Source organism: Rutidosis leptorrhynchoides, chromosome 6 (assembly GCF_046630445.1).
Source record: "Rutidosis leptorrhynchoides isolate AG116_Rl617_1_P2 chromosome 6, CSIRO_AGI_Rlap_v1, whole genome shotgun sequence".
Taxonomy (NCBI): domain Eukaryota; kingdom Viridiplantae; phylum Streptophyta; class Magnoliopsida; order Asterales; family Asteraceae; genus Rutidosis; species Rutidosis leptorrhynchoides.
Genome location: NC_092338.1, coordinates 25,944,205 through 26,016,293, shown reverse-complemented (window position 1 = coordinate 26,016,293; position 72,089 = coordinate 25,944,205). Strand labels below are relative to the sequence as shown.

The 72,089-nt window shown below is 33.9% G+C and overlaps 1 protein-coding gene across 6 annotated transcripts; it reads right to left on the bottom strand.

The window, feature by feature from the left end:
• Positions 1-55,194: 55,194 nt before the first annotated feature.
• On the bottom strand, positions 55,195-66,882 carry LOC139851346 (polyadenylate-binding protein RBP45-like). 6 transcript variants are annotated; one of them, XM_071840369.1, is made up of 7 exons: positions 66,402-66,882; positions 65,662-66,124; positions 56,913-56,968; positions 56,710-56,840; positions 56,521-56,617; positions 55,617-55,757; positions 55,195-55,535 (listed from the first exon to the last, which is right to left on the bottom strand). In XM_071840369.1, the coding sequence occupies exons 1-7, from the start codon at positions 66,696-66,698 to the stop codon at positions 55,533-55,535; spliced, it is 1,188 nt and encodes a 395-aa protein (XP_071696470.1). In that variant the 5' UTR covers positions 66,699-66,882; the 3' UTR covers positions 55,195-55,532. The 6 variants fall into 6 exon arrangements, with proteins under 6 accessions (XP_071696470.1, XP_071696465.1, XP_071696464.1 ...); XM_071840364.1 differs by lacking the exons at positions 55,195-55,535; positions 55,617-55,757; positions 56,521-56,617; positions 56,710-56,840; positions 56,913-56,968 and adding exons at positions 61,513-62,377; positions 62,461-62,741; positions 62,830-63,132 and having other exon boundaries at positions 65,662-65,842; positions 65,873-66,124; XM_071840363.1 differs by lacking the exons at positions 55,195-55,535; positions 55,617-55,757; positions 56,521-56,617; positions 56,710-56,840; positions 56,913-56,968 and adding exons at positions 61,513-62,377; positions 62,461-62,741; positions 62,830-63,132.
• Positions 66,883-72,089: the final 5,207 nt, after the last annotated feature.

Here is a 72,089-nt window from a genome sequence, read left to right as displayed (position 1 = left end):
AAAAGCTAATTTACAATGTGCCCCCCATTGTACGAGACAGATCCATCACATAGTTAGGATAAGTCTGACCACCAAAAACCCTGTTTGATGCTGAGGTGAGGTGGATTTTTAGCCGATGATAGAGATGACTTTTCAAGATTTTTCGTCAACCTACAGCTGTTCTGGACTACATCTTCTAACATAAGTTAGCAAGCGTGTCATTTTGCTTAAGGGATGGACTTGATTCATCCTTTATTACTCGTATCAATGGGATATTCAGATTTATACATTCCAAAGCAATTATATCTGCAATAACTTCATAGAAACATGTGATAAATGGTTCTAAACATATGGGTTTATAAATTCTGTTATACTTGGTTTTCTTTTATAGGTTTTAATCAAATAAACTTATGTATTTTTAATGTATGAGGTGACAATAATTTCGGTTTTTGACACCTAATCTTTAATTGCTCGTAATTACCTTAAAAATTGACTAGCTATATTTGTTTAAAAATTTTCAAAATTTTTCGTAAAAACCACCAAGTTATAAGTTCTCGAGAATTTATATATTCCCACCCCACACTTAAGAATATGTAATGCCCTCATTACATAAAATCAGATTAAATGTATAAATTTGAGAGGACAAAAAGTGTAAAGTATTTGGAACTTCCTTTGTTAAGTAATTGGACATTGTAAAATGCTTATCGTATGAACATATCCAATCCTCATATCACAATATAAATGTAGTTTTTTCATTATGTTGAATGAATCATCATCATAAGTACCTGTTAACAAACATGTTAATCACACAAAAGATGGGGTTGTACTTTAGTAGTACAAAAATTTTACCCCCCTCTTAAAATTTTTGTATATATAAAAAAAATTAAAAGTAAAAGTAAATACTTAACACACACCATAAAAATCATTTTTTACAAACAAGATAAAAAATAAAAAAAAATTTGTTTTAAAACTAAAAACTAGAAAAACTGCTATACTGGGCCTCCTTGATTTTCCTCCTCCTGTTGCTGTTGCCACCGCTGTTCATTTTGGCGTTGTTCTTCGTAAAAACTCCGATAGGCATCCTGACTTGCAGCTAGAGCAGCATTGGGGTCATAAGGTGGAGGTAGAGGATCACCGGGTGCTTACCATGGGGTGTATGAAGGAAAGGCTGAGGGTGCGTAAGTTTGTGGGTTAGCTGCGTATAGATACGCCTGATGATGTGCCCACTCGAGTTGTGCTCCCTGGCCCCTTTGATCATATCAGATGTTTTCTAAAATATTACCATGAGCTAGTTGGGTATCCCTCATGTCCCCTAATTGCCGAGATAAACTAGTGTACTGGTTTTCTGATCTCTGTCCCCAATTTTCATATGAGTTCCTTACATCTAAATTCAATGAATTAAACGAATTTTGTAACATATCGAAATCATAAGTACCTGCATTAGACAAACTAGCCTGATCTGGCTGTCTCCGTCTTCTCCTAGTATCTCGCTCAGGTTCATCATCTTCCTCCATAGGAGCGGGAGCAACAACTTCTTGTCGTCTTAAACTACGTACCCCACCCCTCACTTGTATTGCTTTTGCCGTTTTATAAACATCCAATCCTAGAACTCTAACACCTTGATCTACCGGCATGATTGGAGGTACGGATTCACTCGGATCTAGTCCAAACCAATTTTCTAAACAAGTGATATAGTGACCCCCCCGACATGTCACTTGACCCTCTAGCACCTTTACCTACATGTCCCAAGAAGTAGGCAACTCCATAGGGTATACTAACAAAAGTCTCCATATCTCTGATCACATCTAAATACCAAAGGTCAATATAATTAATTTTATCTGTATTACCAAATGACCTTTGGTTTATTGTGTTCGCTATAAGTTTATGAATTATTCTAAACCGAACATCAGTGATCTTTAGGTATGATTCTTGGCCGGCCTCATATGTATTTCTACGAGTAAAAGATTGCCAAACTCTCCCAGAATCATAATTACCTGTATATCTAGCCCCAGTAAAAATATACTCCCTAAAACCGGGAGTCAACATCTCCTAGATGGTGTATTTCCATAATGCGTTAGTCACGTCGCTTAGGGACATTCTTCTATCTCCCCCACCCAGCCTAAATTGTAGAAAATTAGTATCATCGATAGTTTCTGGGTGTATGCTCATCCTAATAGTATAATAGAATTCTAAGCACCATTCTTTATATACAGGACTATTTTAAACTAAACAACCTCTCAAAATCATTAAAAACCAAAGTTACCCCAAATTCGTTTGTGAAACTTTGGTTTAAAATCTCCCTTATTTGTGTATCTAAGTTGATCGGCGGTCCTAAGGGAGTCCAATCTACAATGTAAACCGGAGAGGTGTTTCTATGGATCAGAGAAAGTAGGTCCTTAACCTTTTGTACCCGTTGAGGTAAATCATTAGGGAATCTTAGGTTCGGGTGTAAGGTTTGGAGTTGTTGTTCCATTGTGGTGTTACTTGTTCCTCTTCTTGTTGTTGGTTTACAGCTATCATTCTAAATAATCCCTGCATAACATTTTAAAACAAGAAATTCGTCCCAATTGGGTGTGTTAATATTAGCAAGGATTCCATATTCAACATTCAAGCTTGTTTTCAACACCACATGATCCAATATTTCAACAACAGTTAAAGTTTTACTTCTAAAAATTAAAACAAACAAAAATAAACCAAAAAATTCATAATCATCAATCAAGTTTCATAAACAAAGTTTAATTCACAAGTGAAAACATTCAATGAACTAAGCATATATAATTCAATTCAATCCCATTGCGTGCATTCCAACTTCCAAATAATCTTTAGTATCATTACAATTTATACTTGATTTATGTCAATAACAAAAATTATCAAATTTAGACTAAAATTAAAATCACAAAATCAAACAATCAAACTCATGTTCAAAGGTTCTAACTACTATCAAAACAGTTAAAAACATCTAATTATAACCAAAATAACACACTTCAATAGCAATTCATCAATTTTCCCCAATATGTATAAACCCTAACTTTGAAATAATCAATTAAACATCAAATTCTCATGCTAATCGGGTTTAATATCATATTAACAACATAGATATAGCAATAATCAAGCAAAATTCAACAATAACATGCGTTAATTTGGATTAAAGCTATAAAAATAAATAATGAAAAACTTGAAGAACAAGTGGTAAAATGGGTTTAGGACCCTTACCAATCTAGGCATGTTGAAAGATTGAAGAATTGGAGAAATATGAGAGTGTTAATTTGATTTTTGGAAGTGATTTTTGTGGTTTTTGGGTACCTCCTTCGTTCACAGCAAGAAAAAAAATTAAGTGTGAAGAACAAGTGCTGTTCGACCAGATATGTATTCTGTCTTTTACAATTACACGTTTTGCGTGAGTCTACGCGTTTCGCGTAGATTTCTATTATACGCGTTTCGCGTAATATCTTACACGTACCGCGTACGTTTTAAACCCTTTTTTTTCAACTTTATAAGTAATCAAATTTTTTAAAATATCTTTTATAAAGTTATATTTGTTGTTTCGGAAATTTCGGTTATTATACCTAGTCTTTATCCGTTTATAAATTTTTAAAAATCAATTTATAAAATTTAATTCATTAAAAGTTAAAATTTTTATATTTTTCGAAAACAAATTTAAAAATAAAATAAAACACTCTATTTTTTTTTCTTTAAATTTTTCAAATTTTTAATAAAATTAAAAGATTAACGCTTAAAATTTTAAAACAAGTACATGAAAAATAAAAATTAAATGAATTTAAATACACTCTATTATATATATATACTTTCAAATCAACTAATTTTCAAACTTAAAACTTGGTTTCCTATCATCTAGGTAGAGATAATCTCGGTTGTTACACCTATCATTACTCACGACAAAGTTTATAAGTTATATATTTTTATAAGTTATATATTTTTACGGTTATTGATAAAAAATTATATTTTTAGTAGAAATAAAGATTTTTTTTGTGTTTATGGTTTACTATTTAAAAGATATCTTATGAATCTAACAAGAAATTTCGTGCAATTTGAAGAACGACAATTCAATTGTTACACTTAACATTATCGTTTTCAATGAAAACAGGTTAAACTCAAGGTTTATCAATTTTAAATGGTATACCTTTTTAATATATGGCCCAGTCCACCGGGATCTAAGTTTCCCAGGTGAAAACTTAAAACGTGATTGAAAAACTAATACTTTATCCCCTTGTTCGAATTCTTTTCTTTTTTTTAATCGTGCATCGTGCCATCTCTTAGTTTTCTCTTTGTATGTTTTAGAGTTTTCATAAGCTTGTAGTCTTAATTCGTCTATTTCATTAAGTTGTAAGAATCGGTTTTCTCCGGCTTCCACAAGGTCAGTGTTACACTCTCTTAGAGCCCAATATGCCTTGTGTTCAACTTCGACAGGTAGATGACACGCCTTACCATAAATTAATCGGAAAGGTGTAGTACCAATGGGCATTTTGAATGCAGTTCTAAATGCCTAAAGCGCATCATCTAACTTTCGATGCCAGATTTTAGGATTATTTTTAACCGTTCTTTCTAAAATTCGTTTAAGACCTCGATTTGTGTTTTCAACTTGGCCACTCGTTTGAGGGTGGTAAGAAGTTGAGAAACGATGATTAACTCCGTACTTTTTAAGTTCTTTCTCGAGTAATTGATTTGTAAAATGAGTTCCACGATCACTGATTAATGCTTTTGGAATCCCAAAACGTGAAAATAGGTTTTTTAGGAAGTTCACAACAACACGGGCATCATTTGTGGGTAAAGCTTTTGCTTCGGCCCATTTAGAAGCGTAGTCAACTGCCACAAGGATGTATTTGCATTTATTCGATGCGGGAAATGGACCCATGAAGTCAATACCCCAAATGTCAAATACTTCACATACAAGAATGCCTTTTTGTGACATTTCATCCCTTTTTGAGATGTTACCGGATCTTTGACATGCATCACATGTTTTAACCATGTGGTGTGCATCTTTGAAAATGGTTGGCCAATAAAAATCTGAGTCAAAAACCTTCTTAGCTGTATAGCTAGGTCCGAAATGACCACCAGCTGGGCCATGATGACAGTGCTCCAATATTTGTTGAGCTTCTTTACCATATACGCATCGGCGGATAACTTGATCCGCTCCTATTCGAAAAAGATTAGGGTCTTCCCAGAAGTAAAACTTTAAATCAGCAAAGAATTTCTTCTTTTGCTGGTACGTTTGATTTTTAATTAATACTCCTGCAGCGAGATAGTTTGCAAAATCCGCAAACCATGGAACTTCAAATTCGGTTTCTATTCTCATTAGTAACTCATCGGGAAAAGTGTCATGAATAACTGACTCATCTAGTTTTTCTAGGTCGGGATTCTCAAGACGAGACAAGTGATCAGCGGCGAGATTTTCAGCACCCTTTTTATCCTTGATTTCTATATCAAATTCTTGTAAGAGAAAAATCCAACGTATTAATCTAGGTTTTGCATCTTGTTTCTTGAACAAGTACTTTAGAGCTGAATGATTGGTAAAAACAATCATTTTGGATAACACAAGATATGATCTAAATTTATCAAAAGCAAATACAATTACAAGGAGTTCTTTTTCTGTAGTCGTATAGTTGAATTGTGCTCCTGTTAGTGTTTTACTTGCATAATATATTGGTTGAAATTTGTTATCTTGGCGTTGTCCTAAATCGGCTCCTAGTGCGAAATCACTAGCATCACACATTAGTTCGAATGGTTTGGACCAATCGGGAGATACTATGATAGGTGCATTCGTAAGTTTATCTTTTAGAATGGAGAAAGCTTGTAAGCATTCGTCATTGAAGTCGAATGTACTATCTTTCTCAAGAAGTTTAGTCATAGGTCGAGCAATTTTGAAAAAGTCCTTTATGAATCGTCGATAGAATCCCACATGACCTAAGAAACTACGAATTCCTTTCACGTTAGTTGGAGGAGGAAGCTTTGAGATTACATCGATCTTAGCTTTGTCTACTTCCATTCCATCTCGAGGTGGCATTTTTCCCAATTTAAAACAAGATTTGATTCCTCACAACGAATTAACATTCGCTCGAGGTTTGAAAGGCATGAATCGAAGGAGTCTCCAAAAACAGAGAAATCGTCCATAAAGACTTCCATACTTCCTTCTATCATGTCATGAAAGATTGCCATCATACACCTTTGAAAGGTGCCTGGCGCGTTGCATAATTCGAACAGCATTCGTCGGTATGCGAGGTACCAAATGGACAAGTAAAAGTTGTCTTGTCTTGGTCTTTTGGATCAATGGGAATTTGAAAATAACCGGTGAATCCATCAAGGAAACAATAGTACTCTTTTCCCGCTAAACGTTCTAGCATTTGGTCAATATAAGGAAGTGGGAAATGATCTTTCCTTGTGGCGTCGTTTAAACGACGGTAGTCTATACAGACTCTTCAACCAGTGACTGTTCTTGTAGGAACGAGTTCATTCTTATCATTAAGGATGACAGTTGTACCCCTTTTCTTAGGTACCACTTGAACATGACTAACCCATGGGCTATCAGATATAGGGTATATTAACCCGGCATCAAGTAACTTGATAACCTCCTTTTTGACAACTTCTTTCATGTTAGGGTTTAACCTTCGTTGTCTTTGTACCACGGGTTTAAAATCTTCTTCCATTAGAATCTTATGAGTACAATAAGCGGGGTTAATCCCTGGAATATCTGTTGTTTTCCAAGCAATTGCTTTATTGTGAGTTTTTAGAACGGACATTAACCTACTCTTTTCGTTATCGGAGAGTTTTGATGAAATTATAACAGGTAATTGTGACGTACCTTGGAGATAAGCATACTTGATGTGGTAGCGTGGGGGTACGTGATAGTACTATATTTTACTACGAAATACGTTACAATTTACACAAGTTTTAATTATTTATTTACAAATGGAATTTACCTAAACCTTGCTACAACACTATAGGCAGTGTACCTAATCGTACAATAGTGTAGTTTTTAGTAAGTCCGGTTCGTTCCACAGGGAGCGGGCTTATTGCACACTATATTTTTAAACAATTATATTTGTACAAAATATATTATATTAATAATATATAAAAGGGGGTTTACCGTTTAATGACCGGTTTGTCGATTTTATATTTTAAGCGAAGTGTAAAGTAAATGACGATATTTAAATAACAATATAAAATAAATAACAATAATTAAAATGACAATAAATAAAAGTACGAGGAAAAATGAAATAAAATATATTATGCTTATTTAAACTTCCGTAACCATGATGTTTGACGTGTTGATTTTAGTTTTATGCCCATGGGTTAATTGTCCTTTGTCCTGGATTATTTAATATGTCCGTCTAGTTTTTGTCCATAACAGTCCATCGGTCATAAATTTAAAGTGCGAGTGTCCTCGTCAAATTATCCTTATACCTGAAGTCAAATATTCCAACTAATTGGGGACTTAAACTGTAACAAGGTTTTAATACTTTGTTTAATAATTACACCAGGATATCGACTGCGTGTAACCCAAGGTTTTAATACTTTGTTATCAATTATGCCAAGTGTCCTTGTACATAATTTCACCCCTGTTTTAATAATTCCATAGACTGTTAATCCATTCCCGTGTCCGGTTAAATGAACGATTATTCGTACATATAAATATCCCGCCCATCGTGTCCGATCGAGTGTATATGGTTATTTATAGGTACGTTCAATTGTAAATCTTTATATTAAAATTAACAAACTATCATTTAGTTAAACAAATATAAAGCCCATTAATAGCCCATAGTCTAATTTCCACAAGTGTCGTTCTTTTGTCCAAACCCCAATTATGGTACAAAGTCCAATTACCCAATTTTAATATTTTTAGCCCAACATCATGATTACTTCGTCTTAAATAAGCATAATAGTAACTTAAGTACGAGACATTAATTTAAAAAGGAGAACATAGCTTACATTGATTATTTATCGCGTAGTGTTACACGGACAGAGCTCCAACTTTAAAACCCGTAAAATAACCTTTACATTAACTCAAACTAATCTAATATAAAACTAACCTATACTATATATATATGTTATATATATATATATTTATTTATTATTTATTATAGAGTATTATTATTATTATTATTTATTATATTTTTACTCGCAGAATTCGTGACCTTTTATAGGCATTTTGGAATTTGGCAGCTCCGCGAGTCGTGGAGTTTTTGGCCTTCAAACTCCGCGAGTCGTGGAGTTTGAAAATCCAGCTCACAAACTTTTGGCTCCTAGCTTGTCGACATAATAAATATATAAATATAAAATATAAATAATTAATATAATTATTTATATATTATATTATATTCTTGTGCATAGTTGACTTGTAATTTTTGGTCCGTTGCGTCGGGCGTTGATAGTTGACTCATGTCCCGGTTCCGGATTTTCGAACGTCCTTGCGTACAATTTAATATCTTGTACTTTGCGTTTTGTAACTTGTACTCTTATCATTTTTAGACGTTTTTCATCAATAAATTGAACCTTTTGAATTGTATCTTGTACATTTGAGCTTTTTGGACGTTTGTGTCTTCAAATCTTCGTTTTCGCCTTTTGTCTTCGCACTTATTTATTTAAACAATTACAATGAAAATATAATACAATTACATATGAAAACCTATTATTTATGAGGGATATTGCTATGAAATATATGTTCCTTTTTAGCCTTATCAAATATCCCCACACTTGAGCGTTGCTTGTCCTCAAGCAATACAGAACTTGAAATAAAAACATACATGAATCACTTTTTTATTCATCACACTTTGTACATCAGTGATTTTGATATGGTGGTATAAACAATGATAGTAACGATAGAACCATGGTTAAAGGTGGGTGTGTCATCCACAGTTGCCTCGGGTTTAGGTCAACGACACTTGCAATCAAATAGCCGATTTACTTTCGGTTTCCAAAGCAAAGTGCACATTTGAAAGGCGGTTTACAGTCCCACATGACTATGAAAATGTAGATCCTTAAGGAAATTGGATCTTTATGAAAACATTTGATCTTTGAAAATTCAATCTAGCTTTTACCCTAGATAAGTTTTTCGGAATAACCCTTCACCGGTGTTGCAAAATATTTTTGTGGGTTTTGTGGGTTTCAGATTTGAAAATTTTGGCTCAAAACTTCTGGTTTTGTGTCACCCACTTGCTAACCTTGTATTAGAAAAGCAACACGTCCAGTATACTTGCTCCGTATATTACCTTTCGGTAAACTACCGTCCGGTTGTAAAGGAAAGCGTTGAACAAGCAACTGTTAAGGCAATGTCCCCTGACATGCTTTTAATTATGGTCTATAACGTGTCGGACGCAATTACTATCCTTTGTAGGAGCAATAGTAAAGCTCACCCTTATAATTTTTTGGTCTGGCACAAGGTCCTGTCTTCGACCATGCTATGCAACCATCGTTCTTACGGTTGACACCCGATTTGGTTCAGGTGACCTAATGAATTCCAGGTGAATTCCTAGGATTTTACGTTCAATGGTAATGAACGCATTGAAAATAGGTTTTCAGAAAACAAATCGGTTTGTAATTTTTGATCAAAATATTTTCTCGTTCAAGCTCGAGTTTAGATATCATTGAATTCCATGAGTTTGAATTCTCAATCTTTAAGGTCAATCTCAAGGATTGAGTAATATCAGTCTTAAAAGCTGATTTTTGATCTTTTAAGGAGATTATCCTTTCTGGGGATCTGATTCATTAGTCTTATCAAGCTAATTTGCACGGCGCCCTCTCCATTTTACGAGACAGATCCTCTCATGGTTAGGATAAGTCTGACCACTTGGCGACCCTGTTTGATGCTGAGGTCCGTGGATTTCCTGCTGATTTTAGAGATGACTTTTCTAGATTTTTCGTCAACCTACAGCTGGTCTGGACGACAACTTCTTGACCTAAATCAAGAAGCGCGTGTCTTTTTCAGAAGACTTTACTTCCTTTTAATGATGAAATTGATTCATCGTGTAGATCCATCTTTCATTACAGTAAATCGGGTAAAACAGTTAATTTAGTCCAAAATAAAAGCACCTGCAATAAACTTTACAGAAACATGTGAAAGATAATTTTTTATTGAATAACTTGGTATATTCTCTCCACACTTGGCTTTTATTTATTATGTTCTTTGCCTTTTTATTCTCTTATATTCCATTTTAAATGAATTCAAGCGTTTTGGGTTGTTTCTCAATTTATGTCCTTTCCGAGGTAACGATAATTTCGATATTAACACCTAGTTTTCACCGTTCATAAATATGTATAAACATGATTTTGAATTCATTTAGTTGAAAATTTTTCAAATTTTCACAAAATTTGGCAAATAAAACCAAGTGTAAACCCGAGAGAATTTATAACCCTTCCCCACACTTAAGATCATGCAATGCCCTCATTTGCATGAAATTAGACTATAATTATAAATTTATGAGGGTGATTAGTGTAGAAAAGTGATTGAAAATACTCAGTTTGTAATTACAAAGTTCGTCGAATGATAGATGGCGCGCCTCATCGTTCATTCCTTCTTGTTTTATCACACATGCTTCTTCTTTTTTTTTTTTTTTCAAAAACGGCTGCCTTTCTGAACTGTTTACTAATATTTGAAAAAGCGTCTTTTACCCTAATCATGCATTTTTATTAACGAGTTATGCACTAACCCGAACCCCCTAATTTAACGTTAAGTGGGGTTAGACTTCCCCACACTTAGCTGACGACATGTGAAGTCGGTAGAATGAGTTCCACGAATTAGAATAGTGAGCCAGTTATTTACATCTCGGGTGGTATAAATTATATAAATGGGTTTAAAGTTTAGACTCACCCGATCGTCACTACTTAATTCTTTTTTAAGTGTAGCTTTTAGTAAATGGATATGTCTCTTTTCTGGTTCTTGGTCAAATGGATCGATATACACCGACATACAAATTTCTATAGGGTGGACAATTCCTAACATTTCCTTTCGTTTATTCTCGGGATCAAAGTTTTCACCTCTATTACCCAATTGGGTGAAATTCGAGGTGTCAATATCTATTACAGCTTGTAGTTCATCTTTGGTAGATGACTCGTCTATTGAGAATATTGGGTTGGAAGGTTGTGGAATGGTGAATTTCGGGATCAAAGCAAATTCTTCTTCATTAATCGGTCCCACAATTTTGGTCTCGGGGGTAAAATTTTCAACGTTATCGTTTTTCCAAGAGTACCAATTTGTCACCCTTACTTCTTCTTCTTCATCCATTGATGGATCGTTGATTTCGTCGGTAGAGGCTAATGTGTCGATATGTTGTGAAATTGGTAAAGCTGAATAAAAAGTATCATCGGGATAGTTGGTGATTTCGGAGCTCTCGAATTCATCAAAATTCGATGATATGATATTTTCTTGCACACGACTCCTCAGATCAACAGGTGTGTAGTCTGATAGAGTTTCAGCTTGCCGGTTTACAAACTCTCTCATTTGTTCATTTTGAGCATTGAGTTCTTCGAGTTTGATTTTCATATTTTCTAAAAGATTTTCAGACACATAATTCTCCTCGTCTTCTGGTTGTTGAGTTTGGATATATTCTTGGAAATAATCCCAATTTGAATTGTATTCTTCATAATCATTCCATTCAGGTTCCATGGGTGCATAATTTTCCATAGGAACGTAATAATAACATTCCCATGTTGAGTGATAATCTCCACAGATTTCACAACCAGTTATTGTTTCGTCATTCGTGATCCAAGATTGACCGAACGAATTGTCATCAACACCCGTTTGAGAATATTGATTAAATTGATTTCGGATGTCATAAAGAGTTTCCATAGCCTTGTTTTCAAAATTTTCCATTTTATTGCGATGGCCAAATTTTAGCTACAATGTGGTGCATTTACTAATTATCCTATTATTTATAAAAATAGAAAAACTTATATAAGTTGTCCAATTAATAGACTTTTCTGCTTTTGCTCACGTTTCGAATAGCCAAAAGATGCAGCAGGGAGCCAGAACCCTTTAAATCGGAAGCTCACAACTCAGCCACTAACAAATCCAACTATTACTACGAAGCAGAAAATTGTCAACGTCCATTAATTTAACCACTTAAATAATTTTTCTTTCCGTTTGAGATATTAGATAAGAAATAGAGAAAATTTTTAAGTCCTAAAAACTAAAGCGTCGAGAAATAAGAAAGAAAAAGAATGCGCGTCAAAAAACGTCGAAAAATAAAAATAAGAAAGTAGCGAGTCGTGACTTAAAAGGCACTAAAATTTTAAAATCGTTGCAAAATTCTAAAGCACCTAAATCTTAGTCTAAAGAAATAGCTCTTAAGAGATTTAACGGCAAAGCCTAAAAATCTAAAAATAAAAATAAGCTACGGCAAAAACTATGTCTTAAAACTAAATACGAGCGAAAAATACAAATATTACGTTAAAAACAAATAAAAATAAACAAAAAATAAAAATGAACTTAAAGTTGTAAAAAGTACAATTTTTATAAAAATATTATTTTGATATTATTTATTTTATAAAACTATTAATTTTACAATTTAAATAAAACTAATTAAAATTAATTATTACAAATTAATTAAAACTTAAACTAAATAATAAATTAATTAACCCTAAATACTAAATAATTAATAATAATAATTAAAACTCCGTAATAAATGCAAATTTAGGGTTTCTGCAGGCGCGTCAGGGTGGCTCCGCGAGTCGTGGAGTTTTAAGACTGCAAACTCCGCGAGTCGTGGAGTTTGCATTTTCGGTTTTTTTTTTTTTAATTTTATATTGTTTTTCTAAAAATATATATAAATATATTTATACAAAAATAAATTAAAAATATAGCGTTTCGCCGAGTCCCCGGCAGCGGCGCCAAAAACTTGATGTGGTAGCGTGGGGGTACGTGATAGTACTATATTTTACTACGAAATACGTTACAATTTACACAAGTTTTAATTATTTATTTACAAATGGAATATACCTAAACCTTGCTACAACACTATAGGCAGTGTACCTAATCGTACAGTAGTGTAGTTTTTAGTAAGTCCGGTTCATTCCACAGGGAGCGGGCTTATTGTACACTATATTTTTAAACAATTATATTTGTACAAAATATATTATATTAATAATATATAAAAGGGGGTTTACCGTTTAATGACCGGTTTGTCGATTTTATATTTTAAGCGAAGTGTAAAGTAAATGACGATATTTAAATAACAATATAAAATAAATAACAATAATTAAAATGACAATAAATAAAAGTACGAGGAAAAATGAAATAAAATATATTATGCTTATTTAAACTTCCGTAACCATGATGTTTGACGTGTTGATTTTAGTTTTATGCCCATGGATTAATTGTCCTTTGTCCTGGATTATTTAATATGTCCGTCTAGTTTCTGTCCATAACAGTCCATCGGTCATAAATTTAAAGTGCGAGTGTCCTCGTCAAATTATCCTTATACCTGAAGTCAAATATTCCAACTAATTGGGGACTTAAACTGTAACAAGGTTTTAATACTTTGTTTAATAATTACATCAGGATATCGACTGCGTGTAACCCAAGGTTTTAATACTTTGTTATCAATTATGCCAAGTGTCCTTGTACATAATTTCACCCCTGTTTTAATAATTCCATAGACTATTAATCCATTCCCGTGTCCGGTTAAATGAACGATTATTCGTACATATAAATATCCCGCCCATCGTGTCCGATCGAGTGTATATGGTTATTTATAGGTACGTTCAATTGTAAATCTTTATATTAAAATTAACAAACTATCATTTAGTTAAACAAATATAAAGCCCATTAATAGCCCATAGTCTAATTTCCACAAGTGTCGTTCTTTTGTCCAAACCCCAATTATGGTACAAAGTCCAATTACCCAATTTTAATATTTTTAGCCCAACATCATGATTACTTCGTCTTAAATAAGCATAATAGTAACTTAAGTACGAGACATTAATTTAAAAAGGAGAACATAGCTTACATTGATTATTTATCGCGTAGTGTTACACGGACAGAGCTCCAACTTTAAAACCCGTAAAATAACCTTTACATTAACTCAAACTAATCTAATATAAAACTAACCTATACTATATATATATATGTTATATATATATATATTTATTTATTATTTATTATAGAGTATTATTATTATTATTTATTATATTTTTACTCGCAGAATTCGTGACCTTTTATAGGCATTTTGGAATTTGGCAGCTCCGCGAGTCGTGGAGTTTGAAAATTCAGCTCACAAACTTTTGGCTCCTAGCTTGTCGACATAATAAATATATAAATATAAAATATAAATAATTAATATAATTATTTATATATTATATTATATTCTTGTGCATAGTTGACTTGTAATTTTTGGTCCGTTGCGTCTGGCGTTGATAGTTGACTCATGTCCCGGTTCCGGATTTTCGAACGTCCTTGCGTACAATTTAATATCTTGTACTTTGTGTTTTGTAACTTGTACTCTTGTCATTTTTAGACGTTTTTCATCAATAAATTGAACCTTTTGAATTGTATCTTGTACATTTGAGCTTTTTGGACGTTTGTGTCTTCAAATCTTCGTTTTCGCCTTTTGTCTTCGCACTTATTTATTTAAACAATTACACTGAAAATATAATACAATTACATATGAAAACCTATTATTTAGGAGGGATATTGCTATGAAATATATGTTCCTTTTTAGCCTTATCAATACTCCAAATGTTCCGGGAGTTCTTTAAGTTCCAAGGTTGGTGGTTCTTCCAAGGAAGATTTTATCCGGAACCTATTACCATCGGTAATTTCTTCAAAAGTTTCATCTTCCTTGAGAATTTCTTCCTCACAGCAATCTTCATCGATGACTACTTTCAACAATTCGTAAAGTTCAAGCTCTACATCAAATTCATCACTTTCACTCATTGGGGTGAAGTTCGAGGTGTCTACATTTAGTAATTCTTGCAATTCTTTTTCAACACAACAATCAACAATGTCTACCTTATAACATTCGTCATCGGAAGAGATAGGTTGTTTCATAGCTTTATCTATGTTTAAGGTAACTCTATCTTCCCCTACACCTAGACTAAGTTTTTTATCTTTAACACGCACAATTGCGTCGGCGGTATTTAGAAAAAGTCGCCCTAGAATTAGGGGAACTTTGCTATCTTCTTCCATTTCACGGACAACGAAATCGGCAGGAAAGATTAAATGATTAACTTTAACCGGTAGGTTTTCGGCAATACCAATAGGATAGTTAAAAGTTCTATCTGCTAGGCGTATACACATTCTAGTTGGTTTTAGATCACCTAGGTTTAGTTTTAAGTACAAGGAGTGTGGCATAAGATTAATACTTGCCCCTAAGTCAGCTAATGCATCGTACATTACTGAATCTCCCATCAGACACGAAATAATGAAACTACCAGGATCTCCGAGTTTCGGTGGCATATTTTGCTTTTGCAAAATTGCTGAGCATTCCTCATTGAGGAATGTAGTTGAAACTTCTTCATATTTACCTTTATCGGCTATGAGATCCTTGATAAACCTTCCATAATTTGGCATACTCGCAAGAACATCTACAAGTAGTACATTGATACAAATTTGCTTAATCATTTCGGCAAACTTGTTGTACTGTGCTTGTAATTTATCTTTCTTCAAACGTTGTGGATATGGAATTGGATGTTTGTATTCTTTTAATGGTGGTTGAGTTTTAGGTGCACTTGTGGTTGACACTTTATCCTCTTCCGCGGAAGAATCTTTTTCATTTGGAATTGGAATAGAAATAGGAACATGAGGCTTTGGAACATCGAGGTTAACGGTTAACCCACTTCTCGTAGTTATGGAATTTACTTGCTCATTCCTTGTTTGACTGTTGTTGGGATTCACTTGAGTATTTGAGGGGAGAGCGCCTGGTGGTCTCTCTGCTAGTAACTGTGAGATCCTTCCAACATCTCTTTCTAAATTCTGTATCGTAGCTTGTTGATTTCGAATTTGCTGAGTTTGAAGTTCCTTAGTTTGCTCGTGCTTAACCATAAAATCTCTCAAAAGATCTTCTAAACCGAATTTCTTCTCGGGTTGTGGTTGTATAGGTGCTTGTGGTTGTGGTTGATTGTGTTGGAAATTATTTTGGTAATTTCGTTGAGGTTGATTTCTGTTGTTTAGGTGATTGTAACCTGGTGGTGCATTTCTTTGATTTTGATTTGAGAAATTTCGGTTATTTTGGTAAACCGGATTTCCTCCTTGGTAATTATTGTTTGAACCTGAAGGTCCTCCTAATTGATAGCTGTTGATAGGAGGATATTTCCGGTTCATTACTTCAACCGCCGAAAAATCGTTGAAATTCATTTCACCTTTTCGCAAGGTCCACTAACACATGTTAATTGATGGAACTAGGTAGTTGAAAGTGTGTATAACAGATTCTAATGAATTGGTCGTTCTCCTGGACAATTACACATACTAATTAAGCTATTCCAAAGTATCTACAAGAGTCGTTCTTACATTCTTATGTAAATTAACCATTTGAACTCAACTTATCCCTTTTGGTAAAAGACGGATAAACACATGTCACTAGGTGTAAATCAATACATTAACTTAACAAGATGATGTTTCTTAATCAAATGAACATATCAACTAGTTGAATCGAAAGGATTAAACTTAACAAGAATGGTTCTTGTATTCAAACATCAAACTATCGTGCATAATAACAATCAATCAATAGTAAACATTCAACATCTCGGTTATTTATCTAGATGAACATAAAATGGACTAGCCAACAATCATGCTTGAAAACTTAAACACAACAGTAACAAAGATAGAATTCATTGTAAATACAAGATTAACCTTTTAGGAATAATCTTGGATGAAGCTCTTGAATGATCTTGGATTCTTCAATGATTTGAGTGCTTAGATGCACTTTGATAAGCCCAAGAACTGCTTTGAATCGTATGTTTTCGTCTCTGAACAGAAAGGAAACTGGTACCCTTGAAATGAAACTGGAAATGAAATAAGCTGAACAGTTGGTGAAAAGCACTGTGCGCGGCGCGCACAGTAAGGGTGCGCTGAGCGCACTCTTCACCTAACCTACTTTTTCTTTACAGCTCGACATCGCACGTTCAAATATGCTTTTCTGGTAAAAGTGCACGGAGGGGTGCGCTGAGCGCACACTTTGTGGTGCGCGGAGGGGTGCGCTGAGCGCACACTTTGTGGTGCGCTGAGCGCACCCTTCTGTCTTTGGCTCTCTGGTCTTGTTTTCGATCTCTGAGCTGTATCATACATAATCTTCCATATTTCTTCAAGTTTACAATGATTCTAGACTATATTACAATAACATGAAATACAAACGGAATTACTATGTTTACATATGAAATAAACGACAATAGGACGCGATATTACGACTAAAGATATGACTAATTTGAGGCACCAAAAACTAATTAATGCTCAATTCACCCAACCCAACAAGGATACTAATAATTAATGATTTATAATCATTAACTTAAAAGTGAACTAATTGAAACTATATTATTTGTGATAGAACAATTTTATTACTAATTGGTAATAAGTACAATAATAATTTTTAATAAAACTAAATGATTAGGAATTTGTTTTAAACAATAAAATAAAATACAAATTTACTTAAATTAACTAAATAATAAGTTTTAATTAAATTAAAGATGGATGAAAGAGAATTATCATAATTATACTAATTATAAATTAAATACTTTAAAAGTAATAATAAAGATTTTAATTAAAACTTGGAATTTAATAAAAAAACGTAACAGTACTGGCATTACACTTACACGTTTCGCGTAGACATATACGCGTTCCGCGTATGTTTTGGAGATACACGATTCGTGTGAATTTATACGCGATACGCGTATGTTTTATACGATGTGACAAAACAGTATGTATAAAGACTGAAGTATATTTGAGTTATAATCTTAATTTAGCTGAATAATAATACGTATAAATAATAATTATTATTATTTGCAATATATAAATTGGAGTGTTCACTTAAATGTTTTACCTCTAGATCCATGGATTGTTTTAAAATTAAGCTCTATTAAAATGTTTTAGTATAAAACTTTATATTTTTCTTTCGAATATATAAAGTTTCAACTAGCTAAATCAAATCTAATTTTCATTTGACCTTATTTAGGTAGTTTACTATTCCCCAAGTATTTAAATTGAGACCCAATCTAGTTTTGACTTTCGCCAAAACCCAAATCATAACGGTTTCCCTTTTTACAATTTTACTATTATGTAACTAATGATGTTACCCAAACCACCGAACTTTATTTCTAAATTAGTATTAATAACTTATTCATAAGTTCGTCTAAATCACTTTTAATGTTGAAGCTTAATTTATATAAATAAAAATAACTTTCGTTATTTGAATCTAATAAATTAAGTGACAAGGGTTGAATATCTAAGTACATAATAATGGTTCTTTTAATTAGGCACAATGTTAAAAATACTTAAGTTACATTTTAATTTTTACAAATGATAACAATCCATTTCACTAGGGGCTCTACATCTAAGCAAACACTATGGAAATTTAGCTACTCATTATACTGGGGTAAACATAAAAATACAAGTATATAAACATAATAATAACGATAAAAATTGATAACGATAATTTAATAGAATATACTGAAACGACCCGTCCTAATCCATCCGGACAAAGTCCACATCGATTACAAACGATTCCCAATAGTTGGTTACATCGCGAGGTACTTGACCTCTATATGATACATTTTACAAACATTACATTCGTTTTGAAAAGACAAACTTCCTTACATCGAAAATTGACGATATGCATACCATTTCATAATATATCTATTTATAATTATCTTAATAATAATCTTGATGAACTCGACGACTCGAATGCAACGTCTTTTGAAATATGTCATGAATGACTCCCAGTAATATCTTTAAAGTGAGCAATTGCACAGCGGAAGATTTCTTTCATACCTGAGGATAAACATGCTTTAAAGTGTCAACCAAAAGGTTGGTGAGTTCATTAGTTTAACATAAATAATCATTTCCATCATTTTAATAGACCACAAGATTTCATATTTCTATTTCTCATAAATATACGTCCCGTGCATAGAGACAAAATATCATTCATATGGATTGAACACCTTGTAATCGACATTCACAATATGTATATAAGAATATCCCCATCATTCCGGGATCCTCCTTCGGACATGATATAACTTTCGAAGTACTAAAGCATCCGGTACTTTGGATGGGGCTTGTTGGGCCCGATAGATCTATCTTTAGAGTTCGCGTCAATTAGGGTGTCTGTTCCCTAATTCTTAGATTACCAGACTAAATAAAAAGGGGCATATTCGATTTCGATAATTCAACCATATAATGTTGTTTCGATTACTTGTGTCTATTTCGTAAAATATTTATAAAAATTGCGCATGTATTCTCAGCCCAAAAATATAAAGGGTAAAAAGGCAAATGAAACTCACCTAATGTATTTTGTAGTAAAAATACATATGACGATATTGAACAATGCAGGGTAGGCCTTGGATTCACGAACCTATATCGTTTGTATATTCATTAATACATGTAGTCGTAATCGAACAAATTTCATATATTATAACTTTATATATTATTTATTTACTTTGTATATATGTTTGAAAATGATTATTATTTATATACTTATATATTCATATATATAAATACTTAATTTATTTTCTATGAGTATTTATATAATAATTGTTAATATAATATATTCATACTTATAGGTAACATCACTTATAATAATACTTATCATAGTAATAATCATAGTGATATTAATAATAATACTTGTAATATTATTTATTTTACTGTTAAAGATAGTCATGATAATTATTTTAGTACTTACATAATAATACACGTGATAATAATATTATTTATGTCAATATTACACTTTTATCATTTAAAAAAAATGTTAATACTAATATTTATGAAAATGGTTATAATTTTTATTACTTTCATAATTTTAATAATAATAATAATAACAATAACAATAATAATCCTAATTGTGATTATAATACATATATCATTAATAACGATAATGATAATACTCTTAGTTTGATTAATGATATCGATACTTCTAAATATGTTGATTTTAATAATAATGATAATATTAATAATGTTAATAATATCAATTATGATAAAAATAATGATAACCCTTAAAAATACTAGTAGTGGTAATGATAATTAATAATAACAATACTAGTATCAATAATAATAATATTTAGTATTAATAATCATACTAATAATATGTTAATTAATAATACTAATAATAATAATAATAATCAAATTAATGATAATACCATTTATAATGATTATAACAACAATAATAATAATAAAAGTAATAAAAATAAAAATGATTAGAAAACTACCTTTAAAAGCCATTTAAAAATAAAACTGCACCGAGCCGGGCTCGAACCCGCGACCTCCCGCACACACCCTAACACCTTGAACCATGGGGCTGCTGCCCGTATTTCTATTTTAAAACCCTTTCATTTATTTATAACCCGTATTACTTGTTCTTCCTATTTTTCTCCTTCTTCTTCGATTGAAACCGACCAGCAAGTTTAACAATCATCACAACTTCATCTAATTTGGTTTTTAGAACTCCCATTTGAAAAAGAACCAGCTATATCGACGGTTGAATCAGTGAAAGAAAAGAAGAAAAAATAAATAAATAATAAAAAAAAACGAGCAACAGCTCCCTGTGCTTCGTATAAAAACTCAAACATTGATTCGAATTTATGAGCATTTTCAGATCAAACTTACAACATGAATTAGGTTTTAAACTATCTTTAGAAACTTATTGATTTGTCAATTGAACCTGAATCTCAATTTAAAAATCGAATTTATCGAAGAACCGATGGTTTGACTTTTTAATCCAAAATTTTGACTCGACAATTCGTATTTGATTTGAAGAATTGGAAGATGCTACTTTACAAAAAGATTGACTAACATAATCCTAATCTAATTGCATTATTGAATTTTAGAAAACAATACAAAATCGAGTTTTAAAAAAAAAAATCGTGTACAGAGTTGGACTGTGTTCTTCAATTTCTGTGATTTTAATTCAACATTTTGCAGTGAATTAAAATTTATGTTTGAGAATGATGATAAAAAAAATCGAATGTTTTTTTTTAAGTCTGAATCAATCCACTTGATTGTTTTGTATGGATAAAGGATCGATACATATATTCACGGGTTAACAGGAAAATGAAGAAAAAGCATATGGAAAACCTTTACAGCTATTGTACTTATTGTTTATTTTATAAATAATTAATAATAATAATTAATACATTATTAATAAATATATTAATAATAATGATACTATTAATATTAAAATATTAATAATAATAATACTAGAAATATTAATAATAATAATAATAATAAGTAACCATATTGATAATGAAAAGTGATACAAATAACATTTTTATTGATAATAATGATAATAATACTAACTAATAAAGATAATAATAATATATCAATTTGTATCAAATTCCATATTTTTATTTTTATGCCTTTAAATAATAATATTAATAATATAAATATTGATATAAATATTGGAAGTAAATAATAATATTACCGTAGCAAATTTTATTTTAACTCGTAATAAAATTTAATATCTTAACCTTACATATTATAAAGTATGTAATATTTACTATTATCATATTATATATTGAATATTTAATATTTATAAATTTTATATATATTACAACATACATATAATAATATATATGTATAGAATTCATACACGTATATTTTCAAATTACTATATCTATAATTATTTTCTATCAAATTTTATTACATAAATAGGTATATTAATTATATATTGAAACAAATAAATTTAGAATATATATATATACATTTTTCTACAAACAAAGTTTCGTGAATCGTCGAGAATAATCAAAGATCAAATAATTGATTACATGAACACAGTACAAAGTTTTTGAGACTCAATATTACAGACTTTGCTTATCGTATCGAAATCAAATAAGATTCAGGTTTAAATTTGGTCGAAAATTCCCGGGTCATCACAGTACCTACCCGTTAAAGAAATTTCGTCCCGAAATTTGAGTGAGGTGGTCTTGGCTAACAATAAAAATGTTTCCATGACAAATATGAGTTGATAAATGGAGTTTTATCATTATTGACTAATATAGATAAAACGATTCGATTAGGTGAAGCGTACGAATGAAGCTGTCACAATAGATTGAGATAGAGATTTAACTTTTGACGTGGTCACGGTGGAATTTAGAAAATAATGTGCGTCTTAAATTTTTTTTTTTTTGACGTAGAGGGTTGAATTCCGGAATTCAAGAGATTTAAAGAAAATCTTCGAAATCTAAAAGATTTTATTCTTCGGCGAGTAAGGAAATTAAGATCTCTATAATTAAATACGATGATCTGCCTCGATTTCTCTGTCTGATATTTCCACTATAAATTAAACTCTTCCGTTCCATTATCCTCACTATTCCTATACTTTCTTTCTTAGTTCATACATCCAAAAGATCGTGAAAATGCTTAATCCAGTTTTGATCCTTGTCCTTATCCTTACTATCACAACAATCATTCTCTTTTTCCAACTTCCACCGGAGGAATCTATTTTCTTCTACTTCGCCCTTGGGGTTATAGTGTTTTTAATTCTCCCGTGTCTTTATGTTGCGATAAACATTGATATACACGGTTTGTAGTTTATGTGTTGTTATCGGGCTTTATATCTTCCATTATACTTCGAAGTCCTTGCTCATGTTTTCTATAATCATTGTCATCCTCAGTTAATACTCCCTCCTATTTGCTGCGATTTATACTCCAATTTTTATTTCGGAGCTTTGTCCCTTCATTTCTTCTTCTTACGATTGGGCATCTCTTGTAATGATCCAGAATTCGCAGATATAAGTTTCAGAATGAACATTGTTAATGTCCTAAAAAAAATGGTAATAGCACAATTTGACTTGACAAATTACCAGAATTCAAGAAAAGATAGGACTATCAAGAAAAATATGTTTTTGATATGTTTATAATTTAGACAGAACGTAAAAGTCGTGTAACATGGCACATGATGACGTTATGATCTGTGAATCATCACGTTCCATTAGAAACTCAGCATGAATTACTGTAATATAATCACGTTGATCAAGTGTCATTATATTATACTAACTCATGCATCAGTTCCCAACATTACTTCAATAACATTCATATTTTAAGCTCGAAAGTTTACAGAATATAGAAACTAACAGTTTCTATATGATGTAATACTGATAGCACGAAGAGATTAATGATTTCCGATAAAATTTGTTATGAAAATATATTCAGAAATATCGAAGATATTTATATTAAAAGATACGATAATATCTCGAAATATCCAAGATCAGAGGATGATAGAAACTATTATCTGCAAGGGTTTAGTGTAAGGAGCAAGATATTCACTAAAGACTTTAGCAAACATTGAATCATTTGGATTCTTTGAAGTCAAACTTATTCTTTGTGATTTGTCCACGGCTTTCTTCATAGTTTCGCAAAATCTGCTTTTCGATACTAAATTTTCTATTGAATGTTTCCAATATAATGATACACAGGACGCACGAAGTGGTATATAATTTCGGACGTGAATATTTATGAAAATATCCTCAGAAATATCGAAGATATTGATGATGATATTTTTGGAATTTCTAAGTTCGATGGTTGACGGAGAAAGATTTTCCGCAAGATTTTAACATGACTTCGGAGCAAGATATTCTCTAAAGATTTCAACGGATCCAGAATTATCTGGATTCTTTGAATATAGGGTATGGTCTTTGTATTTTGCCTTGGTCTCCTTCATAGTTTGCCCAATCTGTTTTTCAGTACCAAATTTTCTATCGAGCGTTCCTAACATTCCCTTCTTTATTATCAAACTTTTGGCCGTTTAGACCATCTACCATTTTTCTGTTTCCTCTGCATTTAATGCTACGATATTTGAATCATCGGTTATCAATCTAAGGTGGTTTCAGGAGAATTGTATTTTTAGATGATTAAACGCTGATGGTACTATGGTGGAATATAAAAGGTTCCCTGATAACAATAAAAGAGCTCGCGTATATATCAACGTTATAATAAGGTTGTTTCGTACGAAAAGTCAAAGTTGTCTTGCTGGAGCTGTGACAAAACTGGCTATCTCGAACAGCAGATGCAAGGTTATTTTCGGTAATAATAACGCTAAAGGAATTATCACAGCTACGTGTTAAACGTTTATTCAGGTTCCGAGTGTTTTCAGGTGCATAACTATATGCATCAATCTTTTCTCCCGTAAATGAAGGGCGGTTGGTTCATCCTCTCGATTGAGGTGTTTTCAAGAATCATGAAAGGTTTGAACGCAGATTGTAATCGTCAAGATACAATGAGGTTTAAGATGAAATCGAGTGGCAAACTTGAAGAATTGTTTAGTTTCATATGTTATAATCAATATTTTAATTCATTTTAATTGTCCAATGTTGATAGTCCTCAGTTGATAATCCACAGTTAACAGTCCAATAATTCATATATAGTTTAATATATAATATTCGATTTAATTAATATGTATCGTAACCCGTATACGTCTCAGACTCGATCACAACTCAAAGTATATATATATTTTGGAATCAACCTCAACCCTGTATAGCTAACTCCAACATTTGCATATAGAGTGCCTATGGTTGTTCCAAAATATATATATAGATGGTTCGATATGATATGTCAAAACATTGTATATGTGTCCCGATAATTAAAGTGCGTAAAATAAATAACAGAAATTAAATGACGATAAATAAAATTGCGATAAATTAAAATGTAATCAGTTAGCTAGGAACAGTTAGCTAGGATTTTGTTAGCGTGGATTCTTAACAAGATTTTCTCATAGTTAATTTGTTTGTTTCTAACAAATTTTATTCCGTCAAATGTTTTCTTCATTATGCCACTTGTTGGATTCTGATAGGTCAAAATCCAAATATGAAATTGAACTTGGATGAAAATAGTTGCTCTTTGGTGAACGGATACGTATATCGGTAGATGTAAATAGGATAGTAAATGACTGTTGAATCAGATTCGAAGAATGTACAGTGTAACTTATTAATGCGAAATCTAAATATTCCTCGGGTATTACCTACCCGTTAAAATATTTTCACCATTAACAGTTTGTACAATAAAAATTTTAATTACAATCTTTATGAAAACATATATACATATATATTTTCTTCAGACGTAATTATGGATTTAATGAGTCAATGTGATATTAAACTCATTTGGTTTACCATTAGAACTAGAATACATAATCTCTAAAACATTTAGAGATTACTTAATCGTCATGAAGAAAGAAGATAATCGATGTAGAACGATACGTAGAACGATGATTATACTCGAGGTACATAATGAGATGTTGAGCCATGGATTGTTGATGGTACTGGTGCTGTTACTGATGGTACTGTTGGTGCCGATGATGTTGCTGAAGCTGGTACATTTTGCACCATATTCTCCGAATTGATTATTCAAGCGCGAAGTTCGTTGACTTATTACTTCAGGATGATTGTCGGTCGGAACGAGCGGATGAATAAGGTTCAGAATTGTGGATAGAATATAATCTTGTCGAGTTACCCTGGAAATGAGACTGAAAATGGTGTCTCGAACAGGTTCGCCGGTAAACGCTTTAGGTTCATTGTCAAGAGGTGAATTCGGTTGGTGGAAGGGATTGCCTTCTGTGCGTTTCCATTAATTAAGTCGACTACGAACCCATCAGATGAATTGATAATGGCTGATTGGTTGATTCATGCCGGTGACGCTGTTTTCGGAGTTTAGGTGAACATCTATGTCGGAATAGCTGTCGGAATAACTATCGGAATAGCTATCAGAATCTGAGGGACTCGAACTGGTTGCAGTATTCATCTCGTACAATCAGATGAAGGATTTTCGATAAGAAATAGATTATAGGATGTAGATTAGTACCCTGCAATACATAATTTACATATGCATATATAATACTAAAATCCCATAAGTTACGGAGGAATCTACGGAAGTTGTCAGGCAAAGTTACAGTAACAGATACGTTAAGATATGAAGTAGCAGATACGTTAAGATATGAATTTTGTCTATACACTATTCATGCAGTCAATGTAGTAAAACGTGTCTAGACTAAGAATGATAAGCAAGTGATTCTCTAAGAATGATAAGCAGGTAATTTTTGACACGAAGTGATAAGCAAAACTTTTGACAGGCAGACACGGTCGAAGTCCAGACTCACTAATGCATCCTAACGACTTATCAGTTAGACACACTATTGCAGACCTGGTTCGCTAAGACCATCGCTCTGATACCAACTGAAACGACCCGTCCTAATCCATCCGGATAAAGTCCACATCGATTACAAACGATTCCCAATAGTTGGTTACATCGCGAGGTACTTGACCTCTATATGATACATTTTACAAACATTACATTCGTTTTGAAAAGACAAACTTCCTTACATCGAAAATTGACGATATGCATTCCATTTCATAATATATCTATTTATAATTATCTTAATAATAATCTTGATGAACTCGACGACTCGAATGCAACATCTTTTGAAATATGTCATGAATGACTCCAAGTAATATCTTTAAAGTGAGCAATTGCACAGCGGAAGATTTCTTTCATACCTGAGGATAAACATGCTTTAAAGTGTCAACCAAAAGGTTGGTAAGTTCATTAGTTTAACATAAATAATCATTTCCATCATTTTAATAGACCACAAGATTTCATATTTCTATTTCTCATAAACATACGTCCCGTGCATAGAGACAAAATATCATTCATATGGATTGAACACCTGGTAATCGACATTCACAATATGTATATAAGAATATCCCCATCATTCCGGGATCCTCCTTCGGACATGATATAACTTTCGAAGTACTAAAGCATCCGGTACTTTGGATGGGGCTTGTTGGGCCCGATAGATCTATCTTTAGAGTTCGCGTCAATTAGGGTGTCTGTTCCCTAATTCTTAGATTACCAGACTAAATAAAAAGGGCATATTCGATTTCGATAATTCAACCATATAATGTTGTTTCGATTACTTGTGTCTATTTCGTAAAACATTTATACAAATTGCGCATGTATTCTCAGCCCAAAAATATAAAGGGTAAAAAGGCAAATGAAACTCACCTAATGTATTTTGTAGTAAAAATACATATGACGATATTGAACAATGCAGGGTAGGCCTTGAATTCACGAACCTATATCGTTTGTATATTCATTAATACATGTAGTCGTAATCGAACAAATTTCATATATTATAACTTTATATATTATTTATTTACTTTGTATATATGTTTGAAAATGATTATTATTTATATACTTATATATTCATATATATAAATACTTAATTTGTTTTCTATGAGTATTTATATAATAATTGTTAATATAATATATTCATACTTATAGGTAACATCACTTATAATAATACTTATCATAGTAATAATCATAGTGATATTAATAATAATACTTGTAATATTATTGATTTTACTGTTAAAGATAGTCATGATAATTATTTTAGTACTTACATAATAATACACGTGATAATAATATTATTTATGTCAATATTACACTTTTATCATTTAAAAAAAATATTAATACTAATATTTACGAAAATGGTTATAATTTTTATTACTTTCATAATTTTAATAATAATAATAATAACAATAACAATAATAATCCTAATTGTGATTATAATACATATATCATTAATAACGATAATGATAATACTCTTAGTTTGATTAATGATATCGATACTTCTAAATATGTTGATTTTAATAATAATGATAATATTAATAATGTTAATAATATCAATTATGATAAAAATAATGATAACCCTTAAAAATACTAGTAGTGGTAATGATAATTAATAATAACAATACTAGTATCAATAATAATAATATTTAGTATTAATAATCATACTAATAATATGTTAATTAATAATACTACTAATAATAATAATAATCAAATTAATGATAATGCCATTTATAATGATTATAACAACAATAATAATAACAATAATAATAATAATAAAAGTAATAAAAATAAAAATGATTAGAAAACTACCTTTAAAAGCCATTTAAAAATAAAACTGCACCGAGCCGGGCTCGAACCCGCGACCTCCCGCACACACCCTAACACCTTGAACCATGGGGCTGCTGCCCGTATTTATGTTTTAAAACCCTTTCATTTATTTATAACCCGTATTACTTGTTCTTCCTATTTTTCTCCTTCTTCTTCGATTGAAACCGACCAGCAAGTTTAACAATCATCACAACTTCATCTAATTTGGTTTTTAGAACTCTCATTTGAAAAAGAACCAGCTGTATCGACGGTTGAATCAGTGAAAGAAAAAAATAATTAAAAAAAACGAGCAACAGCTCCCTGTGCTTCGGATAAAAACTCAAACATTGATTCGAATTTATGAGCATTTTCAGATCAAACTTACAACATGAATTAGGTTTTAAACTATCTTTACAAACTTATTGATTTGTCAATTGAACCTGAATCTCAATTTAAAAATCGAATTTATCGAAGAACCGATGGTTTGACTTTTTAATCCAAAATTTTGACTCGACAATTCGTATTTGATTTGAAGAATTGGAAGATGCTACTTTATAGAAAGATTGACTAACATAATCCTAATCTAATTGCATTATTGAATTTTAGAAAACAATACAAAATCGAGTTTTGAAAAAAAAAAATCGTGTACAGAGTTGGACTGTGTTCTTCAATTTCTGTGATTTTAATTCAACATTTTGCAGTGAATTAAAATTTATGTTTGAGAATGATGATAAAAAAAATCGATTGTTTTTTTTTTTTTTAAGTCTGAATCAATCCACTTGATTGTTTTGTATGGATAAAGGATCGATACATATATTCACGGGTTAACAGGAAAATGAAGAAAAAGCATATGGAAAACCTTTACAGCTATTGTACTTATTGTTTATTTTATAAATAATTAATAATAATAATTAATACATTATTAATAAATATATTAATAATAATGATACTATTAATATTAAAATATTAATAATAATAATACTAGAAATATTAATAATAATAATAAGTAACCATATTGATAATGAAAAGTGATACAAATAACATTTTTATTGATAATAATGATAATAATACTAACTAATAAAGATAATAATAATATATCAATTTGTATCAAATTCCATATTTTTATTTTTATGCCTTTAAATAATAATATTAATAATATAAATATTGATATAAATATTGGAAGTAAATAATAATATTACAGTAGCAAATTTTATTTTAACTCGTAATAAAATTTAATATCTTAACCTTACATATTATAAAGTATGTAATATTTACTATTATCATATTATATATTGAATATTTAATATTTATAAATTTTATATATATTACAACATACATATAATAATATATATGTATAGAATTCATACACGTATATTTTCAAATTACTATATCTATAATTATTTTCTATCAAATTTTATTACATAAATAGGTATATTAATTATATATTGAAACAAATAAATTTAGAATATATATATATATATACATTTTTCTACAAACAAAGGTTCGTGAATCGTCGAGAATAATCAAAGATCAAATAATTGATTACATGAACACAGTTCAAAGTTTTTGAGACTCAACATTACAGACTTTGCTTATCGTATCGAAATCAAATAAGATTCAGGTTTAAATTTGGTCGAAAATTTCCGGGTCATCACATATACTTACGAAAATCTTCACTTTCATTAACTTCAAATGGTAGAAAATTACAATAATAACACCCTTACACTTGAACAATAATACCCTTAATCTTGAAACTATCCTAAATATTGAACTTGAGAATTAATTGGAACTGTACTAAATTATACGGAGTACTAAAAATAAACAAGGATACTAGTGAAAATAATTTATTTGTGATTTTCTCTGCTCTCTATCTCTTAAAAATTGTGTACCTGTTCTTCCCAATATACTCTGTATTATAGTAGAATAGTAGTAGGTGTGATGATCATTTTTATTCTTTTTGCAGACAGTGGCTGAAAAGTAGTATTTATTAAACATAAAGTAACCGTCCCATTTGCAATTTAGATCTGAATCTGGCCTCAACATTACGCGTTTCGCGTAACCATCCACACGTTTCGCGTAAGAGCAAAACATTACGCGTTCCGCGTAGTATGCCACACGATACGCGTAAGAGCAAGTTTGAATCTGCATTTATAACATAACTTACGCGTTTCGTGTGAATACTTACACGATCCGCGTAAGTTGAAACAGAAATTTTCTTATTTTTATTTTTGCGTTTGTTCTTTGTTGATCCCGTGTTGACGTATATTGACTTGGAACTTTCATTTGAACTCTTTTTCTTCGATCATCTTTTACTTGCATTCGAGTAACGTTTTCTCGATATATATTTGGTTTAAATCCGTCGTTTTATCGTCGTTTCTTCAAACTTCAAGCTCGTGTTTACTTTTGTCGTTTTTCTCGTGAATTATGCATTTGAATGTCTTCGTAAACGGTAAAAGCTGATGAAATATAAATGATATTGCGTCGAAATATATATATGTTTAAAGCAATATCAGGAATTCTAGAAGATCGCATCCCTGTCCGAATCCTTGATTGTTGTGTGCAGAATTAATAAATGTAAACTACTAGTTTCTTTTACTTCAATTGTTTGTTTTACGCTAAATAAATTGGGTTATTATATAATTGTTTGTTTTTAATGTATAGTATATAGTATATAATATATAATGTAGGTATCAAAAATTCAGGAAAACACTATCCGATCGATGAGGGTAGGCCTTGATGCAAGTAAGTTCAGCTTTTAATGTATCTAATGTTTCTAGTCATGTTACAAGTTTAATGGGGGGGAAAATAGAGGTATTTTTTTAAAATAATATAGAAATAATTTTTTTTATCACTAAGGAGAGAGTTGTTCACGATGTTTATGAAAACCAAATAATCAGCCCCAAGTACTCCCCAAATTGGAGTCTAATTTTCCTTAGAAGATGACATATGTGTCCACATTTATTCAACACGCTCGAAATTTGGCTGGTAAAGATGAGAGAAATTGAAAGAAAGCAGAAAATGAGATTGAATCTTTTGATTCAATCGTTGACTCGGTAATTGATGATCCGAGTTCTAATTCGAATTCTTGATTGGAATTTGAGTCTTAATCGGAGTAGTTGATCAAAGCAGAATCACAGTAATGAAGTTAACCTCATCACCTCAACTCAAGTTGTCAAACACTTCAAATATATCACTACATGTAAAAAAATGTAGGTATTTCAAGTTAGCTAGCCAATTAGTTAGAAAAGAGTTTGCCTGTGGCTTGTCAGATAGGAAAGATAGGAAAGTAACTGACATCTATTGTTTATATATCTGTTTTATATTGTATTCAGTTAGTTTATTTCAAATATATTCAATCTCAACTTATATCGGGCTGATAATTTTAATTTGTTTTGACAATCTAAAAGAAACAATTTTTCTTGTAAACCTTTCCGGGTCTTGTTTTTTGGTTGGAAAAACTACTAGAGAGTTGTTTTGGTGTTATTTTAGCTCCAACGAGAAAAGGAGATTACCTGAAAGTGCTGAAACAACATACTTACGATTTATATGAGTATTTAACTATGTCATTCCATTTGATACTAATTTAATACTCGCGAATTCGTGGAGTTAAGATAATAAAATTTTTTACTGAAAAAGAATTCATTTTTCTTAAGAAACGTGACCAGAAAAACCGTATTACTTCACTATTAAGTTTTAATACGCAACCTTAAACGAGATGTCTTTTTATGAATAGATAAATAAAACAATAAGTTTTTTTCATAAGTAAAAAGTTACTCACTTTTTTCGAATAGCCCGAACATGAAAAAAACTTGTTGTTTTGTTTATCTATATATACAAAGTTATCTCGTTTTAAGGTTGCTTATTGAAACTTAATCAGTAAAATAATACGGTTTTTTGGTCATGTTACTTAGGAAGGGTAAATTATTTTCTAGTAAAAGAATTTATTATCTTAACTTCACGAAATTACGGGTATTAAACTAGTACTAATATATTTGCCAATTAAATACAATGTATAATACATACTACAGTAACAAAATTGTTGGAAATAGGAGGTTATGTATATTATTTGTGGAAGAGAGGATTGATGATTTAGAAGTTTGATTGATATTGAAAGCTTTTCTTTTATTGCTTATTGAATTGCTTTGTTGCTTGATTACAAATGAGGGGTGAAGCCCTCTATTTATACTACTCAATGGAGTAGTCTAGATCACTCCATCATCTACTACTATCTAGATATTTCCTAGTATTTCTAGACCTAGATATTTTACAAGATTATTCTACACACATTCTACACACTTTCACTACTACATATTACAAGAAGCTTCTACATAATGGGCTATAATCTTGATCCAAAATATTTGTATACTTGCAAGCCCAAATCTAAAACACATAGCCCAAAATCAAGTTTAGTTTCCAACAGCCCCCCTTAAACTTGATTTCGTCACTCCGAGCATATTCCGTAATCTCTGAAATGTCTCGTGTTTTAGGGGCTTTGTGAAAATATCAGCAACTTGGTCAAGTGACTTCGCGTACTTTATCTGCACCTCTTTATTTGTAACACACTCCCTTATGTAATGGTATTTTGTATCGATGTGTTTGCTTCGATCATGGAAGACTGGATTCTTTGCTAGAGCAATCGCAGACTTATTATCCACATATATCTCTGTAGGTTCCTTTTGAAAAAACTTAAGCTCATTTAGTAACTTCCTGAGCCATATTGCATGACAGGTGCACGATGTTGCTGCAACAAACTCGGCTTCACACGTTGACAGAGTCACAATGGGTTGCTTTTTCGAGCTCCATGTGAACGCCATATCTCCCATATAGAACACGAAACCACTCGTACTCTTACGATCATCTTTGTCTCCAGCCCAATCACTATCACTGTATCCAACTAGCTTGAAGTGATTAGAAGGCGAATAAAACAGGCCATAGTCAATCGTACCTTTGATGTAGCGAAGTATCCTCTTGGCTGCCTTCAAGTGATTTATTGTAGGTGCTTCCATGTATCGACTTACTAGTCCAACTCCATAGAGAATATCTGGCCTCGTGCAGGTTAGGTATCTCAGACTTCCAACCAAACTCTTGTATTGTGTTGGGTCCACCAAGTATCCTTCATCATCTTTTGACAATTTGAGATTGCAATCCATCGGTGTGTTCATTGACTTGCATTCATTCATCTTAAACTTCTTGAGCACCTCATTCGCATAACCTTCTTGGGATATGAATATTCCTTCTTTCTTTTGTTTTACCTCGATCCCAAGATAGTAAGCCATAAGTCCAATGTCGGTCATCTCGAACTCCCGAACCATTACTTTCTTGAACTCCTCAAACATTTTGGGATTACTGCCAGTGAATATCAAGTCATCCACATATAGGCACACAATCATAACATCTCCTTCCTTGCTTACTTTGGTATAGAGAGCATGCTCATGTGGGCATTTTGTAAAGCCATTCTGTTGGAAATACTTGTCTATCCTGCTATTCCATGCTCGAGGCGCTTGCTTCAACCCATATAAGGCCCTTTTCAATTTCAGCACCTTATTCTCTTGGCCTTTCACGATGTATCCCAAAGGTTGTTCTATATAGACTTCTTCTTCTAAGTGGCCATTAAGGAACGCGGATTTGACATCCATTTGATAAATCTTCCAATTATGTTGAGCCGCAAGTGAGATTATTAATCTTATAGTTTCTAGACGAGCGACGGGAGCAAATACTTCTTCATAGTCTATGCCAGCTCGTTGACTATATCCCTTCGCCACCAACCTTGCCTTGTATCTTTCAACTTCACCTTTGGAATTCTTCTTGGCCTTGTACACCCACTTTACACCAATAGCCTTATGCCCTTTTGGAAGTGTAGCAAGATCCCACGTATCATTCTTCTCGATTGCTTGAATCTCCTCGTCCATGGAACGTTTCCACTTTTGGCTTTTTGCTGCATCTTCGTAACTTATTGGCTCACAATCAGCAAGAAGGCTGAACAATGTTAGATCCTCTATAGGTTGAGTTACCTCGTACAACTCCTCAATGCTCCTTGTGTGATGTTGTAGCCTACTTGATTCTCCTCCTGATGTTGGTGTCACTTCATTAGGTGTAGTGGTTGGAGTACGTGGAGAGTGCGGAGATTGTGTACTAGAAGGTTCTTGAACTTCTAGATATTCTTCGTTCCTTGCAGTACTCTCGAATGGATAAGGGAGAAAGTCGTAGTTCTCCTCTTCGGGAACATTCCAATCCCATGTTGCTTCTTCATCGAACACCACATCTCGACTTGAGATTACTTTACCAGTATTGGGATTGTATAACTTGTAACCCTTCGAACTTGAGTCATAGCCCACGAATATGAGTTTCTCGCTTTTATCATCGAGCTTCGTCCTCTTCTGATCTGGCACATGAGCATATGCCACACTTCCGAACACTCGAAGGTGTGAGATGCCGGGCTTCCTTCCACTCCAAGCTTCAATGGGCGTTTTGTTCTTGACGCTTCTAGTGGGCGAGCGATTTGCTAGATAGGTCGCACAGTCCACTGCCTCAACCCAAAACTCCTTAGGCATCCTTTTGCTCTTTAACATACTCCGGGCCATATCAAGAATGGTCCTATTTTTTCTTTCCGCAACACCATTTTGTTGAGGTGAATATGGAAGAGTTAGAGGACGTCGTAAGCCATTGTTGTCGCAAAATTCCTTGAATTCCTTGGATGTAAACTCTCCTCCACGATCGGATCTCAACGCCTTTATGGTGAGACCACTTTGATTCTCCACAAATGCTTTAAACTTCTTGAACATTCCAAAAGCTTCCGACTTGTCTTTTAGAAAATAGACCCATGTCTTTCGACTAAAATCATCAATGAATAGAAGAAAATATCTATTTTTACCAAAAGACGGTGGGCTGATGGGTCCACACACATCCGTGTGAATAAGTTGTAGAGGTTTCTTCGCTCTACTAGAAGCTTCTGTTGGAAAACTATTTCGGAAGTGCTTTCCTAGAAGGCATCCCTCACATATTTGATCCGGATGATTAATTGGAGGTAAACCCTTCACCATTCCTTTACTTGATAATAATTTTAAGCCTCCAAAATTTAAGTGCCCGTATCTCATGTGCCAAAGCCAAGAATTATCTTTGAAACATGCTTTTAAACATCTTGGAATGTCATGTTGAATATTTAGCATGAACATCCTATTCGTTGACATTGGCACCTTAGCAATCAAACCTCCTTTTTGGTCTCTTAAAGAAAGGGTACGATTTATCATGTGAATATCATAGCTTTTCTCCAAGAGTTGTCCAATACTCAGTATATTCGTCTTCATATTGGGCACATAATACACGTTAGAGATAAATTGATGCCTTCCATTTTTCAAGCGGATGAGAATCTTACCTTTGCCTTTAACCGGAACTTTAGAGGAATCTCCGAAGGTGATATTTCCACTAATTACCTCGTCTAACTCCACAAACATGTTTTTGTCACCGCACATATGGTTGCTTGCACCCGTGTCGAGATACCACAAATTTGATTCTCCGTTATCTTCACCTTTGCATGCTAGTAACAAAGTGTTTTCCACGGCTTCAGTATCTTCTTGTGCAAAATTTGCTCTTTCTTGCACGTAATTGTTTGACTTCTCGCATTCCGAAGCATAGTGGCCAAATTTATGACAATTATAGCATTTAGTTTGAGAATTGTCATACCTTGGCCTTCTACTTGTGTAGCCTCTCCCGCGACCTCTTGTCGGGTGAAAATCTTGACTTCTTTCTTCATTTTTATAAGAACTATAACCTCCACGTTTGGAATATCCTTGCCCTCGTCCTCGGCCACGTACTTGACCACGACCTCGTTGACTCGGTTGATGAGTCTTTTCACTACTCTCTTCCTTGAAATATAGTTTTGCTTGTAAAGCTTGCTCCAAAGGCTCCTTATTTTTCTTATTGAACCTCTCTTCATGGGCTTGTAGTGAACCCATGAGTTCATCTATAGTCATTGATTCTAGATCTTTAGATTCTTCGATGGCTACGACTATATAGTCGAATTTTGAATCTAATGATCTAAGAATCTTCTCAATGACTCTTACATCACTTAGAGTTTCACCATTCCTCTTTAATTGATTGACAACCGCCAAGACTCTTGTAAAATAATCAGAAATTGATTCTGAGTCTTTCTTATTTAAGGATTCGAACTCACCTCGTAGTGTTTGTAGTCGAACCTTTTTCACCTTATCAACTCCCTTATAAGAATTCTCCAAGATCTCCCATGCTTTCTTGGCGGTGGTTGCACTTGCAATTTTCTCAAAAGCTCCATCATCTACACTTTGTTGGATGATGGAAAGAGCCTTTTGATCGTTCGTCTTCATTAATTTTTTCTCCTTGCCGAGAGGACCTTTTTCTGCAGGTTCCTCATAGCCTTCCTCCACAATCTCCCATAAGTCTTGTCCACCTAGGAAGGTCTTCATTTGGATGCTCCATCGATCATAATTATCCTTTGTGAGGCGAGGAAACGTGATGACATTGTTGGCCATCATCTTGTCGAACCAAGCTCTGATACCAATTTGTTGGAAATAGGAGGTTATGTATATTATTTGTGGAAGAGAGGATTGATGATTTAGAAGTTTGATTGATATTGAAAGCTTTTCTTTTATTGCTTATTGAATTGCTTTGTTGCTTGATTACAAATGAGGGGTGAAGCCCTCTATTTATACTACTCAATGGAGTAGTCTAGATCACTCCATCATCTACTACTGTCTAGATATTTCCTAGTATTTCTAGACCTAGATATTTTACAAGATTATTCTACACACATTCTACACACTTTCACTACTACATATTACAAGAAGCTTCTACATAATGGGCTATAATCTTGATCCAAAATATTTGTATACTTGCAAGCCCAAATCTAAAACACATAGCCCAAAATCAAGTTTAGTTTCCAACAAAAATTAATAAACTAATAATAATAATAATACCTGATGAGTGCCCTTTTTTTCTCGAATGAAATTTCAAAGTTAAATCTTTATGTAGTCGTAAGTTGCTGTTTCAGCACTTTCAGGTTATCTCTTTTTCTCATTGGAGCTAAGATAACACCAAAACAACTCTCCAGTAGTTTTTTCGACCAAAAAGCAAGATCCAAAAGGGTTCACAAGTAAGATTGTTTCTTTTAGACTGTAGAAACAAATAAGAATTGTCAGCCACATATAAGTTGAGAGTGAATATTTTTGAATTGAACTAACTGAATACAATGGAGTAATAAGACTGATATACGAACAACAAATGTTAGCTACTTCCCTAACTGACAAGCCACATGCAAACTCTTTCCTAACTAACTTGATAGCTACATTTTTTTTTACAAAGCCATCTTGTTTTTAAGGTTACATATTGAAACTTAATGGGTAACCTAATGCGGTTTTTTCTGGTCACGGTTCTTTTGGAAGGTTAAGTATTTTTTACTAACGTGTAAAGGTTCCTTGATCAATTTTGACCTTTTCTCTAGTCGCTGAAAGATGTGAGACTAGTAAAATTTCTGAATGGGAAAGTGTTCATAGAGTGGGTGAGTCCTGCTGTACTTGAAGCCTATCAATTAGGTAATATGTAAAACATTTTATCTATATATAAGATGCAAATTTTGTAGGGTTGATTTTATTGTAATTTGTTTCAATGGTAAAAGTAGTCAATAGATTCTTGAATCTTTGTATAAGCACTAAAGGGATCAGGAAGTGTACAAGACGAAATTTCAATACTCGGTACAAAAAAGAAAGTTTAGTTGTTTGGATGGTAAGACCAAAGTAATTGTCATTTATTCCTATTTTCTTACTATGTTACTATATATGTATACGGCTCTAGTTATTGAGTCGACAGCAAGCGTCGAATTATTGGCGACTTGACTGACTCTTTGAGCCTAAATTAAATTTCAGGCAGGATTTAAAACTAATGGAAATTTAATTATACCATTTTCACGGCGTCTCAATTTTATTTTATTTTTCTAAATTTTTTTCTTACTTATTGGCCGTAGGTTCACTCGTAAGCAATCTTTTTATCCGTCGAATAGAAAAAGGGATGACTTTTTTCTACTTTGAGAGTGTTTTCACTCTGGGTGGAGAAATGACTTGTCTTTATTCTAGAATAGGAGAAGGATTGTCTACATCTCACCTCCCCATACACCACTTATGTGATATTTGGTTTTGTTGTTGTTATATACTATAAGTGACATTATTTTTACATTAACAATAAGTTATACAGGGAAGCAGTATAAAGACGCATTTGCCCTCAAAAATGTTTCGATATTTTTTCTATTAGTACTACCTTTTTAAAATCACCCTTCTCATCAGGGGACGAACTACTAAATGGTGGAGTCAGCTTTCCCCAACCATCAGATTTTATTGATGTACTTGTATGCGTGTTTAACGTATGAACTGATGTTGTTAACTAGACACGTGTTATCTTGATCGTAAACGTATCGGTAAAAATGAACTTGCAGAGTCCAATTTGGCAATTGCAGATGGTGAAAAAGGGAAAGCATTTGCAGCGGACAACATAATGTATGCTTAAGTTTTTCTAATTTTTATGATTTGATTAATTATCTTGTTATATCTTTGTCAGTAGTACTTACCTTATCATCGAATCTTATTTTAGGCCTATAACTAGACTACTGAGTGATGGAAAATCGTGTGTACTTTTAAATTTTATAAACGCAGCGGAACATGAAAATAAACATCTTTATCTTTATTAACATTAAAATAAATATCATTTATTTTATTATAAACTTTCAATTAAACATTCACACGATTTAACGGTTCCCACAAAATCCAATTACACCACTAATAATTGTCAAATATATAATTCACAAAGTAGAGTTTAGATATACCTTTTCGCAAGCGATGGTCATGAGTGGATTGAAACAAGTGTCCAAAGTAGAACACCTCTACAGATAGTCCACAGAGCACGTCAAGCAAACACCGGAGACTGCTAGATCTTTAATCACCAAATTAAATAAATTCGATTCCTTTTGTCTTGAAGTCAAGTCACAAAACAAAACTCCCTTTTGTTTTGACGGCTAAGTCACAGAACCAAAAAGAACTTTCACCTTGAATTTATATTTATATAATTGTTTTGGAAAAACAAAACCCTTTTATTATTTCCTTCAATGGTCCACAGCAAACAACTAGGAGAGTTATTAATTCTTCTTTTCTTTTGCCAACATATTGAGGAAAAGTCTATGGTTTTATTTTGCGTACAATTGAAAAGAGAGAAACGATTTGTGTGTGTTTTTCTGCGGCTACCACCACAACCACGAACAACACATATTATATACTTATAACATCATTTTTAGGTTTTAAATTATTAAGATATATATGGAATAAATATTCTTAATAACTTATTCCCAAAGAAATTCCTTTAAGACTAATCTAAAGGAATATTTGATTTGGACTATAACTCATAATTAATAATTAACAATTAACAATTAATTATTATTTTATTTAAGAATTAATAATTCATATTTATTAATTAATAAATAATTAACTCAACTAGTTAATAACGTCCCGTATCATTTCTCTTTATCTGGTGATTATAAATATGCATATACTATATATATATATATATATATATATATATATATATATATATATATATATATATATATATATAACCGGATATCTAAGTGCTCATTATGTGTGACCCCGTAGGCTTGTATATAAGCAGTAGTATAGCTTTGTGTTATGACGTGCACATTATGTCAACAAACTCCCACTTGTGCATGACATAACATCTAGAAAACTATACAGACATATATTGGCGTCTAGCAACACGTCAATGCCCCCGAAAATACACAAGTGTTTGTTTCACCTAAACGAATTATCATTATTACTAGATAATTTAATGATTGAGTGTCTATTGTCCTTTTATTGCCGATACCAGGTTGACTTGAGACATGGATCTAGTCATTCTCATTTGTCAACCAATTTTGTTTCTCGATATAGAAAATTTGAATGTGATCACCAAGTTAAATATTGATCATCAATCAATATAGCTTGGACACGGCCGTGTAAATATCCATCCATTTTCATCGAGGGGCTCAGTGGTATCATACTCTCACATAGAGGAATAAATCCCATTTTGATTATATGCGTTCATCATGTACTTCACATCATACCCAATGATGACCTTTATAACTACCTTGTTCAGGACAGCGTTTAACCATATCAAAGTATAATATGTCATACAATCGAAAACCAACATATACATCTCAGGTCTAAGGACACAAAGACATAACCATTATGAGATTCACTATTGACGATGATCCATGTAGTGACATCTCATGATTGGGTCATTTCAATATTCATCATTAATGAATACATATGAATTTTGGCCTCAGCTAGTTAACTATTCACCATCAGTGAATAAAACCAAATTTCATAATAATCTTAATTCATGTTACTCTCATAACATGACCGATTATGGAGATTTAGAATAATCAACAATTATTCATGGATTAAACATGCTAATATAGAACACAGTAATATAAATGAAAACGACCATACCGAGTATCTCAATTCATTTAGATAAAACTGTTTAATGTTCCAAAGATATCCAAATACTAAATTACAAACGAAAAAGATTAGTAGCTTAACGAAGTCCAATATTACTAGCATGATCATCATGCTGGCTGTGCATCAAGGGCTTCGTGAACGGGTCAGCCACGATATCATCTGTATGAACCTTAAGAATACTAATTTCATTCCCCACAATGATTTCACGAATGTAGTCAAACTTTTGAAGAATGTGTCGGATACTTTTATGTACATGTGATTCTTTCGGAAGTGTTATAACAACCAAACTATCACAATACATCTTTATAGAAGATTTATTGTTGTGTACTACTCTGAGTTCAACAATAAACTTCCTTATCCAGAAAACTTTCTGAGCAGCATCTCAGGTAACAATGTATTCTTCTTTTGTTGTAGAATGTGAAACAATGCTCTACTTTGAGCTCTTCCAATTAACTGTCTCGTCCATCATGACAAAGACACAACCTGACTGAGATCGAGAATCATCTCGATCAGTTTGGAAACTAGCATATGTATTATGGTTAATACTTAACTCCTTTTCCAAGCAATCGTAAACCAAGAACATATCTTTAGCACTCTATAAATACTTAAGAATGTTCTTAACAATAATCTAATGTTCTTAACCTAGATTTTGTTGATAATGACTCGTCAAACTCAAAAATAACGAGACATCATTTTAGTACATAACATGGCATACATAATGGATCCTATAGCCGAAACATATGGGATACATTTCGTTCATCTTATCTCATCATATGTGATAAGACTTTGAGACTTTCTCAAGGTTATGCCCTTTTGCACAGGCAATGCTCCAAGGTTGGAGTAATGCATGCTAAATCTCTGCAAGATAAGATATGTATATTAATTCAAAATAATAAGCCATTTAAATCTATTTCTATAGATCATGATTCCAAGTATATAAGTAGCTTCTCCATGATCCTTTATGGAAAAACGTTTTCAAGCCAAGACTTGACATCTTGCAAGTTGAAAGGTTATTTCCAATAAGAAGTATGTCATCAACATACAAGATCAAGAAGACTACTTTGCTCCCACTAGATTTAATGTAAACACATAGCTCATCTTGTTTTTGAGAAAAACCAAACTCTTTGATATCCTCATCAATCCAAAGATTCTAGCTCCTGAATGCTTGCTTTAATCCATATATGGATTTTAGAAGCTTGCATGATTTAATAGGATGCTTAGGATATATAGATCCTTTCGGCTGAACCATATATACGTCCTCGCTTAGGTCACCATTTAGAAAAGAGATTATGATATCCATTTACCATACTTCATAATCATGAAAAGTAGCTATGGTAATAAGTATCCTAATTTATAAACCTCACGATCGGTGGAAAAGTTTCATCATAACCTTTTGCCATGAATCAAGATTTAAAAGTGTTTACATTACCGTCCATGCTAGTTTTCTCTTTGAAGACTCATTTACACCCATTGTCTTACAATTGGGTGTAAGATCAATCAAATCACATACTTGATTATCCTTCATGGACTGCATCTCTGTATTCATAGCATCTAGTCATTTATCAGATTTAGAATCTGACATGCCCTCACGGTAGCTAGAGGGTTCATCATACCTCTTAAGCCAGTGAGGAGTTCTACTAGATTTATGAAGTGCAGGTGCAACACGTTCTAGCTTACCAACAGTGTGCTCAGATTTAACGTGTGGATTACTAGTGCTTATAGAAGGTATGTTACTTTGTGGTTCTTGAATTTCTTCAAGATCTACTTTACTCCCACTAAATTCTTATAAGAGAAGATCTCCTTTTTAAGAATTCAGTAGACCGAGCAGAAAATACTTTGTTTTCAGCTTTGTAGTAAAAGTAGTAACCCATTGTTTCCTTTAGGTATCCCATAAAGTGAAATTTAGTAATTCAGGGTTTTAATTTGTTTGAAGTGCCATGCTTCACATACACTTCACAATCCCAGAATTTCAAATAAGACAACTTGGGAATCTTCCCATGCCATACTTCATATGGTGTCTTTTTCTACCTTCTTGGTTGGAACCATATTGAATATGCTTGTAGCAAACTCTAATGCATAACCCCAAAAAGATGATGGTAGAGTAGTCAGACTCATCATAGATCAAGCCATATCAAGTAAAGTTTGATTTCTCCATTCAGACTCACTATTGAGTAGTGGTGTGTGAGATGAAGTGAATTGTAAGACAATCCCACAATTCTACAGGTGGTCCAAAAACTCTTGACTCATATACTCAGTTCATCCATCAGAGTGAAGTGATTTAATGATATTTCCAACGTGACTCTTTACTTCATTTTGAAAGTCTTTTGAACATTTCAAAAACTTCATGTTTATGTTTCAGCAATTAAAACATAACCATATCTACTATAACCATCGGTTATTGTAACGAAGTAAGACTTACCATTTCTAGACATTGTTCTAAAGGACCACATACATCAATATGTATTAGTCCTAAAAGATATGTAGCTCTTTCACCTAAGTTGGAGAAATGAGCTTTTGTCATCCTTTTACATAAACATTACTCTCATATATCAAATGACTCAAAACCATTTGATTCCAAAAGTCCATAAGAATGGAGTTTTGAAATGCGTTGTTTATATGACCAAGATGACAATGTCGTAGATAGGCCTTATTCAAGCGTTGCTTGAATTGTTTGGCGGTACATGTATATATAGAATTCTCATTTGAAATCACACCATGCATATAAATTTCAAAAATACCATCACTTGGATAGGCATTAAGATAAAAAAAATATTATCCTTAGAAATTGAAATATCAAAGTGCGTAGCAAGTTCAAAACCAGCATCTTTCAAATCATATCGCTCCTAATACTAGGAGCATAATAACATTGTTTCAATAAAACAATAAGACCACTTGGAAGATTAAGCTCATAGTGACCAATGGCTTCAATCGAAGCTTGATTCCCATTGTTCACTCGCAAATCTAGTGTGCCTTTCTTCAGTCTATTAATTCTTCTCATTCCTTTCATATTGTTACAGGTGTGAAGGCCACAACCGGTTAACAAAAATCCAGGAATCACTAGAAAAAGTATATAACTGTATATGAAATATACCTAATTTTGCTAGTCTTACCAGCATTGCCTTTTCTCAGCTCAGATTGGTAGATAGGACAACTTCCTTCTCCAATTGCCAACCTTTCCACAATGGAAACATTCGGCATCTTTTGTTGGGCTTTCTTTCTTGGAATGTGGAATAATTTCCATGGCAAGTGATTTGCCATTTTCCTTTCACAAAGTATTCGGCTTATTCTTTTTCACCCTTTTATCCTACTTTTCCTACTCATCGAACAACTTCCGATAAGCATTTTGCTTAGCAGTAGGAGCTGTGCAAACAGGAGGATCGGATAAGGGTTCTAATTTTGTTCAACTTACATTCAGGCTTGAGAAACAGTTCTCAGGTTGCATTGTCAGTCTAGGAAGTTTGAATATTGAGTTTATCCTTCTCCAACAAAGAAGGAAGTGTGTTTTGGTTTACGTTTTGATTATTTGACATCTATAATAGATGTAAGATTCAATTTAGTATTTTCGATATTAAGCTTTAATAAATTAACTACCCAAGTTTTTATAATATTTTTAAAAACAATTAATTTACGAAAGTCTAAGATCCACATAGAGGTTCCATAGCCACATCTGTTGATCAGCTAGCAGTTATGGAGTCTATTAGTAGGTAGCGGGTACCAATTGCATTACAAGTGCAACTCTTAGATCTTTATGGGACCTTGAGATATGTGTAGTCCAACAAACCATTATTATCTATTGGCATGTTTGTCCCATCCTTGCCTCGAACTCATGTCTCACCGTGAATACGATTAAGTCGTCCAATTTGGAAACAGTGGAAATTCACGCTAGTCTCACTAGATCGAAAAATCCACCTCGTGGCTATAATTCAGCCTAGTCTCACTAGATCAGAAAAATAACGAGGAGTGTTTGCAAGCACATTGGATGGCATGACTTAAATTTGACGGGTATTTTAAAAAATTTGTGTTAACGAATAATGCATGCACACAATATTCATTACACATTTTGTTAAAAATCAATTTAACCAATTATATATGTCGATCGTGTATTATGCGTGCAGTTTGTTATTTAATTTCTAGTATGAAAAATAACAAATACACAAACTTGTATCATTTTAAAACAGTTTTAAAAGATGTCGCTCATATATATTATTTGAGTTTCAAAAAAACATTTAACTTTAAACTCGTTAGAGTTTAACTTTTTAAAATCATCAATTTTAATATTTGAAACTCATTACTAGTTTTATTTGATGTTTTCATCAAAAAACATTTAGCATATATATTATAATCAACAATTAAATATAAATGCGTAAAATAAAACACAACCATGCATACACACATACATAGCCTAGCCCAAAAATCCTATGCTTGATCCCATGAGCCGACATGGGATCATGAGGTCAAACTAAGGGTAATATCGTAGCTCCCACTTAATTCAAGAATCAAGTGAAAACTTGATAAACGCCATCATTGTCAACTTGACCTGTTCGCCATCTTCTAAGTCAAACTCCACGTTGCATCTTTATCTTCAATCTTCATCTTGTTACATTTATTTAAATTTAAAAATACAAGTAAACTACTACTTTTACAAATTGAAATAAACTTAAATACAATACTATGAAAATGAAAAATAAATATAATACAACTTTGGCTTCAAAATGGCCTTTCAATAAATCAATAACCAACATGGCTTAAAATTGCCATGACCAACAATCATAACATTCACATATAATCAAACACATAGGTCGGGGCATTACGGGCTATGTATACAATCACAATTTTAATAACTACATTATTAAAAAACTACATATGGCTTGTCCATAGTTACAATGCATGTGTACAACCATGGAATACAACAATCAACAATTATAATAAATATTCAAGCCATAATAATTAAATCTACAATTTAAAGTAGTGATATTCTTTCAATTATATTTGTGCGTCATGAGGTTAAGTCTAGATCAACCGAGTTGACTTTAAAAATCAAAAAGGTTTTGACTTTCACCAATACTCCACAAAGCTAAATCTAAAGAAAATCACGCGACAATTAAGATGGTGTAAAAGTGGCTCGGATACCACTGATGAAAAATCGTGTGTACTTTTAAATTTTATAAACGCAGCGGAACATGAAAATAAACATCTTTATCTTTATTAACATTAAAATAAATATCATTTATTTTATTATAAACTTTCAATTAAACATTCACACGATTTAACGGTTCCCACAAAATCCAATTACACCACTAATAATTGTCAAATATATAATTCACAAAGTGGAGTTTAGATATACCTTTTCGCAAGCGATGGTCATGAGTGGATTGAAACAAGTGTCCAAAGTAGAACACCTCTACAGATAGTCCACAGAGCACGTCAAGCAAACACCGGAGACTGCTAGATCTTTAATCACCAAATTAAATAAATTCGATTCCTTTTGTCTTGAAGTCAAGTCACAAAACAAAACTCCCTTTTGTTTTGACGGCTAAGTCACAGAACCAAAAAGAACTTTCACCTTGAATTTATATTTATATAATTGTTTTGGAAAAACAAAACCCTTTTATTATTTCCTTCAATGGTCCACAGCAAACAACTAGGAGAGTTATTAATTCTTCTTTTCTTTTGCCAACATATTGAGGAAAAGTCTATGGTTTTATTTTGCGTACAATTGAAAAGAGAGAAACGATTTGTGTGTGTTTTTCTGAGGCTACCACCACAACCACGAACAACACATATTATATACTTATAATATCATTTTTAGGTTTTAAATTATTAAGATATATATGGAATAAATATTCTTAATAACTTACTCCCAATGAAATTCCTTTAAGACTAATCTAAAGGAATATTTGATTTGGACTATAACTCATAATTAATAATTAACAATTAACAATTAATTATTATTTTATTTAAGAATTAATAATTCATATTTATTAATTAATAAATAATTAACTCAACTAGTTAATAACGTCCCGTATCATTTCTCTTTATCTGGTGATTATAAATATGCATATACAATATATATATATATATATATATATATATATATATATATATATATATATATATATATATATATATATATATAACCGGATATCTAAGTGCTCATTATGTGTGACCCCGTAGGCTTGTATATAAGCAGTAGTATAGCTTTGTGTTATGACGTGCACATTATGTCAACATAGAGTTAATAAGAAAAAGAAGCTGAAGGTCAACATCCATAGGCCAGTCGGTACACGAGTTGTATTTGATGAAGAAGGGGACACATGCCACCGCTTGCAACCTTAGCAGACACGAGGGCGGACTCTGCTCTACTTGATACAGATAAAGGTAATGAACACTCGTTTAAGTGATCCAAATGGAGCTTGCATGACATTTTTTGGTTGATTTCTTTTTATATTGCAGACTTAAGAGAAAATATGAAAGAACATGACAAGGAGGACAAGCAAGTGGACCGTCAAAGACGGAAAGAAAAGAGATTTAAAGGAGAAGATTAAATATAAGAGAGCTAAAGATGAAGATGAAGACTTTTGAGTCGGATAAAGACACCAAGACTGTGAAAAGATCGAAGGGTGTACTTTGATAGTGGTAGTGAATTTATTGTTGCGGTACAAATTTGGTTACAGTTGAAAATAATGGGAGTAGGTGTTGGGTATTTTATTTAGTTTCCAAATATGAGGAAATTAAAACCAAGCCCAAGGCCCAACAAATTAGGCCCAAATGTTGGTTGACTTGGTCAATCATTTGAGGGCATTTCAAATCTCAATTGAAAGCAGCTGTTTTCATTATCAAGAGAGTAGATAGATCAGAGAGATCAAAAAGAAAAAGAGAGATTCTCAATTTCCGTCTAAAAATACAGCAGTTCAGAAAATCGACGATCCCCGGAGATCCGACCGTTGAATCTTCTCAATTTTTGGGCTGTGTCTTCCTGACATCAGTGCCAACATTTTCAACCGTTGAATTCGTCTAATAAGGTCTGTAGGTCGTGATTTTGCTGCTGGAACAGAGAGCAGTTTATTGGGTGAATCTTTCATCTTTTGTCTTTAATTTCTTCATATACTTGTTGATTATTGTTGTTCAAGAGTATGATGATGTTTTATACCTCTAGTTGAGCTAGAGAAGGATTATTGTATTGCTCTTTTGTTGATGATAGTGGAACATTAAGTGGCTTACGAGTCCCGTGGTTTTTACTCTCGATTTTGAGAGGTTTTCCACGTAAAAAGTCTCGTGTGTATTGTGTGTGCTCAATTATTTTGTATTTGCTGATTTGGGACAGAATTGGGGCTGATTTGAGGTGATTGTGGTATACCTTATTTGTTAGTTTTCTCACAGGTTCATATGGGTCGGGAAATGCTTGTCAAACGGATGTTTGTTTCCGTTTTGTAGATTGCCCGTTGTGACCATTTTCCCATCAAATTGGTATCTAGAGCTAGGTTATTTGATTTGACTTGTGTGAAAGATGGAAGCTAATACAAGTAAAATGATTAGTTTAAATGGTTCAAATTATCATGTTTGGAAAGGTAAAATGGAGGATCTTCTTTATGTGAAAGATTATTATTTGCCTGTTTTTACTGAGGATAAACCTGAGGAAAAATCTGATGCTCAATGGAAAATTTTGCATAGACAAGTATGTGGGTATATTCGGCAGTGGGTTGATGATAATGTTGTGAATCATATTACTGGGGAGACTGATGCTAAAGCCTTATGGAAAAAGCTTGAGCAGTTATATGAACGAAAGACTGGGAATAACAAGTTGTTCTTAATTAAGCAGATGATGGCTTTGAAGTATCATGATGGGACTCCTATTACAGATCACCTAAATGCATATCAGGGTATTATAAATCAGCTTGCAGGTATGGGTATCAAGTTTGAGGATGAGATTCAGGGTCTCTGGTTACTTGGTACATTACCGGACTCTTGGGAGACTTTTAGGACATCTTTGTCCAACTCTGCACCGAATGGTACTATCACCATGGAATTGGCTAAGGGTAGTATTTTGAATGAAGAGATGAGAAGAAAGTCACAAGGTTCCTCTTCACAGTCAGATATCTTGGTCACAGAAACGCGGGGGAGAAGTCATAGTAGAGGTCAGGGTAAAAGAGGCAATCATCGTAGCAGCTCACGCAAAGGCAAATTTGCTAACGTTGAGTGTTATAATTGTCATGAAAAGGGGCACACAAAGTGGTATTGTCCAAAGTTGAAGAATGAGAAGAAAAAGGCATATGACAAGAATAAACAAAAGAAAAGTGATGGTGGTGATGATGATAAGGTTGAAGTTAACGCTATCACAGATGAGTTCTTTGTTTGTATTGATTATGATATGATCAATCTTACTCATGATGACACGAGTTGGATTGTTGATAGTGGTGCTACATGTCATGTTGCAATTTGTAGAGATCACTTCTCATCTTACACTCCAGGTGACTATGGATTTGCTAGGATGGGTAATGCCGGGTTATCAAAGATCGTTGGTATTGGAGATGTTTGTTTGAAATTTGACACGGGAATGGAGTTAGTTTTGCATAATGTAAAACATGTTCCGGATATGAGACTTAATGTTATTTCAACAGGCATTCTTGATGATGATGGTTATTATAACGGTTTTGGTAATGGTATTTGGAAACTAACTCTTGGTTCTATGATAGTGGGAAGAGGCAAGAAAGACTCAAGATTATACATCACGCGTCCGAAGATCATCCAGAACATTGTTAACGCAGTGGACAATGTTGATTCTACTGAGTTGTGGCATAAAAGACTTGGCCACATGAGTGAAAAGGGGATGTCTATCTTGTTCAAGAAGAATGTGTTGTCGGGTGTTAGTGGTATTGATTTGAGTAAGTGTTCTCACTGTTTGGCAGGGAAACAGACCAGAGTTGCGTTTAAGAGTCATTCTCCTTTTCGAATGGAGAACATACTTGATCTAGTTCATTCGGATGTTTGTGGGCCTATGAAGACTAGGACACTTGGTGGATGTTCCTACTTTGTTACATTCATCGATGATCATTCCAGGAAGGTGTGGGTTTATACCTTAAAGTCAAAGGATCAAGTATTTGAAAAGTTTAAGGAATTTCATACACTAGTTGAAAGGCAAACGGGGAAGAAACTCAAGTGTATTCGGACTGATAATGGCGGTGAATACATTGGCAGATTTGATGCTTATTGTAAGGAGAATGGTATTCGGCATCAAAAGACTCCACCAAAGACACCTCAGTTGAATGGCATAGCAGAGAGGATGAACAGAACTTTGGTTGAGAGAGTTAGATGTTTGCTTTCACATGCAGGGTTGTCCGATTCCTTTTGGGGTGAGGCCTTAAATACGGCAGTTCATATTATTAATCTAACCCCTTGTGTTCCTTTGCATTTTGATGTTCCTAACAGGGTTTGGAGCGGCAAAGATGTTTCTTACCGTCATTTACGAGTTTTTGGATGTAAAGCTTTTGTTCATGTTCCCAAAGATGAGAGGTCAAAGCTTGATATGAAGACTAAGCCATGTGTATTCCTCGGCTATGGTGAAGATGATTTTGGGTACAGGTTATATGATCCAGTTCAGAAGAAACTCGTACGAAGCCGAGATGTTGTATTTACAGAAGATCAGATGTTAAAAGATGTTGATAAGACAGATTCAGTTCCTCAACCTAGTGCTGATCTTGTTGATTTGGATCCAGTTACTCCACAACATGTTGGAGATGATGTTCATAATGATGAACATGGTACTGATGATGATTATGCTCCGGAGCAGGTAGAGATTCCAGTACCAGATGTGCCCCCATTTGTCCTACTTAGGCGGTCTACCCGAGACCGTCATCCTTCTGTTAGATATTCTGCTGATGAGTATGTATTAGTTACTGATGGGGGAGAGCCAGAATGTTATTCAGAAGCAATGAAAGATGAGCATAAGAAAGAGTGGGGTGAAGCTATGCAAGATGAGATGAATTCCTTGCATGAGAACAATACTTATGAGCTGGTGAAGTTACCTAAAGGCAAGAGAGCTTTGAGAAACAAATGGGTATTCAAAGTGAAGACAGATGAGCTTACTTCACAACCAAGGTACAAAGCTAGGTTAGTCGTTAAAGGATTCAGCCAGAAAAAGGGTATTGATTTTGATGAGATTTTCTCACCGGTTGTGAAGATGGGATCTATTCGAGTGGTTCTTGGATTAGCTGCTAGTCTTGATCTTGAGGTTGAACAGATGGATGTCAAGACTGCTTTTCTTCACGGTGATTTGGATAAGGAAATCTACATGATGCAACCTGAAGGTTTTCGGGTTAAGGGTAAAGAAAATTATGTTTGTAGACTTCAGAAAAGTTTATATGGGTTGAAGCAAGCACCGAGACAGTGGTATAAGAAGTTTGAGTCGGTTATAGGAAAGCAATGCTACCGAAAGACAACTTCAGATCATTGTGTTTTCTTTCAGAGGTTTGGTGATGATGATTTCATCATATTGTTGTTATACGTTGATGATATGTTGATTGTTGGTAAAAATATTAAAAGAATTGCGCAGTTGAAGCGAGAATTGAGCAAGTCTTTTGCTATGAAAGACTTGGGGCCAGCAAAACAGATTCTTGGCATTCGGATTTCTAGAGATAGAGGTGCTAAGACGTTACATATATCACAAGAGCAATACATTGAAAAGGTGCTTAGTAAATTCAACATGGAGAATGCTAAAGTGGTTAGTTCCCCTCTTACTAACAACTTTAAGCTAACAGATAGAGATTGCCCTTCTTCAAAGGAGGATGTTGAGGAGATGGATAAAGTTCCATATGCTTCAGCGGTTGGTAGCTTGATGTATGCTATGGTGTGTACTAGGCCTGATATAGCTCATGCGGTAGGTGTTGTTAGTCGGTTTATGTCAAATCCGGGTAAGAAGCATTGGGAAGCGGTTAAATGGATTATGAGATACTTACGAGGTACTTCAAAGTTAGGTATCACATTCGGAAATGGAGAGCCGATGCTTGTTGGTTATACAGACTCAGATATGGCAGGAAACAAAGATAACATGAAATCCACTTCTGGATATTTGATGACTTTCGCAGGGGAGCAGTTTCATGGCAATCAAGGTTACAAAAGTGTGTTGCATTGTCTACAACCGACGCTGAGTATATGGCAGCAACAGAAGCGTGCAAAGAACTATTGTGGATGAAAAGGTTTCTACAAGACCTTGGGTTTAAGCAATCACGATATGTGGTTCTTTGTGATAATGAGAGTGCGATTCATTTGGCTAGAAATTCTATGTATCATAAGCGGACAAAACATATAGATGTGCGGTATCATTGGATTAGAGAACGTCTTGAAGATGGTTCGTTTGAACTTGATAAAGTTCACACCGATGATAATGGTTCCGACATGTTCACAAAGGCTTTAGCAAGTGAGAAGCTCAAGGTATGTTGCACGATCGCCGGGATGGCGATTCCTTCCTCATAATTGAAAAGGGGGAGATTTGTTGGGTATTTTATTTAGTTTCCAAATATGAGGAAATTAAAACCAAGCCCAAGGCCCAACAAATTAGGCCCAAATGTTGGTTGACTTGGTCAATCATTTGAGGGCATTTCAAATCTCAATTGAAAGCAGCTGTTTTCATTATCAAGAGAGTAGATAGATCAGAGAGATCAAAAAGAAAAAGAGAGATTCTCAATTTTCGTCTAAAAATACAGCAGTTCAGAAAATCGACGATCCCCGGAGATCCGACCGTTGAATCTTCTCAATTTTTGGGCTGTGTCTTCCTGACATCAGTGCCAACATTTTCAACCGTTGAATTCGTCTAATAAGGTCTGTAGGTCGTGATTTTGCTGCTGGAACAGAGAGCAGTTTATTGGGTGAATCTTTCATCTTTTGTCTTTAATTTCTTCATATACTTGTTGATTATTGTTGTTCAAGAGTATGATGATGTTGTATACCTCTAGTTGAGCTAGAGAAGGATTATTGTATTGCTCTTTTGTTGATGATAGTGGAACATTAAGTGGCTTACGAGTCCCGTGGTTTTTACTCTCGATTTTGAGAGGTTTTCCACGTAAAAAGTCTCGTGTGTATTGTGTGTGCTCAATTATTTTGTATTTGCTGATTTGGGACAGAATTGAGGCTGATTTGAGGTGATTGTGGTATACCTTATTTGTTAGTTTTCTCACAGGTTCATATGGGTCGGGAAATGCTTGTCAAACGGATGTTTGTTTCCGTTTTGTAGATTGCCCGTTGTGACCATTTTCCCATCAGTAGGAATATATGAGAATGTTTTTTGTCGTTTTATTTATACCTGAATGCAACATATATTATTGTCTAAACTCTTAAAACTTACGGTGGGCGGTGGCATAATATTTATATCGCAATGCAACATATATTGTCTAAACACTTGAAAACCAATGCCCATACTGCGGCTTAAGTTACCTAAACATTTTTATGAACCATGGTTATAAAACATCATTTAGGCCCAATAGATCTATCTTTAGGATTCGCGTCAATTAGTAGACTGGTTTACTAATTCTTAGGCTACCAAGCAAAAGGGGCATATTCGGCTTCGATCATTCAACCATATAATGTAGCTTCGATTACTTGTGTCTATTTCCTAAAACAGTTATTTCCTTCAATGGTCCACAGCAAACAACTAGGAGAGTTATTAATTCTTCTTTTCTTTTGCCAACATATTGAGGAAAAGTCTATGGTTTTATTTTGCGTACAATTGAAAAGAGAGAAACGATTTGTGTGTGTTTTTCTGCGGCTACCACCACAACCACGAACAACACATATTATATACTTATAATATCATTTTTAGGTTTTAAATTATTAAGATATATATGGAATAAATATTCTTAATAACTTACTCCCAATGAAATTCCTTCAAGACTAATCTAAAGGAATATTTGATTTGGACTATAACTCATAATTAATAATTAACAATTAATTATTATTTTATTTAAGAATTAATAATTCATATTTATTAATTAATAAATAATTAACTCAACTAGTTAATAACGTCCCGTATCATTTCTCTTTATCTGGTGATTATAAATATGCATATACAATATATATATATATATATATATATATATATATATATATATATATATATATATATATATATATATATATATATATATATATATAACAGGATATCTAAGTGCTCATTATGTGTGACCCCGTAGGCTTGTATATAAGCAGTAGTATAGCTTTGTGTTATGACGTGCACATTATGTCAACATAGAGTTAATAAGAAAAAGAAGCTGAAGGTCAACATCCATAGGCCAGTCGGTACACGAGTTGTATTTGATGAAGAAGGGGACACATGCCACCGCTTGCAACCTTAGCAGACACGAGGGCGGACTCTGCTCTACTTGATACAGATAAAGGTAATGAACACTCGTTTAAGTGATCCAAATGGAGATCCAAATGGAGCTTGCATGACGTTTTTTGGTTGATTTCTTTTTATATTGCAGACTTAAGAGAAAATATGAAAGAACGTGACAAGGAGGACAAGCAAGTGGACCGTCAAAGACGGAAAGAAAAGAGATTTAAAGGAGAAGATTAAATATAAGAGAGCTAAAGATGAAGATGAAGACTTTTGAGTCGGATAAAGACACCAAGACTGTGAAAAGATCGAAGGGTGTACTTTGATAGTGGTAGTGAATTTATTGTTGCGGTACAAATTTGGTTACAGTTGAAAATAATGGGAGTAGGAATATATGAGAATGTTTTTTGTCGTTTTATTTATACCTGAATGCAACATATATTATTGTCTAAACTCTTAAAACTTACGGTGGGCGGTGGCATAATATTTATATCGCAATGCAACATATATTGTCTAAACACTTGAAAACCAATGCCCATACTGCGGCTTAAGTTACCTAAACATTTTTATGAACCATGGTTATAAAACATCATTTAAGTCGAAACTAACAAGGGTTGTAACGTTATATATATTCTATATGTCATAAACCTGGATTCATTTCCAACTAGATTAACTTCAAAATAAGATCCATTGAAAGTTGTAACATTGATAGTTGAATTGAGTGCGAGTGTGGGGTCAATTAATCGAGTTGAGCTTAACCTTAAAAATACAAGCTCAATCAAGCTCGTGTGAAGTTTTGAATTCCAAGTTGAACAAGAGCTCGAGTGAAGGTCTAACTAACTTAAACGTAAAACAAACATTCAACTGTTTAAAAGTTAATGGGTAAAACTCTGTAGAAACTTATTATATATATATATATATATATATATATATATATATACCACACTTCACAAAAGTAAAATACTTGTTACAAACTTATTTTGTATCCCAATACAGGAAGTGTCTATTTAAACAGTAGGAGCATGATGTTTAGGAGTCCAGAAACACTTGGGCTTACAGTTTTTTTTTGTTTAAAGAGTAGGCTTTGGTTGTTTTTGACTCGGTCATTTGGTTAGCTTGCATTAGAGTTCTTAGCAGTTTACTCTTGTCGAGCCTTTATGGTCATGGTTAGGATGTATTGGTTTTTGGGAGTCTTCATCCATTGAAGACAGACATCCTTTAATAGTAATCGTTATTTTATCCAAAATTAAAAAAAAAAAATAAATAAATATCCAGAAGGCAAATTATCAAGACAAATATAATAGACCTTTTGAGCTGTAAATTATCATTCAAATATAAGAGAACAAGAGGTTTAGAAAAAAGTAACCTTGGAAACACTAGGGCTTACAGCAATCAAATATTCTCAACAAATATATCCAACAATCTCAACCCATACTTCAATAAAATCCACAAACAGAATATATCATCATGAAAGAACAAGAGAAAAAAATACATTGACAAGTAACATTCACGTAGTGTTTCCTTGGCAGATCAAACTCCATGACAGTATGTTACAGACTCGCATTCGGTAAATCATAATTAAACACGAACAACTTTAAATGTCATTCCATCTCTCACAACCGACAGCAGATCACTGCAAATGCATATATCATGATCAGCTTAAGAGCACAAAATAAATGACAGATCAAAACAAAACAGAAGGTGGATCCATTACCTGTTGTGGTTGTTGATAACCACCTCCATAACCACCTGTTCCTGCATAGACTCCATAATATGCATTTGGATCTTGAGGTGGTGGTGGAGCATACCCATATGCTGCTTGTTGATAACCATAATACCCATGCTCGGCCTGGCCCTGAATTATAAACACAAAGTCAAGCGCATTAAAAACTAGATATTGCAAAATGAGTGGGTCAGACGGGTAATATAAGATAACAAAATGAGCTACAATCAAAAAGGGCGTTGGCAACTTTACCACTAATTAGTGTACCAATTATGACTACAAAAAGTCAACTTTTTAAATACAACAACAACAACAATACCCAATAGAGTGTAGGGTATGGGGGAGGTGGAGTGTAGAAAATCATTCCTCGAACCCTAGATTAGAGGGAAGTCACAACTCCACCCGCGCGTATAGAACCCGCGACTAGATAAGATCGTCCCACCCTCTACTCGAGAGCCAAGAGATTGCTTCCTGAGGGACCTCCGGCCAGGAAACCTCAATAAAACGAGAAATTGCGGGTATATAAATCCAAATTTTGAATACACGGGTATATTTCAGACGATTTCCTACAAGTTCAGCCCATCAAGTCAACAACCCTCTTCCTTTGAGCTAATACTTATATGTTACCTGACTTGTTCCTTTTTTGCTTATTTTATACTCCCTCCACCCCAAAAAAACTTTCCCATTTGACTTTTCAAAGTCTTACTCCGTTAACTTTGACTCTCAATGTTTTGGTTGTATCGAAAAATAACTCATAAAAGTTGTACCAATGAAAAATACATTCAAAACTCAATTTATTCATATAACTTTCGTCAAATAATATATTATACAAACATAGCATAAATTTAACAAGTCATGTATTAGTCAAAAGATAAAACTTGTAATAGTCACAAACCTGTTTGCTCGAAAGACTACGTCCCCAAGAAAGGCGAACGTTTTGGCCACCTAGTTCACTACCATTCAGCATAGATATAGCTTGCTCTGCACATGCTCTGGAACAGCAGAATGATAAGTACAAAACAGAGGAAACACTCAAAAGAGGAAATAAGAACAAAAAGAAAATATAAACTTAAAAAACTTTTACCTGTTAGCAAACTGTACAAACCCGCAACGTTTGCCCACTATAATCTTCACGTGAATTAGTTCACCGAACTGGCCAAACACCTGTCTCAAGGCTTCATCAGAAACATTAGGATCTAACCCACCGACAAATATCTGTAACATGAATGTAAATTGTTAGCTGTTAAATTTACATACACTACTACAAACTGAAGACAAAATACCCACAGTTGTATTGTTTGGGTCGCTTTCTCCCTGATTTCCTTGAGCATTATGGTAGGGAGCTGTAAGCCAATAAATGATCAGACCACAAAAATGTAAAAAAATGTAGTAATAAATAATTTAATATTACAGAAGCTTGTTAGGAACCCATGACCCATTCTTCTTCAAAGAAAAATAACTTACTAGTTATTCACTGTCATAGAATAAGATACAGGAGAAGCAACATAATAATTCAATTCAAAGGCAACAAAAAGCATTATAAACCTAATATTAATAAACGGGTAAAAAAGTAAATGAATAAGGTTTTTCCTGCTGCCCGGGTAAGGGAGTATATTTTATATATATGTACCAGGCCTATACATGTATCCCAAACCTAACATTAATATCTCCACAAAAACAACATTAGAAGTTATGATTATGTTTAGAATTATACAAGAAAACTAACATATCCTATTGGCAAATGTAACCTACAAATGAAATCAAGACCAAGCTGACCAGACATTATAAAATATGAACACAAATTTAAGAACCAACATGTTTCTAAATACCCTTCATGACCTGAAACTCTAAGAATGAAATATGTAACAAGCCATTCACAACCAAACTCTAACCCTTAATACTACCAAAGTAGCATTCCAACAAATGACAAATGGTACAGGAAAACAGAGTAACCTCCAATTCTCAATGAAGATTAATAGTGTATCCTAGGGTTCACACGCATAAAAACACCATTTTTATACAGAAAAAGGGATCAAAGAGCACAAAAGATAACCAAATTTGGCAGTTTTCAGTATTTGCCGCCCAGCGTACAGCAGGCCGCCCAGCGCCATGCGTAAGCCGTGCAGGCAGCTTCTATGCTTAAGCCCTTTTACTAAGCGCGTGAGTGGCACGCAACCACGTCAGCACACGCCACCGACCTTCCGGATGCTTCGCGTAACAGAACTACTCGGTGATTGACACGCGTATCTCGAGAATTTCGGACATTCCACGCCTATAAATAGACCCCCTGGGTCACTGCATTTATCATCTGAACTTCAGTCGGAGAGAAGTACACTTTCTCCCTCACACAGTTCTCTCTCTAAACGCGCATTAGCCGCTTATCAGCAGTACGCTATACGGATCAATTTCATATTGATCCCCAGATTGATTGAGGCCACCCACGGATCTCTCATCCGTGTTCCGGGTCTGCAGAGATTATTTCTCGAGGGCAAACATCAATCAACATCATACGCCACACGCTGAGCAGCTATTGTCTTGTACTGGTACCTTACAGCCGCTATACGGAAAATCGTACCAACAAATGGCATCATCCGTCTCAAAGACCAGCAAAAACACCAAGAGCATGAAGGCAACAGAAACAACCTCAACAAAAACAGCACTCGAACCAATTGATGAAAACATCATTGGATCAGCCAACTCTTGAAGAAACTTCAATTGAGGAAGAAGATCAATTGCACACTGGTACCACAGATGACCAAGTGCATAAAACCATACCACGATTGAGGAAACCATTGATGAGAAGACATCTGATGTGAATGTTAAGCACAACAACAGAGGAAAGTCAATTTCAAAATCACAATTGTTCAAGCTATTCAATCAATTGAATACTTTGATTGATGATACTGAAAATCAACACAATGACGAAGGTTTTGAGGAAGATGATTGGAATTTTGGGGAAGAAGACGAGCAGTTCTTTATGACTGAGGAGATGGCAGGAAAGTTGCTGGATGGAATTTTAACCAAGATGGCACCATAAAGATATAAGCAGAAATTAGCACAGCCAGCTATCCGTGCAACGGTAGATAATTTGTTTGCTTTGATTACTGGAGATGAAGCTATCAAACCGCCAGCAATGGCAGAGTCAACACAGTGTTTTATCCCTCGAATTGCAGCTTATCCATTTCCAAGAAATTTGAGAATTCCATCTATCGGTGTTTATGATGGCACAACAGATCCAGAAGACTTTCTTACCATGTTTGAAGGTGTTATGAGATTACAACATTGGGAAGATGAAACTGCGTGCCATATGTTTCCAATGGTACTGCAGAAAATGGCGAGGGAATGGTTTGCTAGTTTGCCACCAAGGAGTATTACCAGTTTCCTTGATTTAAGGGCAAAATTTGTGATGCAATATCAAAGTTTGAGAAGCTGTACGTTGTCACATCTTGATGCACATGAGATAACAATGCACCAGAATGAATCACTGAGTGATTTCATGAAACGTTATACCATTGAATGTCAAAAAATACCAGACATACCAGAATCTCAGCTTGTTTCGGGGTTTATATTTTGTCTTGATCAGCGACGTTTTGCAAGATTAGTTCATGCGTTGCGTTATGATGTTCCAAAGACATTGCATCAGGCATTAGTTATCGCTCAGAAGCATTCAAGAGCAGGAGAAATGGGATATCCAAAAGTTGATAATTATCACAGAAATTTTAGACAGCAAGGCGGAGAACGGAACAGGAATGACAATTATCAGAGACAACGCGGGCATGAGAACAATTATCAGAAGCAGCAACATGTTTGGAGGGGGAATAATCATCCGAATGACAATTATCACCAGCGAAAACCATTAGACAGACATCCACTCATCATGGCTTTAACTAAAACTCCAAAAGAGATCTTGTTCACAGAACATGTTAAGGAAACCTTTCACCCTCCACCACCAATGGAAGAGCGTCAAGGACCACAGAGTGACAAATGGTGTGATTTCCACGAAGCGTATGGACACGACACTGATAACTGTAATTCGCTGATGAGGGAAATCATTGCAAAGATCAAGGCTGGAGAGTTAAACCATCTGTTACCAGAAAACCAATACCGGAGGAATGATCCAAATAAGCGTTTTGCTTGGCAAGGAAAGGTGCGTCACGGTGGACGGCATGATTGGAACAGGAGAGAAGAGAGAAAAGATGAAAGGGACCCAACCCCTGAAAGGCACATCAAGGTTATATGAAATGAGGTAGAGGAGAATGAAACAGACGGAGAGCGCAGGACGGAGCAGTGGATGTATGCTCCGATCATATTTCACACCATTCCAAATTGGCGTCTATCAGAGGAGTCTGTGGTCATTTCAGCTGTAATTGCAAACAGAAACATCACTCGAATTTATACTGATACAGGTAGCGAAGCAGATCTCTTGTATTTGCATTGTTTCAAAGATTATCAGTTCAACGTGAAGGATGGGCTTCGCTACACGAACTTGAAGATTGCTAGCATCACTGGAGAATCAATGAGGGCAGTTGATAAAGTGAAACTGGATGTAACATTGGGAACACACCCTTTGGTTCGAACAGAAATTGTAGACTTTACGGTTCTTGATGGCAGATCAAGATTCAATGCTTTGTTTGGTAGGCGAACTCTTCGCAAATTTGGATCAATTACTTCTACACCGCATGCAGAATTGCGATTCCCAACACCAAATGGTGTGGCAGTGATACACTCTGAATACGTTAGACTGGCAAGGGAGAGATCAGTTGTTTATGAAGCTCGGGGGAATTTTGTTCGAAGAGGACCGGCAAGGCAGTTGTTTAACAGAAATGACGTGAATGGGTATTTCAAACCGCCCAAAATGTGAGGGCCTTAAACACAAGACGCAACACGCTGCACGGAAAACATTATGTTAACATCATTCGTGCAAATAATTTGTTGATTCGTGCAGAGCAATTTGTTAACCATGATTTTTAATTTTCCTCAGTTCAGACAAAGCACAATACAATTTTTGTAGTTTTCTGATTGGGATTGATCACCCCATAAGAAGATGTTGCACAAAATGTTGTATATGCGGCAATGGAATATCAATAAAATTTTATTTTTCTCACGCAAAACGATACGCGTTACAAATGTAGAACAACAGATTCATAATTACCCACATAAGGCAAGGCATTTTTATGCCCCCGATGGTATAGGCTCTTGTGTCAACATTAGACACAAGGGATCGGCTAGCGTAAGTGTTTACTTCGCTCGAGGGCACCGAGGCAAAAATAAAGAACTCTTAATGTAATGACATACAGAATGGTTTATCACAAATGCATAAATCCATTTATACACAGAAAACAGAAAAAATACAAGTGTATTTTATAAGCCGCACAACGCCTAAGCGCAACACGAAAAGCAGAGTATTCATTGAACAAGTATACTTTATGCACATACCTTATACATACATCATTTTTATGATACCTTAACAACATAAAATATCATTATTTTATTACTTATTTCAGAAAATTGATTTCAATTATTCAAACATATTTCTACAAAACGGACACCCTTATGCTACACGACCCTTATGCTACACGGAGGGCGGACGGTGTTTTGATATTTTCTTTATATGAAAATAACAAAGACGTATATATTTTACTGATACATTGATATGAAGCAGAAATATATTATGCCATATAATGGCAACAATTCTCAACTTCATACATAGATTATGAAGTAATTTTTGACGGACAGCGGATAACGGATGACAGATCAATACAAGTACCATATCAAAAATCAGTTCAAGGCAAAAATCATTTTATATAACATATATGAAATCTAAGCTTTCTATAGCTTGCAATGGTTAAACACATATGGTAGAAATATGTTAATCATGGAAAGCAAAAAAGAAATATGTTAATCATGGAAAGCAAAAAGGCATATATAATTTCAAAGAAGCACCAAAATGTACAATTGTTTCAAACAGAAGAATTATGTATTGTTATTACAGACAGGATTTCAACGTAATTTCAAATAGGAACTTCCAAGATATCCTTAACAGAAACATCTTCTCTGCCACATACTTCTTCTAACGTGACAATCTTCAGGGTAGACACTTCATCTATTGCCACCTTCAGTCTCGCATCAGCATCTGGTTTGATATGTTTCGAAATTACAGCTGGTAAGGGATCAGGCTTGTCAGGAAGGGCATTCACAATTTCTTCCACTGTATCTGAAAGGTCCTTTTCTGTGGAAGCCACCAGATACCTATGAAAAGTTTGGCCAACAAGTGGAGAACTTAATACCCTTTGCACAAGGGATGGAAGACCAGCCTTCAAATCCACAAAATTTTTCTCAGCACTAGCAGCAGCAGCAACATTCTCTTCTACCGCTCCATTCTTGTCCTCCGGCATCTTCTTCAACTCCTCATTCTCCTTCAACAGTTTATCCTTCTCCTCCATAAACTTCTCTTTCTCCACTCTCTCTAAAACACATTTTGTTTCTACCAACTGTAACATTTCATCCTTCTTCTTTGCTGCATCCATTGCAATTCTCAGTTTCGAACTCGCATCTTGCAAATCACCTTCCAGTTTCTTTATTTTGGTGACATTATGAACAGCATTGGAAATAATGGCCTTCTGAGCTTCTTGCATCTTAAGGTCGTGGATCACGTGTTGATTAAGAAGTACCAAAGCTGCAGCAGTGGATTGACAACTTTGTTTGTGAGTCATAGTGGACAGAGAGGAAGATAGATCAGCAAGTGTGTTTGCCTACATAAGATATATACAAACATAATAAGAATACAACTAACGGTGAAGTAGTGGTATTGGATTACAAATATTTTAACGGTTACCTTAAGAAATTCAACAAAACTATCAGATTTGTTGACGGGGTCTTCAAGAAAGGTTTTCAAGCCAGCCAGGGGCACCACAGATGATGGCTGAGAAGAGGATGAAGATTGAGTGGTACCAGTACCCTTTGAAATAAATGGGGTGGAAAAAGGGGGAGTTTCAAAAGAATCATCTTGGGTTTCTTCATCATCGTCATCACTGTCATCTTCAATGTCAACGGCCTTATTGCTCTCATCATCATTCCCAGCAGTAGTATCAACATTTTCATCTTGTAGAATCAATCCTATAAAATGAAAAAAACAGATAAGTATACAACAGAGCACCAACACAAATTGTTAATTTACTTACAAAGGTACAGATGAGAAACATACTTCTCTTTTTCGGCTTTTCAGTAGCTTCACTCACTGGACGTTTCCCTTCACGTTTAGAGCGCCTAGCAGACTTTTTGGCGATGGACGGTTGAGGGGTAGTTTCAATAATTTCAACATCAGGAGACGGTTGAACAATACCACCATCTCCACCCTCAGTAGGCCGCTCTGGGCTCTTCAGTTGTTGCTCAAATTCAGCATCCTTGGCTTTATCAGCCTCAATTTCAGCAGGGGTTTTGGGACGTTCAGAAACAAGGGGATCTAGATTGATTTTCTTAAAAGTCATGTAAACATGCATCTCTTCTTCTGCAATCAGATAACATACAAACAAGCAGAAACATATATAAGAATATATACAACTCGTGGTAACATTATATGGGCATAGTATATCAATAGAGGTGCCTACCACGGCCTTCTCAACGCAACACCGGCATGTATCCAGCACACCAATTATTACTCATTTTGCAGAGAACTAAGATGGCTTCATAATCATTATATGACCTTTGTGGAAACTGGAATGTCTTCAAAGTTTCAAGAACCGAATTTTCATCATCAGATAAAGTGATGGACTTACTGACCCCTATTGTAGTTTTTCTCCATCCACGAACACACGCCCATGCATCCTGAACAACCCTTTCATTGACAAAGAAACAGGGATCTTTCCAATTTTTTAAAGAAGTTTCCTTCACCCCAGTAAAGGCCTTATTTGGCTTACAGTCAAATGTATACCATCATTTGCTAACTAATCTAGTTCTAAACAATTCTTGAAAAATATTTACATTTGGAACTTCTTCTACAGCATTACAGTACATTTCAAAAAGAATAATTTTTTGTAACCCTAGCGGATGAATTTGACTAAGACCTATTCCATAATGGGCAAGGATTTGTTGAAGAAAAGAAGAGAGGGGAATAGGAGATTTCCTACAGTTAATTGAAGCTTATAGAGGGTGATCATCTTCTCAGGAGGTTTATTAGCCCTATCGCTAGAAGAGGGAACAATAGGGTTTAACAATCTAAGATTTCTACGCTTTCTGCATAATTGGTCTATTTCGGCTTCGGTAATACTGGAAGGAATAGTACTCACATCACGATTGTCTCTTTGGGAAGAAGTGCTGCTGGATTCGGCCATGGTAGTATACAAAATAAAAGAAATACAAGCAAGAAGAGAAAGATGAGTGATAACTGACCTTGCACTTATCAAATCGCTAAAATGAGTAATTGTAGTTATCTTCAACGCAAATAATCAGTTTTCGGAAAAGGAAAAAGGAAAGGGGAACGGGCTATTAATAGTCAAGCAAATGGATGATGAAAGGATGAGATTGAGACACGTGTATGGGCCAGATTAATTGGGCAACAATTTAAATTTCGAAAATAAATCAAAAAGATTTTGGGGGCAAATTCATAATTAGTAATGTGACGTCAGCACAGAAATACAGACGGCTATAGCAGTTTTGTGTCTTCGAGGAAAAAGGCATCTTTTATTTTTAGTTTAATGACTATTTTTTGCAAAAATAAAGACATTAAACTGGGGGGCATAAAAACACCATTTTTATACAGAAAAAGGGATCAAAGAGCACAAAAGATAACCAAATTTGGCAGTTTTCAGTATTTGCCGCCCAGCGTACAGCAGGCCGCCGAGCGTCATGCGTAAGCCCTGCAGGCAGCTTCTATGCTTAAGCCCTTTTACTAAGCGCGTGAGTGGCACGCAGCCACGTCAGCACACGCCACCGACCTTCCGGATGCTTCGCGTAACATAACTACTCAGTGATTGACACGTGTATCCCGAGAATTTCGGACATTCCACGCCTATAAATAGACCCCCTGGGTCACTGCATTTATCATCTGAACTTCAGTCAGAGAGAAGTATACTTTCTCTCTCACACAGTTCTTTCTCACTCTAAACGAGCATTAGCCGCTTAGCAGCAGTACGCTATACGGATCAATTTCATATTGATCCCCAGATTGATTGAGGCCACCCCACGGATCTCTCATCCGTGTTCCGGGTCTGCAGAGATTATTTCTCGAGGACAAACATCAATCAACATCATACGCCACACGCTGAGCAGCTGTACTGGTACCTTACAGCCGCTATACGGAAAATCGTACCAACAAAGATAAAGTAATTAATAGAAGACTCGAATGAAAGGAATACGCGAGAGAAACAAAAAACCTAAAAGAACAGCCATTATATGAAATGAATACTATGTTGCCCAAAAAGTAAATAAAAACTGAAACAATAAAGAAAATGCAACGTGACAAGAGTAAAGCAGGTTACTAGAGATTGGTAAAAAAAAGAAGTTCAGTTAACAAAAAGTAAATAAATACAAAAAGGGACTGGAAATTTAACAGGAACGAAACTGAAACTAAGTTTAATGTAAAAAAACGTAACGCAAAGAACTGTAATAAGGAAAAAAAACTCATTACGTAAACAAAACCACTGACCTAAACAAGGCCACTGCAATGAAGTGGCATCATTTCAGCTGAAATCAGTTCCAGGCACCCAAAAATGAGAGCCTCTCAAGGTCCTGCTATTGAGACAATAGGAACTTTTATAAGCTTTGTGTATTTTAAAATTAAATAGAAATGATCCCAGGTTCACAAACGTAGATACTAGAAAGGAAGTATTAAAATTCATTTGATCTTCAAGGACTAATAGATAATATCGAAGTCAAAAACCACCATAAGCTCTCACGAAAGAATAGATTGTACATAGAAACAAACAGTAGACCAACTCTAATGCATCAGAAGAAACAAATAAGATAAGATCTATAACAGTTGCAGTTTCAATAGACAGTTTTCATAAGATTTAAAAACAAAAACCTTTGATAAACATACCTTTCTGCATACCACCTACTGCACCAGTCTTGTTGGTAGCCGCAGGACCAATACGCATGGGCCTAGATGAGCAAAGAACCCCATTCATTTCAGACATGGCGCGAATTTGTTCACTCTCATCACCAAATCTAACAAAACCATAGCCTTTAGAACGACCCGTTGTTCTATCAGTGACAACTTTTGCACCCTTCACAGAAGAATAAACAGTTTTAAACGTCTCCTGAAGTATGTAATCTGAAACATCTGCAGCCAGATCACCAACAAATATTGTGTAGTCAGGTGTATCATCGTTGCGTCTCTCCCCGGCCCAGTTAAGCCGGAAAGTTTGTTCAATAGATGGCATCTGGGTCCCGTTGTACGTCTGCAAAGCCATTTCTGCACCTGCACGAGTCCTGAACTCGATGAAACCATATCCCTCAGGTTGCCCAGTTTGCTTGTTTCGAATAATTTTCACTGTAGCAACCTGAATACAAGATATAAATATTTTCTATAACTATGACTATGAGAAGAAAAACATACAAAAGTCAATCACACAACTAGCATCTATTCACCTATACTTGTATACTATTCAGAACCTATCAAGTCCATAAGTGATAGCAACATAATTTCATAGCATCTATTCACCTATACTTAAATAATCAGACCTTTAAATGTCAACAGCGTAATTTCATAGCAACATAACAAAGTTTAAGTCAAATAATTAATGATATATGATACTAAATAAATGAGATAAAGTATACCTCTCCAGTATTATAAAAACAATTAGCAACATAAGTTTCATCCATCCAATACTGCAAGTCACCAATCCAAAGTGACTTAATCTCATCAGAACTTGCCGGAGCACCACCTCTATACTGTTGTTGTTGTTGCTGCTGCTGCTGAGGTGGCGCTTGCTGCTGGGACCACATTTGTGGCGGTAGCGGCTGTTGATGCTGCTGGTGAGGTGGTTGTTGCATCATCCACTGTTGTTGATACGATTGTTGCTGGGGCGGTTGTTGCATAGGTGGTGGTGCCATGCCGTTTCCTGGTTGCATCATCTTATTGAAAAAGGTTAAAACCCTAACTAGTGACTTGAAAAAAGGAAAAATTTATGTTCAGGATGGACGGTGAGATATAAACCCTAATACGGAGTACAATTTATATGCTTAGAGGTTGAAATTAGGTTTCGATTTAATACGAATCCTAGCCTAGATTGCAGAGAGACCCTAAATTCAGATAGGGTCTGATTCGGGCAAGAGGATATTTTTATTCAAGCTGACGACGTATTTGATACAGTAACGTGGAGTAGTTTGGGCTGAGCGTTTTGGGCTTGCGTGATAGATAATACAAGCCCATTATGCTTAAAACGATCGCAAGTACATTTGGTTATGTTTTGAAGATCCACATAAAAATGACTAACCTGAATGAAAAATACCATTATCGCATTTACAAATTTAGAATAGGGGAAATGCTAAATAGTAACTTAAGAACACAAATCAACTACAATTAAATACATTTAATAGTTTGTAGGAGAAAAAAATGTGTGGTTGATCCTTGTGGTTTACATCAAATGAAGTGGTTGGCCTCTGTACGTTTTTTCGAGGTGGTTAGTCCATTTAGTTTACCAAACGAGCGTGGGTGGTCACTCCATCAAACAGATGTTTAATTGACTCGTCAACCCTCATCACGTGATTTGCATGTGATGGTAATTTCTTTTTTTAAATCTTATTCTAACACTTTAAGCCTATTTCATTCCACTATTACATCACTTATCTTCTTCTTCCAAATTAAACTCGTCGATGAACCATTACCCAAATTACAAACCTTAATTTTCAATGGTCAATTGATGGTGTGGTCGCCGAGCAATTGGTAATGTAAAGTAACTAATTTTAGTATTTTTGATTAGATGTCATATTGCATGTTTATTGGTTGATACGATCCTCCAATGACAGTTGACATTATCACTGGATTGTTAAATTCAAAGATTTTTCTTAAAGAAAAAGTATGAGAATATAAAGATGAAAATCTTACTTTTTAAGTTGGTTAGGTTTTGACATTGTATTATTTCACCTATTGAACTAATTAAGTTTTAGTCATTTGTTATGAAATTTTTCTTCAATTTGAATGAAATTGTTTGAAGTATGCTATTATCATCTGAATGAAGTTATGTAGTTTTCTTCTTTGTTATGTAGTTTTTCTTTAATTTTAATGAAGTTAAGGTTGGTTCTTTGTTCTTTGTTATGTAGTTTATGTAGATGTTCAAATCCACAAATTATGTATCATTTGTTGTTCCTGTAAACAAGTGTACAAAACAAACGTAACATCTGTTGTTCCGGGAAACAAGTGTATGTACCAAAACATAATGTAACATCTGAATTAAGCTAAGACATCCAAATTCAAGAACCGAGTGCACCAAATTACCATTACATAATGCTGGTAGTACGCATATATAACTTCGAATCACTCGAAGTTATATTCTTTTGCAAAAATTAATTTTTTCAATTAACCTCCAAATTAAGGATGTCTATCATCAAAATCAAATGATATAAGCAAAAACATACCGAAAATTAGCTACCAATCAAATCAAAGTCATTAAGTTGTTCCCGAATCATGTATAACTTCGAATCATTCGAATCCATTGTTGCAAATTGTGATTAAATGCAACCGATAGTTAGGGTTAAGGAGGGATGAAGAAAATGAAACGGTTTGAAATTGAAAAGTCAATTGATCTGCTAAGAGGTTATAATAATATAAAAGGACGATATTACCTATCACATGCAAATCATGTGATGTGGATGACGAAAAAATTAAACATCCGTTTGATGGAGGGACCACCCACGTTCATTTGGGAAACTACAGAGACCAACCACACACGTCCGTTTAAGGTGATTATTTGATTTGAAATTACACATTCATTATTCAAAATTGCATAGTCATTATTCAAAATTGCGTAACCATTATCGAAATTGCATAGCCATTATTCAAAATTATATGTTGGCGTCTTCTTTATAACTGTATTGGAATTCATGTGGTTTTTGGTGTCTTAGTTTGGAGTTTTTCTTTATCTAGGTCGCTTCTTGTGGGCTTTGCTTGTATTTTGGCTTTGGTTATAAAATTTTCAGCTTTCAAAAAAAAAAAAAAATTATTCAATTATTTGAAATTGATAGTCATTATTTTATAGTGAAATAGGATTCGCAGTTTTATCCACTTATCATTTCGCTAAAATAACTACACAATTCTATCGCAGCGCGCAGACATTTTTAATAGTTAAACCAAAACGTTGTTTAAGAGGTGCATATATATAATAAAATTAATACTCGGTAATTAATGTAAATCAAGAAAATGATCATTAGGCTTGTGAGCATAATTACATACAGATTCAGCTAATTTCATCCAAACACACATAAAAGTGTTCAAGCTCAAGTTTTTTTTTTTTTTTTTACTAACCAAACTTCATGTATTTAAGCTTAGACTCGTGTTCGTTTAACTTCATCTCAAATTAAACTTTTAACAAGTCGAGTGTGAGTAGCTCGACTCATTTACACCCCTACGCATGTCGGCATGCCGCTGCAACTATTTTATTTGATTCTGTTCTTGGGTCATTGCAGCCACTCTAGATCATTTCGGGTCACTTTTTTTTTTGGGTTATAACTTTTTTTTTTTTTTTTTAGTTATAACGGATTGCAATTAGTCATTGCTTTCTATTTGGTGCAGACCATTTGTAATGGTTATGTATTGTATTAATGCACCCATATGTATTATACTTGATATATTTTATTAATATATTATCTTGCTTTAAAAAACAAAAATTACACGCCACGCATATGTGTTTATTTAATGTCTGTGTGCAAGTAGTCTCATTACTTTCAACAATGTGTTGATAGTAAACACTCGTCACTTACACTTTACTAGTCAATGCACGAGGAGCCATCTACTTTTTGCGTTATTGCTAGTTATATCTAGGGATGACAATGGGAGAGAACAAACACGTGACCCGCGGGTACTCGATCCGCGACGGGCTGGTAAAATAATCATTAAATCTTACTCGCGGTCATGAGTACGGGTAAAAATTTATACCCATCGGCGGGTCGCGGGTATATACTACCCGTCGCGGGTAAAACCCGATCCGTGAATACATGAAACTTTTCTTAATTTACCCACGAATTAATACTTACAATTATTAAATTTAAAAGTTATTTTTACTAATAATGATTAAAAATAGAATATTATATACATGTAAAGAACTTAATTTTCACGTCATTATACATGTAGCTTGTACATTTTGTTTTATAATTAATAAAATTATTTGGATTATCTAATAAAAAGTTGTATATTATTATTACCCGCGGGTCACGGGTATCCGCAGGTCACCGGCATGGGCGAAAAGTTTTTACCCGTGAGCGGGTACTGGGTTTCAACGTGCAAAACAGAAACCCGACGGCTGGGTCGTGGGTATATAGAACTCGTGCCCGTTACCAGCGAGCGCCATCCCTAGTTATATCCATCAAAAACTTCTTGTGCTTGAAGGTTAAATATGGTTAAATATCTGTATCCACATGTTAATTAATACGTTGACATAATGTGGAAATGGGATCAATACTTTTTACATTTCATGTGTTTGTATTCTTGTTATAGTTTTGAATATTGAAAAGTTGTTTTCTCTTTTCAGACCCGAGTCTCCGACTCACTTCGTGAGCAGTTCGTGAGCAGATTGATCTCAAGGCGATAACATTATGCACGACTCCGATCCGAGCAATTTGCAAAGCATGTTATGTTCACTTTGGCTACTTGAGAAGTCGAAGATTAAGGATATTTTTCAGTTTTATTTGTACAAGGGAAATGTAGATTTTAGAAGACGACATATATATGAATATGACATAAGAAATAAGAAATAAGAAATATATGTTATAATTCAGTAGGCTTATAACTACTTTTAGTGGTTTGATTCTTGATGTTATAATTCAGTAGGCTTATAACTACCTTTAGTGATTTGATTCTTGATTAAGAATACTAATAATGAAGTGTAAGAACAAAGATGATAATGGAGAGAAAGAAAGAAACACTTTGTAAGTGTGAGAAATGGTGCAAGTTTAATGCTTGCATTCATGGCTATTTATAGCAAAAATATCACAAGTTTAGGTAATACAATAATATTACTTTTGTGTATCAATAATTGACTATCCATTTATATATATATATTTATATATTATAACACTCCCCCTTGGATAGCAATTTTGTTTGTTGAAGATCAACTCTAAGTTACTGCCTCGTTAAAAACCTTGCTAAAGAAAACCCAGTGGGAAAAACTTTAGCTAAGGGAAAAAGAGTGCAGCATGGAGTTGACTCCCCCTCAAGTAGACATCGCTTCGGTTGTTACATCTTTTGAACATGTCTCATGCCAATATTATGAACGTGTGTTCTGAAAATAGCAGTTGGAAGTGCTTTCGTGAAAAGATCAGCAGAGTTTTTTGCTAGATTGAACATATCTCATTTCAATCTCGTTGTCCTTAATGAGATTTTGAGTGTATGAGAAGAATCTAGGAGGTATGTGTTTGGTTCGGTCACTTTTGATATACCCTTCTTTCATCTGTGCTATGCAAGCTGCATTATCTTCATAGATAATTGTTGGACTTTTATCGCATTCTAGTCCACAAGAATCAGTAATGATTTGTGTCATTGATCTCAACCAAAAACATTCCCGAGTAGCTTCATGTAATGCAATCACTTCGGCATGATTTGATGTTGTAGCAACAAGTGTTTGTTTTTGAGAACGCCATGATATTGCAGTACCTCCATTTAGGAATACATATCCAGTTTGAGATTTAGCTTTATGTGGATCAGATAAATAACCTGCATCAGCATAACCAACCAAATCTTGTTTTGATTCGTTAGAATAAAATAATCCTAAATCAGTAGTTCTTCGAAGGTATCGAAATATGTGTTTGATCCCATTCCAGTGTCTTTTGGTAGGAGCAGAGCTGAACCTTGCCAACAAATTAACTGCAAAAGAAATGTCAGGTCTTGTACAATTTGTAAGATACATAAGAGCTCCAATTGCACTAAGATATGGTACTTCTGGTCCAAGAATATCTTCATGATCTTCACATGGACGAAATGGATCAGTTTCAACATTGAGTGATCTAACAACCATAGGAGTACTTAATGGTTTTGCCTTGTCCATATTGAAACGTTTCAGAATCTTTTCAGTATATGTTGTTTGATGTACAAGTAAACCATTAGGCATATGCTCAATTTGTAAACCAAGGCAATACTTGGTTTTTTCGTGATCTTTCATTTCAAATTCTTTCTTTAGAAGTTGAATGGCTTCATGGATCTCTTTATTTGTACCTATGATGTTAAGATCATCAACATAAACAGCTATGATCACATATCCGGATGTTGTTTTCTTAATGAAAACACAAGGACAAGTAAGGTTATTTGTATACCCT

Coding starts and splice junctions, on each gene's coding strand:
- LOC139851346 (XM_071840363.1), bottom strand. CDS start 66,698: ATGATGCAACCAGGAAACGGCATGGCACCACCACCTATGCAACAACCG. Junction 66,125..66,401: donor GTTTTTATAATACTGGAGAG/GTATACTTTATC, acceptor TCTTGTATTCAG/GTTGCTACAGTGAAAATTAT. Junction 62,742..62,829: donor TGAAAAGCCGAAAAAGAGAA/GTATGTTTCTCA, acceptor TTCATTTTATAG/GATTGATTCTACAAGATGAA.